Below are 71430 nucleotides of genomic sequence, written 5' to 3' on the forward strand. Positions count from 1 at the left end.
CTCTCTCTCTCTCTGACACTGTCTTTGGACGGGTTGTGTTCGGACAACACTGCATGACGGGACTGGACGGGACCGACCCTTACTCGCTCACGTGCCAGAAATTTGACCGATTTCGGAGCTGGGAAAGTTTTCTCGGGCTCTCCTTCTTTTGACTCTGCGAGGACGCTTCCAGCCGCCGCCGTGCTTCCGACGACCCTGGGGGGGGGGGCTGTTTCACGTGACTGCAGAGAGCGGGTGGGCGTCCGAGCGAGCGGCCATCCTGCAACGGAGACGGACACACAACACATTGAGCCGGGAGGCTGTTACCGGTCGCTGGTAGTACGAAAACGTAGCTCATTTGGTTTTATGTTGGTTAGTTTTGTTTCTGTTTTGTTTTTTGTTTCTACGAAAAATGACCTGTATCTGTATCCTGTCTGTCTGTCCTATCTATTTAGCCGCCTGTCTGTAAACCCTGACATCATACACTATGTCTTATTACTCCTTGGAAATCGTAAGAGAAGGCCAAAACATTCTCTCTCTCCCTCTCTCTCCCCCTCGCTCTCCCCCTCGCTCTCTCTCACACACACACAACATACACACATACCTCTGTTTAGCATTTTTCATGTTTATCTCATCTCCCTCCTGACTTCCGGGCTCTGTTGTGGAAATGAAAATTATAATTGTGGAAATCAGTGTTTTAATCATTTCACTCTAAAAAGCATTTTGGCAGCATTTATCCCTGTTCTCAATGAGAAGAATCGACGCTGAAAAGACAGTGCCAAGGGATTAGAAGGGAAAGTGTGTGTGGGGGGGGGTAGTTTTAGTTTTAGAGAGAAGAGTAGAGGAGAGAGCAGAGTTTCGTCCTTCAACCATCAAGACTACAAAATAAAAGCAGACAGGCAACAGGAAAATGACAGTCCCCCCCATTAGCAATGGATGGCACCTCGAGTCCAAAAACAGCAAGTTCAAATCCGTCAATAAAATTGCCTGAAATTTTGCCGACATCTACTGGTGACATCTGTTTGAGAGAAGGGAAGTGAAGGAACGAGGGCAGAGGTCGAAGGTCGCCCACAAGATGACCGCCTCTGAATCTGATAGTTATCCAGGGTCATGGCCGCTGGTCGGACACCTCAGGTTCAAGAGGGGGTTTGAACCTCCAGCACTCTGGCTACAGGACCGGGCCGTCTCTTTAACCACAGAGACCACCCTGACCCCTCGCTCGAGTCCATGGAAAATGCATGCTGGGTAAAATGAATCACAACTTGAGAGACGATTTGGACTGTACTGAATAGGGAATGCACCCTACCCTGTCTGAATCGATCCATTAAACCAGACCACGGCTCCCAGGAACCCCGTCAGTTTAAAACAGAAATGTTCTCTGACATTTCTTAGACTGCCGAGAGCCTTAATCCAAAAGCAAACAGGTGAAGTACCAGCGGAGCCCCCTGACTTCAGCGTTGAGTTCAATATATGGCATACAGATGTTTCCTAAATCATATTTTCGGCTTGAATTTGGTTGCAAGTACAAACTTTATGCATGAGAAAGCTTCTATAAAAGAGGCCCTGGGCTGAAAACTGGCCTCGCCTATGCTTCTTCTGTGCTATGTCATACGACGTAAGACATAATCTTCTTCTGTGCTATGTCATATGAAGTAAGACATAAACTTCTGTGCTATGTCATACGACATAAGACGTAATCTTTTTCTGTGCTATGTCATACGAAGTAAGACATAATCTTCTTCTGTGCTATGTCATATGAAGTAAGACATAATCTTCTGTGCTATGTCATACGACGTAAGACAATCTTCTTTTGTTCTATGTCATATGAAGTAAGACATAATCTTCTGTGCTATGTCATACGACGTAAGACATAATCTTCTTCTGTGCTATGCCATACAAAGTAAGACATAATCTTCTTCTGTGCTATGTCATATGAAGTAAGACATAATCTTCTTCTGTGCTATGTCATATGGAGTAAGACATAATCTTCTTCTGTGCTATGTCATATGAAGTAAGACATAATCTTCTTCTGTGCTATGTCATACGACGTAAGACATAATCTTCTGTGCTATGCCATACAAAGTAAGACATAATCTTCTTCTGTGCTATGTCATATGAAGTAAGACAGAATGTTCTTCTGTGCTATGCCATACAAAGTAAGACATAATCTTCTTCTGTGCTATGTCATACGAAGTAAGACATAATCTTCTGTGCTATGTCATACGACGTAAGACATAATCTTCTTCTGTGCTATGTCATATGAAGTAAGACATAATCTTCTTCTGTGCTACATCATATGAAGTAAGACAATCTTCTGTGCTATGTCATATGAAGTAAGACATAATCTTCTGTGCTATGTCATATGAAGTAAGACATAATCTTCTTCTGTGCTATGTCATATGAAGTAAGACATAATCTTCTTCTGTGCTATGTCATATGAAGTAAGACATAATCTTCTTCTGTGCTATGTCATATGAAGTAAGACATAATCTTCTTCTGTGCTATGTCATACGACGTAAGACATAATCTTCTTCTGTGCTATGCCATACAAAGTAAGACATAATCTTCTTCTGTGCTGTCATATGAAGTAAGACATAATCTTCTTCTGTGCTATGTCATATGAAGTAAGAGATAATCTTCTTCTGTGCTATGTCATATGAAGTAAGACATAATCTTCTTCTGTGCTATGTCATATGAAGTAAGACATAATCTTCTTCTGTGCTATGTCATACGACGTAAGACATAATCTTCTTCTGTGCTATGTCATATGAAGTAAGGCATCCTAACTGATTACCATACTCTTTGATTCACTTCAAAATCAACTGTAATCTTTTTATACATAGATGAAATATGTTTTGTGTGTGTCTGTAAGTGCTTGGGTGTGTGTGTGTGTGTGTGTGTGTGTGTGTGTGTGTGTGTGTGCGTGGGTGTGTGTGTGAACGCACTGCTGCTCTTTGCTCCCAGGGTCTCCATAGCTCTCAGGTTATTTATGTTGGCGTGTGTTTAGCGTTTGCTCAGCATGTTAACATGTTCGTCCCCCTCAGTTACCACCTCGGTCTTCCAGACATCTCAGATTCACGACACCCTCCTGCTCCGCAAACACACACAACACACACACATACACAAACTAGGAAAACGAAGAGGGTTCAGAATGTCAGAGGTCATATCTACGCAACAGAGTAGGACGGGGTCACTGAGCTGTCCCTATCCCATCAGTGTAAAATACACAGATACAAGTGAACGAATGGAGTCTTGTAGTCGGTGTGGCAGATGCCGGATTGGGGTCCGGCAACCAATCCACAACAAAAGAAAAACCTGTCTAGGATGCAAATGGCTTAGCAGTACAAGGCTATTCGTGAGCGAGTACGACGCAGAGGTGGGGCGTCGGGTTGTTTGTACATTATGTAAGTTGTCAGATTGCATGTCTCGCTTGGAGAGAAACCGCTCGCCATAATGAAGCTCGTCTCCGTGGCACGTCTGCCCGTCACAGTGTTCCCACGTCGGTCTCATTTTCCTCCCCGTCCATCGAGCTTCGTCTCCCGTCACAGCGCCACAAAGCCATAAGAACCTACCAGGGGAAAGGGTGTCCATGTTGAAATACAGGGAGGGGCGGGGGGGGGGACACTAGCCAGTACATTTCTTCTTTAGTCTTTAGCCGGGGAGATCGTTAGCGGCCTCTTTCTGGCTGGCGACTGACCATAATTTGAATGTCCCGGTCAGTTCCGAGGGATTTTTTTGGTAAGGTCGCAGATGTTGACAGAAACCCCTTGTGTCCTTCCTTCCTTTGAATTGGAAAATTCGGTTGTCCTTCACGTGTGCTCTGTGGCCTCCCTGACCCCCCCCCCCCGAGCCCACGGAGGCCATTTGATGCAAGGTTTTTGTGCAAGAAACGGAGGTTGAATTCTGAGGAGCATCTCACTGTGCCGGGCTGACATCTATTTTAGATGGTTTTTAAACTCCGGTCCTCCGTCTGCCGGCTCTGGTCCAGGGCGATCATAAGGTCTATTTACCCTAAAGGTGTGTGTGCTAAGTGACCCCTGGTTTTGCTGTTTCACTGAGACATTATATGCATCAGAACCTGGTAGGTGCGAATGCCAAATCAATGCAATCCATCACATGCATGTTGGGACACGACAAATGAAGCAAGACTAGGAAGAGGTTGGGTTTTTTTTTTTTTTTGTGTCTTTCTTTTCTGAATAAGCGTAACCTCCACGTGTACGTTGACACAGCACAGCCGCACGGGCCTCTGCTAGGATCTGACATGTCCTTGGGATTGTGACTTGACGAGCCTACTGACACGTTGAGTTTTGAACATGAACTTGGTGCACAAAAAAAAACATTTTTAGGACCACCCGCTCACAGGATGACGCACACCGACAAGGCGGACACGTGTGAAAGCCACGAGCTCTTAGTGATTCCACCCGTGACCCCGACTTCAGCCGTGGAAGGTGGGACGTGGACGAGGGGGGGGGGGACGGCTTAAGAAGTGTTTTTAAGCTTTGAGCCAGCCAAGACCCTGATTGTGAGAAATATAAATAAGGTGTTCCTAATATTTTGTACAGAGGTTATGATGGGATGCCATCAATAAATGATCCAATGCTGAAATTGTGCGCGTTGCAGTGTTTGTTTGTTTGTTTGTTTGGGTGCTGGTACGACATCCGCCTGTCAAGGCTCATTCCCCGTCGTTCCTAGTGAATACATCCGACCCATCTGGGGACGCGGGGTGAGCGGCTACCTCGCTCGCTGTGCTGTCCCACCACCTTGTCCCGAGGCCTGGTGGCGGGGGCGGTTTGTTTACAGCCCGGCGACCATTTGTAAAGGTCGGCCGGTTGAACTCGAGCTGCTGACAAAATCACAACCGACCGTTTTCATTCGGCTCACCAACATGGCTGTCCGGGTAGCGTAGCGGTCTATTCCATCGCCTACCAACACGGGGATCGCCGGTTCGAATCCCCGTGTTGCTCCACGGACACGAGTGGCCGTGTCTGCGGGTGGGAGGCCGGATGTGGGTTCGTGTCCTGGTCGCTGCACTAGCGCCTCCTCTGGTCGGCCGGGCTGCCTGTTGGGGGTGGGGGACAGCATGGTCCTCCCAGACGCTACGTCCGCCTGGTGAAACTCCTCACTGTCAGGTGAAAAGAAGGGGCTGGTGACTCCACGTGTACGGGAGGAGGCACGTGGTAGTCTGCAGCCCTCCCCGGATCGGCAGATGGGGTGGAGCAGTGACCGGGATGGCTCGGAAGAGTGGGGTAATTGGCCAAGTACAATTGGGGAGAAATTAAAAAAAAGGTTACACTAAAATATAATTATTCCCTTGACATGTGATAATCACAACATAAACCCATGATACTCACAGACCGTATCGATATCTTGTGAAATAACCGCCACACCGGTCACCACTAAGGAGCCCAGCCACACCCCATCATCAGCACGCCTCTCATCGTCCCCCATGGCTGAGGTTTATCCCAGTGTCCGGTGTGTGGGAGCAGCACAGACAGCCAGACATGACTGAGCTAACGCTGGCTTCCTGCAGTCCACAGCCAGAAGCTGAATCTAAGCTTTAAAAAGGCTCTTGTGCAGAATCTGCTGCTGCAGTATTATGTCCATTAAAGGGAAACTCCGGTATCTTTTAGCCTGTTTTCACATCATGGCGAAGTCAAGCCGAGCGATGGCTGGCAGAATCTTCAGCCCCCTGCTGCTGCACAACAAGCTACGGTGTGGTCCTTCACCACATAACGTCCCCTCAAGAAGCTCCTTTTCCGGCTCTGAAAGACTCGCGTTGTTAAATGAGGTGTCTGAAAACACCGTCAGTCCTGAAAAGACAATTCCAGTGGAGTCAGTCAGCACAGTAAAAGACCTGTTTTACATTTTCTTCTCATCGCCTCTCTCCAACTCTCGCACTTCCTGCAACAAGTCACCCCTCGCCCGATTACAGAGCAAGACTCGTGCTCCGGGTCGATATTTTGGCTAAGTCCCTTCACACTCCTCTCGTAACATTCTGAGCCTGTTTGTACCGAACAAGAGCTCTTTTAGTGGATGTTATTTTGCGAAGGGCCACAGCATGAAGATATGGGAAAGAGTAATAGAAGCTAGGTTAAGAGGAGAGGTGATGATCAGCGAGCAGCAGTATGGTGTCATGCCAGGAAAGAGCACCACAGATGTGATGTTTGCTTTGAGAATGTTGATGGAGGAGTATAGAGGAGGCCAGAAGGAGTCACATTGTGTCTTTGTAGATTTAGAGAAAGCATATGACAGGGTGTCGAGAGAGGAGGTGTGGTATTGTATGAGGAAGTAAAGAGTGGCAGAGAAGTATGTAGGAGTGGTGCAGGATATGTATGAGGGAAGTGTGACAGTGGTGAGGTGTGGTTGGAATGACAGATGGGTTCAAGGTGGAGGTGGGAGTGCATCAAGGATCAGCTCTGAGCCCTTTCTTGTTTGCAATGGTGATGGACAGGTTGACGGACGAGATCAGGCAGGAGTCTCCGTGGACGATGATGTTTGCGGATGACATTGTGATCTGTAGTGAGAGTAGGGTGCAGGTGGAGGAGAGCCTGGAGAGGTGGAGGTATGCACTGGAGAGAGGAGGAATGAAAGTCAGTAGGAGCAAGATGCAATACCTATGTGTGAACGAGAGGGAGGACAGTGGAATGGTGAGGATGCAAGGAGTGGAGGTGACGAAGGTGGATGAGTTTAAATACTTGGGGTCAACTGTCCAAAGTAATGGGGAGTGCAGAAGAGAGGTGAAGAAGAGAGGGCAGGCAGGGTGGAGTGGGTGGAGAAGAGTGTCAGGAGTGATGTGTGACAGAAGGGTACCAGCAAGAGTTAAAGGGAAGGTTTACAAGATGGTTGTGAGACCAGCTATGTTGTATGGCTTGGAGACAGTGGCACTGATGAGAAGACAGGAGGTGGAGCTGGAGGTGGTGGAGTTGAAGATGATAAGATTTTCATTGGGAGTAACGAAGGAGGACAGGATTAGGAACGATTATGTTAGAGGGACCGCTCAGGTTGGACGGTTTGGAGACAAAGCAAGAGAGACAAGATGGAGATGGTTTGGACATGTGTGGAGGAGAGATGCTGGGTATACTGGGAGAAGGATGCTGAATATGGAGCTGCCAGGGGAGAGGAGAAGAGGAAGGCCAAAGAGGAGGTTTATGGATGTGGTGAGGGAGGACACGCAGGTGGCTGGTGTGACAGAGGACGACGCAGAGGACAGGAAGAGATGGAAACGGATGATCCGCTGTGGCGCCCCCTAACGGGAGCAGCCGAAAGATGACGAGGATTTAGCGAAGGATTACGTCACAGTTCGGTGTGAAGCAGTCGGCTGGTGCTCAACACTCAATCAGTTTAAAAGCCTCTGCTACCCATCGCTCGGTTGGCTAGGAAAATAAGACAGGTTAAAGTTACAACCAGGATTTTGTTTTCTCTTTTGATCACCATCAGCAACAAGTCTGACTTATAACAAGGTCAGCGAATTTATGCCCCATCCCAGGAGTCATGGTGGCGAATGACACAACTAATGCCAAGAACATCTCACAGTTTAGCAAGCTAACATTACTGCAGTTTCCCTTTAACAGTGAACGAACCCCCAACTCTGACAGGATTTTCTCATGCTCTGGCCTTTGTCCGTGTTCATACCCCCAATTTACCCGTCAAACAACGGGACCCGGGAAACGTCCTTACTTCTCGAGCAAGGAGAGAGGAGGCCCTTCTTGATTGTACACCACTTCTGACTAAACTCTCCAAGATCCTAGACGGGTTCCTGAGTACGTTTCTGTCCTCCCATTCGACTCTCTGATGCAGCCATCTTGTTTCATCGTACTTATTCTGTATCCAGGCAGTCCACTCAAAATCTGTTAGTCTAAACGCAGACTGGAGACCTAGACCTCTATACATTTATATAGTGACTTATTAAACCAGTTTGAAGCACCTTTATCACAGTTCACCACGCACAATCACATTTCTCATATCAGGCCTGGTTGGACAGCACTGGTGGACTTGCCGATCACAGCCAAACTAACTTAAAACTCAGACATGTGCATGTGTTGAAGTCCCTCCACCGAAACATCCCGGGGCGTCACAAGCTACCAACGAGGGTAAAGGTGAAGGAATATGGATATTTTATACATATCATGTATAAAATGGCCAGAGCGGACTCCAAATCATTGACTCTGTACAGTTGTTTCTATGAATTGATAAATACAGGTTGTGATACTGAAAGTTAGTGTTTGTCGTTTTGTATTTTGTTGTGCAACAAAAACACCATGGAAACCAGCCTGCCTCGGCAGTTTTTCTAAAGGGCATCTTGTGGAGGGTCTTGGTTATGCTGGGGGGGTCAGGAGGTTGAATCAGTACAACGTTCACTGGCAGCTTTTAATGTGGGGCCTCACTTCTTATAAACTTCAGCCAATGGAAAGGTTTCCACCTTGATCATGAACTAAAAGAGTTGCCACAATGACTTAATTGCCATCTGTGTAAAAATGCATGAAGCTGTTATTTAGAGGAAACATGTGACCTGGGAAGGGGGATGCAGCTGGTGTTGAATAGCACACAGAAAGAGGGACACTTTCTACACCCTTAATGTGAGGTGGAAGGGAGGTTGTGGTTGTCTAAACAGAAGCAAGAAGTTTAGGAGGAGGGAGGATTTTTTTTGAGAATGTTATAGAAGTTATTTCATTAATTATTTTGCTATTTATTTTTATTCTGTTTTTATTAAGTTCCTCAGTTCATACTCCTGTTCAGCTGGTGGTGGCAGTGTGCCAGAGTGGTTGGCCGAACACCACAAAAAAGTCAGCTGAAGAAGAAAAAAGCTTGTACATAGTTCTGAGGCATGAGGATCCATTTCTCAGACTTGAACGTTTGTTGATGCAGCAAAAAAAACAAGATTGATAAATATGAAGACTAAAAATATGAAGACCGAAGCCAATGTTTCGATCATTATGCAGCTGTATTGTTTATAAGGGTGGGGTACCTGCAGTCACTGTATTGTTTATAAGGGTGGGGGTACCTGCAGTCACTGTATTGTTTATAAGGGTAGGGGTACCTGCAGTCACTGTATTGTTTATAAGGGTGGGGATACCTGCAGTCACTGTATTGTTTATAAGGGTGGGGGTACCTGCAGTCACTGTATTGTTTATAAGGGTGGGGATACCTGCAGTCACTGTATTGTTTATAAGGGTGGGGGTACCTGCAGTCACTGTATTGTTTATAAGGGTGGGGGTACCTGCAGTCACTGTATTGTTTATAAGGGTGGGGATACCTGCAGTCACTGTATTGTTTATAAGGGTGGGGATACCTGCAGTCACTGTATTGTTTATAAGGGTGGGGATACCTGCAGTCACTGTATTGTTTATAAGGGTGGGGGTACCTGCAGTCACTGTATTGTTTATAAGGGTGGGGGTACCTGCAGTCAGTGTATTGTTTATAAGGGTGGGGGTACCTGCAGTCAGTGTATTGTTTATAAGGGTGGGGGTACCTGCAGTCAGTGTATTGTTTATAAGGGTGGGGGTAACTGCAGTCAGTGTATTGTTTATACGGGTGGGGGTAGCTGCAGTCAGTGTGGATTGAAGAGGTCACTTAGTTGCGTGATGAAACGTATCTGTTAAGAAACGTTGTATCCAGATGAACTGATTCAACCTTCTTTGCTTGAAGAACAGGAACTGCTCCGGCAGTAACAATGCTAACGTCGGGACTACCGGACCAGTGGTTAGCTTGCCTAACGTTAGCTAGCTACCTATCACTCCCGCACTTTTGCCCACCTCTCTAATACAGAGATTCCCCCACTTACCAAATCCCACTTTAACCCCTGGTTATAGCACAGTGGGGAATGGGTGTGAAGGACTTACTTCGTTTAGCCGGTGGAAATGTTAGTTTAGATCCGGTAGGTGGCGGTAATGCGATATTTCGGATGCCAACCGCCACCAAACACCAAGAGGAAGAAGAACGAAAGCTGAGAAGAAGAAGCCGTTCGCCCGGAAGTGCATCCGCTTCCGGAGTCGGCGTGGAGGGCGCTGATGCTGGCGCCAGTCTGGCGTTGTGGGTTTTTTTTGTTTTGTTACGTTCCGTGAAAATTAAAAAGTATCGGAGGCGTTAAAAAATGCCGGAAAATGACGTTTTCTACCAGGAAGCGGCGTCTATCTTGGAGCTGGTCATTGAGGCGGCCGTCGCTGTCGTCGGGACTGCGGAGGGGGAAACGTCAGCGGAGGCGCCGAGTAAGAAACTGAAGGTGAGTTATAGTCAGAAAGGAGGACAGGAGTCTTTCTGACTGTCTATCTTCTATCACATTGAAATATGTTTTACATAAACTGAAAGTGCACATAAAACCACGGCAATGGATGAAAACTGCCCAGCTGTTCTTAATGGCTGGCTGACCAGACTCAGCACACATGTGTAAGGCACGATTCAATTCAGTTTTATTTGTATAGCCCAATATCACAAATTACAAATGTGCCTCAGTGGGCTTAACAGCAACACAACTTCCTGTCCTTAGACCCTCTCATTGGATGAGGAACAACTCCCTAAAAAAAAAACCTTTAACAGGGAGAAACCTCAGGGAGAGCACCAGAGGAGGGATCTCTCTCCCAAGAGGGACAGTGTACAATGGATGTTGTGTTCACGCAATTTACACAACACAACATTGAAAGAGGAGAACAGAATTATAATGGACACGAAATTTATGATGCACAGGATGCCAAGCAGTGTCCACGTGCCAACGGAGCAGTCCAGGACCCAAGCCACGCGACCAGCATCATCATGTAATAAGAAAAACTTAGGTGAGGAGAGGAAGGGCAGGCAGCATCCAAATGGCGACCATCATCACCATGGAGACCTGGGAGGAGAACCGACCGCACGTGCATGCAAGAGAGACTCACATGACACCATTCAAACACAGAGAAAGGGAAAAGAGAAGACTTCATTCAGAGAGAGAGAAAAGACATGTTAGAGAAGAGAACAGTTTGCAATAGTCATTAGCCATAATCAATTAAGTCATCAATTCGTCATAATCTAAACTCGATGTTCTCGTCGGCAGAAGAGTGGTTGGTAAATTCATTGAGACAGAAAACCGACCCGCCATGCAGTCCAGGTTGTGAAGCACTCAACTTAAAGGCAACTAATTTGTAAGCTAAGGCAAAAAGATGAGTTTTAAGTTGGATTTAAAGGACTCAGCAGACTCTGATTGTCTGATGGCAGCAGGCAGGTTATTCCACAACAGTGGAGCCCGATAGGAAAAGGCCCTGCTGCCACCAGCTGGCTTCTTTTTAACTTTGGGTGCACACAGGAGCCCTGCATTTTGAGAACGAAGTGCTCGAGATGGCATGTAAGGTTTAAGGAGATCAGACAGGTAAGATGGGGCAAGCCCATTTAGGATTTTATAAGTCAGCAGAAGCACCTTGTATTCTGATCTAACATGGATAGGAGGCCAATGAAGAGAGGCAAGAATTGGTGTAATATGGTCAAATCTCCTAGTTTTAGTTAGGATTCTAGCAGCAGCAGCATTCTGAACCATCTGAAGACCTTTAGAACTAGAATGTGGCAGACCTGAGAACAGAACATTACACGATCCCTCCGCCGAGTACGAGTTCAGCAGTTGCTTGACCCCGGCTAAACGCCTTACCCCACCGGCAGGACTGCGGAGACCTTGTATGATGGGGGACAGACAGACAGACAGACAGGGTGATTATATAACAGTATCCCATAAGGACGTGTGTCCATATGGTGTTTTTCTCCGGCAGGAAAGCGCGACGGTGAGAGAGAGAGAAACCCTGCGTGTGGGTTTTGTTTCCATGACAACACATCACCACGCCGTATGATAGCCTAGCATCGTCCCTTTGTTTTTATGGTGTTATTCTTCCTGTTTAACTATTTGACGTTGTGTTTTTCACCATGAGCACCAGCAGGAGGACGCTTGCCCTCATACTCTGTACACTGTCAAATAGTGCCGCTATGTGGCCAAATGGCAGCCCACTCTAGGTAAACCTGTCAGCTGTGCAATGGGAGTAAGCCTCCATCTAGAACGGCGGTGAAATATTCTCGTTATGTTGGCGTTGCGTGTTGTCTGACGGAGCAAGAGGATGTGGGCGCGTGACACCAGCCGTCGCAGACAACAACACGGTGAATATCATCGCCTTCATTTTCCCTGGTTACCAGGGTGACGAATCCTGCCCCATCTAATATATGATTGGTTGCCCGAAAAGGAGCGACGGTGACGCGACCAGCGCCTCTCTGAAAAGTTGGCAGAAAGCTGAATCAGTTAAAACTATTATGATTCATAAATATCCATCAGTCCGTTATCCAAGCCGCTTATCCCAATTGGGGTCGCAGGATGCTGGAGCCTCTCCCAGCAGTCATTGGGCGGCAGGCGGGGAGACGCCCTGGATAAATGTAACAGGTTTTTTTTTTTTCAATAAGTGCTTACCAGAGTTTTGTTTGTTTCACTTAATTGGCCCAGAAATGATAAATGTGCAAATACAACTTGCAAGTTTTCTTTTTCAGCTGGTCCGATGGCGGTGAGCTGTCAATGAATTGTGTTCAGATGACATGAATTGTACCTAAACGACTGCCTCACCGCTTCGGCTAGCTTAGGTGGCACGGTGGTGCAGTTGTTAGCACGGTCACCTCACAGCAAGAAGGTCCTGGGTTCGAGCCCCGGGGTAGTCCATCCTTGGTGGGTCGTCCTGGGTCGTCCCCACCCTTATAAACAATACAGTGACTGCAGGTAACCCCACCCTTATAAACAATACAGTGACTGCAGGTATCCCCACCCTTATAAACAATACAGTGACTGCAGGTAACCCCACCCTTATAAACAATACAGTGGCATAACTAACCGTATTGTGGCATAACTGTATTGTTTATAAGGGTGGGGGTACCTGCAGTCACTGTATTGTTTATAAGGGTGGAGATACCTGCAGTCAGTTGAGACTGATGAGGTCAGTTAGATTAAACTTTCTGTGACTTTCTTGCCTGGATTACCGAGCACGCATAAAGACTTTCTGAAAAGTTCAGAGATTTTCAACTAGAAGCACTCGGAGCGACCGCACAAAAAAGTCGGAGCATTCTGGGTGCAGCGCTTTTTCTCTAGGCGGCCGCATACGCTGGGAACAACTGAATACAGCCGCTGGCCCTCGAAGCTATATGGACACAAGGCCCGAGGCTCATAACTTTTTGTATTCATCGATGTGATGTCGGCTGATCATGATGAGAGTACCTTCAGAGATGCTGGAGCTGGTTAAAAACGGGTAAAAAAGCAGCCTTTTGATTTGTCCCTGACATCTGACCATGGTAAGAGGGAGCAAGTACAGTGTTACTTCGATCTCTCTTGAGAAGGCAGCTAGTGTGATTGGTGTTCAGCAATGTAGTTTTATCACTTGTCGTACTATAGTATTTATGACTGTGTTTGTTCTGATTGTACAGGCAGATTTGACCAGCGTCACTCAAGCACTGGCGAGGGAGGCGGCTCGGAAAATGGACGGCCTATTCACCCAGCTGTCCACACCCGCACGGGCGGAGAACCTGACTCTGAAGACTAAAGTGGGGCGGCTTGAGAGCGAGCTGAAGAGCGTGGCGAAGAAATTGGAAAACCTCAAGAAGTGCAAAGACAACATCCTTAAAGGCTGCCCGGTCCTCTTTGAAGAAACGGGGCTGATCTGGGCGTTGAAGCCATGTGGGAAAATGAAAGAAAGGGGGGACGGAGAAGCTGAGCGAGCAGCAGTAGCGCCTCCCGTTGTGCTACAGAACGGGCACGTCACAGGTAAGCTCCCTCTCAGGGCCGGACCCGAATGTCGGGGTATTCATTCGTTGGGTAGGTATTCGGTTTTCAGTTTTAGGCTTGGGATATTTGTTCTGTTTTGCAAAATGTAGGCTATCAATAAAGGTGAACTGCAAAAAGACAAAAGAGCTCAGCTGTTGTGTTTTATTACAGGTCGTTCGTTTGTTTTCCGTTCGTTACTGTGTCGGTAATTGGTAAAAGTAATAATTGTGTTTCTGGGTGTTTTGTGATTTCTTTGTCAGAAACGTGTCGGGCTGTTGAGCCTACTGTTACGGCTCCTCTCATTAAAAGTGTTGTTATCACAGAAATACGCGTGTTTTGCATCTGTCTCACTCTCGTTAGGCTGGGGTTGTAAGACGTTGTAGACTTCGGCTCGTAGCTGACGGAAAGCTGGACGTGGAGTTGGTCCACCGCTCCTAGTGTTTAGGAAGGGTGAAACGCCGAGGACAAGGTTCGCGAGTACCGAGAAATGACAAAGTCATAACTAAATATAAATATAAATGTTACATTTGTTGGAGCTGGTGTGCGGTTTCTGCGCTGCTGTTTGGCAGCACTTTGTCGGGTGTTGTCTCGGATTCGGAGCCCATTATTATGAGCGTTTAGGATTTAAATCTATAATTTATCCAAGATAAGAGAAACATGTCCCCAAGCTTTCCTATCACAAGAAGTGCACAGATACGACCTCATTCAACCAAACCCCTCAGGATTGCAAACATTTCTTACCCAGTTTCCCCTCGCGGATGAATAAAGTATTCTGATTCTGAAAGGCACCAAACCTTTTGGAAAATGTTTTTAATTAGCTAATAACACCAACAGTTCTTGGTGCACTGCCTGGCTGGGAATATGTCTCTCTAACCTGCGATCACTGCCGGTGGGGAAGAGTAGAGACTTCATCTTGTGTTTTGTGCTTCACGGAAATTTGGCTGTTTGGATCAATACCGGCGCCCCGGTGACTCACCTGGTGGGGCGTGTACCACATAAGGCTGAGACCTTACCGCAGCGGCCTGGGTTTGAATCCGGCTCAGGCCCTTTAGGGGCGGCATGGTGGCGCAGTGGTTAGCGCGGTCGCCTCACAGCAAGAAGGTCCTGGGCTTGAACCCTGGGCTTCCAAGCTGGGGGGTCATCCCATGTCGTGCTCTGTGTGGAGTTTGCATGTTCTCCCCGTGTCTGCGTGGGTTTCCTCCCACAGTCCAAAGACATGTAGGTCAGGTGACTCGGCCGTCCTAAATTGTCCCTAGGTGTGAATGTGTCGGCCCTGTGATGGACTGGCGGCCTGTCCAGGGTGTCTCCCCACCTGCTGCCCAATGACTGCTGGGATAGGCTCCAGCATCCCGTGACCCCAGTTGGGATAAGCGGCTTGGATAATGGATGGATGGATAACACAAACCATACGTAGGACAACAGAATCCGTTACAGTTAATGCCTTTAACGAAATTGAAAGACACGTGTTGCAGTGCTATGCCGTCCATCTCAGCCGAGAATGGAGAAATGTCTGGCTGAGTCCTTCCCAAGTCATGCCCCCCCCTCCCCCCACACACCAAGGCTCAGAGTATTCACTGTTGATTACGACTGAAGCGCCGGACCCCAAAAAATGGCATTCGGGACAACCCTAGCTTCCTTCGTTGTAGTTAGTCAGGGAAACTGCCGGCTACTGAAATCTGTCGGTCAGACCTGCTGCCACCTCAACGTAAATAGGTGACTTTGAAAAAGCATCACTACCTCCCGTAGTTTTGCAGGATGTGTGCGTGTCACGTGTTATAACAGCAGTGGGCGCTGACATACTGTGACCCTACATGTCAGAATGTCTGGTACCATTTCCTGTCCTACTAGCTAGTCTCGGTGTATTTTTTATGTGACTTTTTAACCTAAAAGTGAGTTGAATTGTGAGGAGAACACGAGCTCGTCGTCGAGTGAAGGAGGTAGCTTCTTTGATTATTCTAAAAGGAAATAAAATTTTAGATTATTTTGTTTTTACAGCTGTAAAAAAAAAAAAATTCATCCATCGCAAACGTGATGACGAGGGTCGTTTTCTAAACTTGTGACAAAGATCCTTTACACGAGTTTCTGCACCGACATTGTTTGTACGATGAGAAAAGTGTTTCGGTTTAGCAGCGGACCAATCATTCAGACATGGACAACTTATATTTATGTGTAAAATGTGTGTATGATTTTACAGTGTTTTGAAGGGTACTCGTATTCCAAATCCCTTTTTCGTGCTCGTGCCCCTCTTGACAGTCCCCAGGCACAAAGATCCTCTCGGACTGTTGGGTAGTCGTTTCCAGGTGTTGCTAAAGGACTTGTCGTCTTCCCGCCCTTATAGCGGACAGACTTGTCTGTTCTTCATGTTGTTGTTTTTCTATGAACATCTCAGCGAGTTATGTCCCTTGGATTTGCTAAATCTACTTACTGAACAGTAAAACGTGACTTTTCCTCCCACCGCCAGGCCTTCTTGAGGACGCGAATCAACAAAATGCGGCTGAGCTGAGCCAACAGCGGGGGGGAAGGCCAGTGATGACCGAGGCTGTCCTCGCAGTGGAACGGATTTCACGTGAGCTCTGTAGTCGGGGTTTTCCTGGAAAAGGAGAGCTGCAGAAGCACACGAGGGTTCACGTGAAGCCTCCCCAGTGCGACAAACATTCTGCTGTGCAGAAGTCCTTTGAAAGGCAAAAGGGGCCCGGAAAACCCACGCGTAAGAAGGAGTTCCCCAAAGAGCAGTGGCTGCACAACCACCACCAGGAGACGCAGAAACCAAGGAAACCAGCCTTCCAGTGCCCGGTGTGCGACAAGGCCTTCAAGGCCCCCGCCCTGCTGAAAGCTCACAGTGTCGTGCACTCGGAAGAGAGACCGTTCAACTGTGCCACTTGCGGGAAGTGCTTCAAGACCAGCTCCACCCTTAGCTTCCACCAGACGGTTCACACAACCGGGAGAAAATACAAGTGCTCCATGTGTGAGGAGAGTTTCAGGTACGCCTATGCGCTTACCGTGCATAAAAGGAAGCATACGGGCGAGTGTCCATTCGAATGCTCCGTGTGCAACAAGTCGTACAGGACCGGCACCTCTTTGAGGAAACACATGCTGGTCCACACGGGGGAGAAGTCGTTTATCTGCCACATATGTGGGGCGAGGTTTGGCCTGCAGAGGAACCTGGTGAGGCACATTCGCCTCCACACGGGGGAGAAACCCTTCAAGTGCAAGGAGTGCCACGAGAGTTTCTCGAACAGCAACAAGTTGAAGTCCCACATGCTCGTGCATGGAGCCAGGAAGCCGTTCATGTGTGACCTGTGCGCAAAGACCTTTCTCTACAACTGCCACTTGTTGCTGCATCAGAAGCTGGTGCACGGTGACGATCGAGACCAAACGGGCGGTGGGCAAAGAGCGGCGAGGGGCCAACGGCAAAACAAGCCGTCGGTAAAACCGTTCGGTTGCAGGCTTTGCCTGAAAAGGTTTTCCTCCGCGTCGTCGCTTAAAGTTCACCACGGCACTCACAGTGAACGCAGGTACCACTGCGGACCGTGTGGGAAGTCTTTCCGCAACAAGCAGTCTTTCAGGTACCACCAAAGAAGCCACACGGGGGAGAAACCCTATAGTTGTGTCGCCTGTGGGAAGAATTTCATCATAGCCAGCAGGCTGAGGGTGCACGAGAGGATACACAGAGGGAGAAACCCTACAGATGTGAACAGTGCAGCAAAGCCCTCGGGTCTAACAGAAACTACCAGGCCGGCACCTGAGGATTCACACGGGGGGGGAAGCCACACAGATGTGAACAGTGTCTCGAGAGATTCAACCAAGCAGATGAGCTCAGGTCCCACATGCACTTCCCGTTTGGGATAAAACTGCACGACTGTGATCAACCCGGCGGAGGGGTTTTCTGACCTGAAGCCGAGGGAAAACAAAGCTGTGATGACGAGTGTTTAGACCTGGTGAATGTGACCACATCAACACAGACAGGGGGTCAACATTAGATGTGTTGCGTCTTCTAAAATTCCAGATTACTTTTATAAAGAAAATGACGGTTGTTCTGCACAACAGTGGTTACCACTTTAGTCTGTTGGTTTATAGTAAACTTGGAAACGTTTGTTTTTGCTGATTGCCGTCTGTTGTAAGGCGTCTATGCTTTGTTGCGGCCAGCGTGTGTGTCCGAGTGTTGGGTTCTCAGACGGTAAAGCCGGTGTACGTTCTCCTGTTTCAGCTGAGCTGCTGTTTTCTTGCCCTCATCAGAAGCCGTGAAGTGGCTCCGTACCTCTGGTGGCATTTTTGCTTCTGCTCGGCCGTTAGGTCGTCATCCGTTTACAGTGGCAGAGAGGGCCACCGTGCATGGTGTGACGTAGACTGAATGGAAGAGAGACACAAAAACAAACACTTTGAGTAGATTCATTGGTCAGAAGGATATTCAGGATGTGTACATTTGTGATTATTGGCCAGAGTTTTCTGCATTTTAACTCTTTTGGCCGTTAGCTGAAAGTTTGCGAATTGGCCAATACGAGAAAAATAAAATTGTGAATTTCATCTACAACAGTTTAGTGTTTCCATGTAAGCAAATGTTGTTTTCACTCCCCACACATCATCTCGTGATCCTTGGAATTAATTTGTGCCCCCCGGCGTCCTGAGCAGCAGGTAGCGGGGTCGCTGCTTTACAACTGAAGAGAGTGAGAGGATGGAAATCACTTTTTAGTTTGTGCTGAAAACAGAAACACGTGGTTTGTTTTTTGAACTAATACATAAAGTTGTGCATTAATCTAGTATACTGAAACACGTTGTGTAAGCTAATACAGCTTTAGAGGAACGACCAAGTAAAACGCTGCACGAGTTCTCTCTGCATAACTACGTCCCAGTTGGAGGTAACTTGAACCCGGTGTTGGTAAAGTGTGTTACTACTTCATACCATCACACAGAATACATCTTATATTATTACTTCATACCATCACACAGACTACATCTTATATTATTATTTTACTACTTCATACCATCACACAGAATACATCTTATATTGTTATTTTACTGCTTCATACCATCACACAGAATACATCTTATATTAGTATTTTACTGCTTCATACCATCACACAGAATACATCTTATATTAGTATTTTACTACTTCATACCATCACACAGAATACATCTTATATTATTATTTTACTACTTCATACCATCACACAGAATACATCTTATATTAGTATTTTACTACATATCATCACACAGAATACATCTTATATTATTTTACTACTTCATACCATCACACAGAATACATCTTACATTATTATTTTACTACTTCATACCATCACACAGAATACATCTTATATTATTATTTTACTACTTCATACCATCACACAGAATACATCTTATATTATTATTTTACTACTTCATACCATCACACAGAATACATCTTATATTAGTATTTTACTACATATCATCACACAGAATACATCTTATATTATTTTACTACTTCATACCATCACACAGAATACATCTTATATTATTTTACTACTTCATACCATCACACAGAATACATCTATTAGTATTTTACTACTTCATACCATCACACAGAATACATCTATTATTATTTTACTACTTCATACCATCACACAGAATACATCTTATATTGTTATTTTACTACTTCATACCATCACACAGAATACATCTTATATTGTTATTTTACTACTTCATACCATCACACAGAATACATCTTATATTAGTATTTTACTACTTCATACCATCACACAGAATACATCTTATATTGTTATTTTACTACTTCATACCATCACACAGAATACATCTTATATTGTTATTTTACTACTTCATACCATCACACATAATACATCTTATATTATTATTTTACTACTTCATATCATCACACAGAATACATCTTATATTATTTTACTACTTCATACCATCACACAGAATACATCTTACATTATTATTTTTATCATGGTTGATAATGTAACTTGTTTCCACAAAGTACTTAAAACTATATTTGTCCCTTTTGGGCAATGCTGTCCATACATTTCTTTCCATTCTGCGTGTTTTGAGTAGGATCCTTTTTTTATTGCATTCCAATTAAACATGTGACTGGAGCTTCAGTCCAAGCTTATAATGAATTCTGTCATCCGCAGAAAATTAATCCGAGCAGCAACTCGCACCATCAGTGTGTGTGCTGGGGTCAGCTCTGCACAGCTGATTAGTGCCTCACTTATTTTCAAGCCACATAAACATGCATTTAGCTCAACACCGGTTCATCCTATGGGTTCCACTCACACACTGTCACTGCTGCTCTCAGCTCCGTAAAGGGAGCTGTATGTTGGGCTTAAAGGGATATCCGATACGTCACCACACTTCTCTACTTCCGCTCAGATAACACAAACGTGGTATCTTTGTCACAATCAAACAAGACGTTGCAAGAAAAGGCCTGCTTTCGGACCTGTGTTGCTTTGTGCACATGCGTCCTCGTTTTGGTTTAAACGGCCGGTGTATCATAGGCCCCTCTGGTCACACAGCAGAGGTGGAAAAACCCGGTCCAGAAAGTAAAAACCCTAACCTTGTCTTTCCTCAATCCCTGTGGTAAACCAGCAGATTTGGGGAAACTAGTCGGTGCAATCTAGCACATGGGTGGAGCAAAGACACGGATAGGATTTTCACTTCCTGGACCGGGTTTTTCCACCTCTGGACTCGCAGGCGCCTGTGTACATGAGTGTTCTGCTTTAAAGTGTGGTGGCGTTTCCAGATGTGGGCAAATGATTCTCGTGAAGAACTTTATTTATATAGATCTGGTTTGTGTCACGTGCACATCCGTGTCGTCACTCTATACTCTGCTTGAGCCAGGATTAATCTAATATCGCTCTCAAATATACAGGGAGATTAATTAAAACCAGCCGACGGCATCCGAAACTCATTTGTGTTCCATATTTTTAGAATTAATTTGAAATTTCGCTCGAGGTCCGCGGGTGCGACGGTTTACGCGCGCGTGCCGGGAAACGGAAGCGTTAGTTTAACCGGCGCGCGTTTGTTTCGAAGCTCGCTCTGACGGTACCGCGGATCGCGCGACGAACTGCTTCCCCTTCCGGATCGGCGAGCGCTAACAACAGAGCTAATGCTAGCCCGCTAACGAGGGTTGCGCGTCGCCGTGGCGACGAACTGTTTACGCTTCCGAATCGGCGAGCGCTAACAACAGAGCTAACGCTAGCCCGCTAACGAGGGTTGCGCGTCGCCGTGGCGACAAACTGCTCCCGCTTCGGCGAGCGCCAACAACAGAGCTAATGCTAACCCGCTAACGAGGGTTGCGCGTCGCCGTGGCGACAAACCGCTTCCGCTTCGGCGAGCGCTAACAACAGAGCTAATGCTAACCCGCTAACGAGGGTTGCGCGTCGCCGTGGCGACAAACTGCTTCCGCTTCCGAATCGGCGAGCGCTAACAACAGAGCTAATGCTAGCCCGCTAACGAGGGTTGCCCGTCGCCTTGGCGACGAACTGCTTCCGCTTCCGAATCGGCGAGCGCTAACAGCAGAGCTAATGCTAGCCCGCTAACGAGGGTTGCGCGTCGCCGTGGCGACAAACTGCTTCCGCTTCCGAATCGGCGAGAGCTAACAACAGAGCTAATGCTAGCCCGCTAAAGAGGGTTGCGCGTCGCCGTGGCGACAAACTGCTTCCGCTTCGGCGAGCGCTAACAACAGAGCGAATGCTAGCCCGCTAACGAGGGTTGCGCGTCGCCGTGGCGACGAACTGCGTCCGCTTCCGGATCGGCGAGCGCTAACAACAGAGCTAATGCTAGCCCGCTAACGAGGGTTGCGCGTCGCCGTGTAAACAAGACGGCGTGTAGCATGGTGGAAAGGCCTGACGATGGCGTCTTCTACCTGGAGACGCTGGCCATCATGGAGCTGGCAGCCGACGCCGCGGTCGCCGTGGTCATCGGGAGCAGGGAGGAGGGCAACTCTGTCAAGGCGCCAGCAGTTAAAACCAAGGTGAGCTTTTAATCGTAGTTTACAGATGAAATGATGACCGCGAAATGAATACGACGCCGACGTGACCCGGCGACCCCGGTCACTGAGGCGGATCAGAGACGGCACGAAGGGAAGATTGGACGCCAGCGTCGGTTCCACTGACGCGAAGCGGAGCGGCCAAGATGGCGGCGAGCTGCGGCCGAGAAACACTAGGAGGGGGCGAAATAACCAGGAGTTCATGGTTTTCATAACTCCTGGAATCGGACCGACTGGTGGGTGGTTGTGCGTGTTGTCGTTTCAGCTGACGGGCAGCCAGGTGTTACTTGTTAGAGGAAGCAGAAAGGAACACCGCCGTGGCTTCCGGTCTGCAGCTTTTCCTTAATAAAAGCATGTAGTTGTTGTGTCGGCGTCCCGGTCTGAAGCTGCGCGCGTCTGGAAGAACCCGTAGGGTTCCGGAGCGCGTCTGGAAGAACCCGCAGCGTTCTGAAGCGCGTCTGGAACCGCAGCGTTCTGGAGCGCGTCTGGAAGAACCTGCAGTGTTCTGAAGCGCGTCTGGAACCGCAGTGTTCTGAAGCGCGTCTGGAAGAACCCGCAGCCTTCTGAAGCGCGTCTGGAAAAACCCGTTCTGAAGCGCGCCTGGAAGAACCTGCAGTGTTCTGAAGCGCTTCTGGAGGAACCCGTTATGAAGTGCGTCTGGAAGAACCCGCAGTGTTCTGGAGCGCGTCTGGGAGAACCCGCAGCGTTCTGGAGCGCGTCTGGGAGAACCCGCGGCGTTCTGAAAGCGCGTCTGGAAGAACCTGCAGGGTTCTGAAGCGCGCCTGGAAGAACCCGTTCTGAAGTGCGTCTGGAAGAACCCGCAGCGCTCTGAAGCGCTTCTGGAAGAACCCGCAGCGTTCTGGAGCGCGTCTGGAAGAACCCGTTCTGAAGCGCGCCTGGAAGAACCCGCAGGGTTCTGGAGCGCGTCTGGAAGAACCCGCAGGGTTCTGAAGCGCGCCTGGAAGAACCCGCACCGTTCCGAAGCGCGTCTGGAAGAACCCGCAGCGTTCTGAAGCGCGTCTGGAAGAACCCGCAGCGTTCTGGAGCGCGTCTGGAAGAACCCGCAGGGTTCTGAAGCACGTCTGGAAGAACCCGCGGCCTTCTGAAGCGCGTCTGGAAGAACCCGCAGTCTTCTGGAGCGCGTCTGGAAGAACCCGCAGGGTTCTGAAGCGGCGCTTCAGGCTCAGCCGCTGTTACACGTTCAGGATCAACACGTTATGAACACAACTGGGTCGTTTCCCGTTTAAAGGGGCCCTAAGCCCGAAGCCCTGCTGGACGGACGCAAGTCCCCGTTTAAAAGCCTCAGTTTCAACAAAATGTGTAATATACATATAACAACGTGTTAAAGGACGTTTCGCATGAAAATAGCGACTACCTACAGAGGACTAAACAAGGAAGGAAAGACTTGGAGGTTTCAGATGTTGGCTGTAACTGCATTTAGTGTAAGTTGCCCTCTCAGTGAAGACATGATTATGTAAAATCACCTGATCGTGTTAATGATGATTATTACACATGACATACAGCCGTTATTAGCGAGTGTCATGGCGGTGGTTTTTATTGTTAAATCCATCCGTCCATCCATTTTCCCAACCGCTTATCCTGCTCTCAGGGTCGCGGGGATGCTGGAGCCTATCCCAGCAGTCACTGCCCCCCCCCACACACACATTCACACCTAGGGACAATTTAGTACAGCCAATTCACCCAGATGCAGTTATATATTGTATGAAGTGATGTCAGTTCAGTTTCAGTTCATTCATCAATCAGTTAAAATACAAGTACAACCATGTTGGACATCATGGAGACAGCATGTAAAATGGGACACCCTGATGAGCTAGCTGAAGCTTCAGAATAGGGGCCCAGACATTAAGCACATAGTGTTTAAAATATGTTTACAAACACATCTAGACTTTAAAAAGTGCACGTATCATACAGGAACATTTACAACCTATAAAAACACCCAAGACGAACCAACGACTACTAATGGTCCCAAGAAATGTATTCTATCAGTCTACACATTGATTAGGATAGGTAAGATACAATAAATAGAGACATGTGGCAAGTGGCAATAAGACTACAATTTATTTTGGGGGGGGGTTCCCCCTTTGTCTCCCCAATTGTACCCGGCCAGTTACCCCACTCTTCCATGTTGTCCCGGTTGCTGCTCCACCCCCTCTGACCCAGGACACATACCCATATCCGGCTTCCCACCCGCAGACTCGGCCAGTTGTGTCTGTAGGGACCCCCGACCAAGCCGGAGGTAACATGACAGGGATTCGAACCGGTGATCCCCGTGTTGGTGGACAACAGGAATAGAGCGCCATGCCACCCGGACACCTAACAGTACAATTTAAATGGATTTCAGGGGAGAGTCACTGGTTTAGAAGTCCCCAGCTGCTGAGGGTATTCAAGCTTTAACATATTGTAGTGGCAACTGCTGCCTTAAGCTCTCTGTGAAAACAAACACAGATAATGACATTTTATATGGTTATCAAGCTCATCCCACACCTGTGGACCTCTGCAAACCACACTGAAGCTCTCGTGCATTTAAGTTCAGGTTTTTTAGCCTTTGTGAGGGAAGATAGCTTGTAACAAGGTCACAAAGTCTGTCGTTGAGCATGTATACAACATTATATATGATGCACACACATTCAGTAGACTTCAGTAGACTGGACCTGTGGAGAAGAGGCTCAGTGGGAGCATTTACCTTGGACCATGATATGGCATGCAGACATTTCTTCTGTAAGACCTGTAGCTGCTCAAGATAACTAGGGAACGTATTGCACAATATAACATTACAGTGATTTATATGAGGCTCAAGTAAAGACTGACATGAGGTTAAAAGTGCTTCAGGTGGAAGAAAAAGCCTCAACTTGAAAAATAAGCCAATATATTTGAACACATTTTTTCATCAGTTTATCAATATGGCCCCTAAAGTATAAAAATCCATCAATGTGAACCCCCAGGAACGTGGTGGACTTCACTCTCTCATTTTTACTTATGTAAGGCGTCCGAGTACTCTGAAAAGCGCTCTATAAGTAAAATGTATTCTTATTATTTTAATATCTTGTGTGAGTCACCACCATTTGCAGGCAATTTAGACAAGTCTAGACCAGCAGATGAGTCTAGACCAGCAGACAAGTCTAAAACATTTGGTGAATAGAACAAGTGATATAATTTCAGTCTCATTGTTTATGTACTTCACCTCCTTAACCTTGAGCGAACGCAACAGAGGATACGAGATGAATGATCCTTCCCTTTTCGGCCCTCTCTTAATGTTCCAGGCAGACGTGGCTGGCATTATCCGGACACTGGCGAGGGAGGCGGCTCGAAAGATGGACAGTTTATTCACCCAGCTGTCCACACGCGCATGGAGCGAAAACCGGACCCTCAGGACCAGGGTGGGGCAGCTGGAGAGCGAGCTGAAGAGCTTGACGGAGAAATTTGAAAATGCCAGAACGTGGCGGGAAAACGTCCTGAAAGGCTGCCCGGTCCTTTTTGAGCAGAGTGGGTTGGTCTTCACACTGAAACCGTTTGGGAAGTTAAAAAGTAAGGTGGATGAAGACCAGCAGAGGGCTGCGGCGTCCTCTCCTGTTGTACAGCAGAATGGACTTGGCGCTGGTAAGATTTGTGCTGTCCTGATATGGTGGCTGGTGGTTGAAGTGGGATAAGACTATTCATACTGCAAACTTGATGTATGTCGCTTAACAACTAGTACAGTCATTTAATAGGTAAACTTCATTAAATAAGTGTGTGTGTGTGCACCAAAGTAGCTTGGATAAATGGCTAACCTGCCCCCTCACATTTGCCTAAACCTGCCTGTTTCCCTGTTATTTGGGGATCATTATGATCCTGGTCACATATGAGCCTCGTAGATAATCACTGGCACATCACCCGAGACTCCATGCGGGTATGGAGATTAGGTACGTCACACTGGTACAGAGACAGAAACAACAGGATTAGTTTCAGCTTGTGAGGAGGTGAAGCTGGAGGTGGCAGAGTTGAAGATGATAAGATTTGCACTGGGAGTGATGAAGAAGGACAGGATGAGGAACGATTATATTAGAGGGACAGCTCGGGTTGGACGGTTTGGAGACAAAGCAAGAGAGGCAAGATTGAGATGGTTTGGACATGTGTGGAGGAGAGATGCTGGGTATATTGGGAGAAGGAGGCTGAATATGGAGCTGCCAGGGAAGAGGAGAAGAGGAAGACCAAAGAGGAGGTTTATGGATGTGGTGAGGGAGGACATGAAGGTGGCTGGTGAGACAGAGGAAGATGCAGAGGACAGGAAGAGATGGAAACGGACGATCCGCTGTGGTGCCCCCTAACGGGAGCAGCCAAAAGTAGTAGTAGCAGTAGTAGTAGATTAGTTTCAGCTTGTGTATTAATAGAAGTAATTAAACTGTGGACAGGAGATGATGCTTATCATTCTGTGTTTCTATCCAGAAATTCACTAGTTTGTCGTTCTCATGTCAGATTTTAACATATCTTCCTTCCGGTATTCTGTGATACAGAAAAGAACAAAAATGGGGTAAATTCTTACATTAAGTCGACCTCGGGTCAGTACAAGAGTTAAGATTTAATAAAGTTAATTTAATAAGAAGTGTATTATGTGTTTTCATAATGGAGGGGAGATCTTGGAAGCAACACCAGTGAATTCACCCACAGAAGAGAACACCACGAATGAGACTCACGGTCGTTTTACTTCATCTTATAAGATGCGGTCCAGTAATTCTTTGTCCTGCCCTTTACTCTCCTCCCCTTGTTACGACCCTGGGGAGGAAAATGAGAAGCCTGAAAGTGAGTCAGCGTCCATCAACAGGGCCGGTGAAATGTCATGTGGTCAACAAGAATTTGTGTATATTTGCCTCAACATTATCGGGCTCCCAGTAAGGATTTAAGGAGTTAATCCAGAGGAGAGTTTCTGTATTCATGATACTTTAGACTCAATAAGGTACGGTAATACAAATGAAATCTTTTGTAAAAAGTGACAGTGGTAAAAATGAGAATTAAAAACGTGGAGCACCACATGTAAAGGTAAACGGGCCGAGGTTCGTTTGTGTTCCCTGATGGGTTTTCAGCTTCTCAGCATTGTGACAGGGTTTGGTAGTTTGGGATCTGTCAATGTCCACTGAATAACAACATTTGTAGACTGAAGTACAGGCTCTGTTCAACCCAGAAGGGAGCTAACAGACTAAATGAAGACTCGGTTTGGTTGCACACCCACTGTTAGGTTTCAAAACAACAAATTTCACATTGAAGTTGTCGGTGATGATCATTATCGTTTTGTCAGTAAAATTCAGATTTCTGCATCAGAGCTGTGAGCACACAGCCAACATTTAAAATGTCAACCACTAAACAGTCTGGGTATGTGTGGTTATTTTCATCTTTTTCATTCACCTGTAGGCTTGGCAGAGAAAAAAGTCACAAGCAACGAATCCAAAGAGCCAGAGAGCCAGAGTACACCACAACAACAACAACAGCAACAACAACAGCAACAACAAAAACCAGTTTTGGGGAAGAAAGGGAAGCTGTTTGTGTGTGATGTGTGTGACAAGAGCTTCAACCGTCAGTTTCATCTGATGAAGCACATGAACACTCACAGGGAACAGAGGCCCTTTGCCTGCGACCAGTGCCCCAGGAGGTTCAGGAACGCCTCCACATTCGAGTACCACCTCTTGCGCCACGAGGAGAAAAAGTATACCACTTTCAAGTGCCAGCTCTGCGAGAAGGCCTTCAAAACCAAAATGCACCTGAAGTCTCACCAGCTAGTTCACACGGATGCCCGGCCCTTTAGCTGCTCCACCTGTGGGAAGGGCTTCAAAACCAAACACAACCTACAAGCCCACCAGGTGGTCCATGCTGTTGAAAAGCCACACAGATGCTCAGAGTGTGGCGAAAGCTTCCGATACGCTTTCACCCTGCAGTGCCACAGGAGCGAACACACTGGCGAGTATCCCTACAAGTGTGCAACATGCGGCAAGGCGTTTGTGAAGCGGAGGTCGTTCAGGGCACATCAGGCTGTGCACCGGGGAAAGGTGTTCACGTGTGAGACCTGTGGTGCTGGCTTCACATTGCAGCACAACCTGAGGCGGCACATCCGCATTCACACAGGTGAGCGGCCATTCCAGTGCAAGGTCTGCGACAAGAGCTTCGTCCAGGGCAACAAGTTGAAAGCACACATGCTTGTGCATGGCGCCTCCAAGCCCTTCATGTGCGACCTGTGCGGGAAGACGTTTCTGTATAACTGCCAGCTGCAGAAACACCAGAGGGTGGTGCATGATGAGAAGCACGGGTTGGTGATGAGGAGGCGGACGAGGGAGCGAGGCATCCGCCGGGTGATCTACCGGAGGGACAAGACGACGGTAGACGTGACGCCGTTCAGCTGCAAAGTCTGCCGGAAGTGCTTTGGAACTGCCAGCGCCTTGAAGAGGCATGAGCTGATTCACGTTGGCCAGAAGCAATACGTCTGCGCTGAGTGCGGTAAGTCCTTCTTCTACAAAGCCACCTATGACTACCACCAGAGGATCCACTCAGGGGAGAGGCCCTTTGGGTGTGGCGTGTGCGGGAAAAGGTTCATCATACTCCAGGCCCTCAAGTCCCACGAGCTGCAGCACTCCGGAGAGAAACCGCACCGGTGTGACCAGTGTGGGAAGGCCTTCAGGATCTACACCAACTACCTGAGACACCTGCGGGTCCACACAGGGGAGAAACCATACGAGTGCGAAGTGTGCGGGGTTAGGTTCCGTCAGCTCAGCCACGTTAAGTTCCACATGCAGGTCCACACGGGAGAGAAGCCATACTGCTGCGACAGCTGCGGACAGGGCTTCTCTGACTCGAGGCAGCTCAAGAAACACACTTGTGACGATTCTCAGAAAAGGAGGACAGTTGCTGCGCCGCCCTGAGACGCCACAGCAGATGACGTAGAATGTAGCCCAGTGAAACCGCTTCCACCTCTGGGGAAAACATAAAATGAGGACAGCTGTCATTCTGAGTCATTGCAGACCAAATCTAATGGTAAATATCCAATGTTGAGATTTATTTACATGAACTAGAATCCAGAGAAAAGACAGTTGAACCTCCAGAACTGATGGTACACCACAAATTCTACTGGGGCCCGAGTCAGAGGTGGGTGCATAATTATAAATAAAAGTACTGCCAAATGCTCCAATGCTTTTTAAGGATAAAGATAAAACGGGCTGTGTGGCCTAGAATATTTTACTACCCAACTCTTCTGTGTTCTGAGAAACGCTTTTTAACCACCTGGATGAAACATGTCGTCCTCAACTGTAAGGATTTGAACGTACACACCGGCCCATGAATGGTTATGATTCAGTAAGTTGGGAGCTAAAGATTTGCCCCTGCAGATATAAGTACATTACCTGTTAAAAGTCTGAGGACACTTTTTGCCGTTTCTGGTTACTGTTTGGTTTTTTTGTGTTACAATGAAGTGAACAAGAAAATTCCTGCTACGGTTTCAAGACAAAACATCAATTTGTCCTTCGAGTCTCCAACACTCAGCTCCATGTTCCTCAAACGGTCCTACCTGATGTGAGGAGTAGCTTTACCTCAGTCATGAGTTGACCGTGTTCTTTTTCCAAACTATTGTTAAACGCACATAATGGAAATCTTTTGCACTTTTGTCAGTTGTTCCTGTAGTTTTGTGATGTAGCAAAGGAAAACGGCAAGATCCACACAGAGAAGAAAAGATCCACACAGAGAAGAGAAGATCAAGACAGAGAAGAGAAGATCCAGACAGAGAAAAGAAGATCCAGACAGAAGAAAAGATCCAGACAGAGAAGAAAAGATCCAGACAAAGAAAAGATGCAGACAGAGAAAGATCCAGCCAGGGAAGAAAATATGCAGACAGAGAAGAAAAGATCCAGACAGAGAAGAAAAGATCCAGACAGAGGAAAAAATCCAGACAGAAGAAAAGATCCAGACAGAGAAGAAAAAAATGCAGACAGAGAAGAAAAGATCTAGACAGAGAAGAAAAGATCCAGACAGAGAGGAAAAGATCTAGACAGAAGAAAATGTCCAGACAGAGAAGAAAAGATCCAGACAGAGAAGAAAAAATGCAGACAGAGAAGAAAAGATCTAGACAGAAGAAAAGGTCCAGACAGAGAAGAAAAGATCCAGACAGAGAAGATGTCAGTCTGTAGTTAGCAGGTGAAGGCCGTTCTTACTGACAAATCGCTGAAAAATGAAAGGTTTCTTTAAACGGGGTCTAATAGAGAGTACTGGCTCCAACGGGGACAGAAAGAGAAGCGGAAAGCCAACTTGAACCCGCTGTCGAGAGGACTTACCCACTTGGGGGGTCCTTCGTCATGGCGGAACTGGTCTTCAGGTGGCAGCAGGGCTGCGTGGCACATGGCAGCCGCCTCTCTCAAGGCAGCAGTAAACCCAGCTGAAAGAAATGTGTTGTTTCTTAGCTGTTTGTCAGCAGTACTGACCTGTACCTCCTAACACAGCAACAGACAGAAGCTCAACTCAGAGTTTTTCTTTGCAAAAACTACAAAGTTGATGGAACAACAGACAAAAGCCCCTCGGGAATACTGACGGCGTGCTGCCCCCATTTGATGCACTTTGTGTGATGGAGGTGCTCCTCTGTGGCTCCTCGGGTGTCTGAAAGCACCTTTGGGACAAAACGTTTTCAATATGTGCTTTTGACCATCGTTTGGAAAAAGAAAACTGTCAAATCAACACTGCCATGGGGATCGGCGGTTCGAATCCCCGTGTTGCCTCCTGCTTGGTCGGGCGTCCCTACAAACACAATTGGCCGTGTCTGCGGGTGGGAAGCCGGATGTGGATATGGGTCCTGGTCGCTGCACTAGCGCCTCCTCTGGTCGGTCGGGGTGCCTGTTCAGGGGGAAGGGGAACTGGGGGGAATAGCGTGATCCTCCCGCGCGCTACGTCCCCCCGGTGAAACTCCTCACTGTCAGGTGAAAAGAAGCGGCTGGCGACTCCACATGTATGGGAGGAGGCATTTGGTAGTCTACAGCCCTCCCCGGATCGGCAGAGGGGGTGGAGCAGCAACCAGGACGGCTCGGAAGAGAGGGGTAATTGGGTACAATTGGGGGGGGGGGGTAAAAAAACAAACACTACTAAACCTAAAAATACGCAAAATGTCCCCAAACTTTGTTAAGATAATATACAACAATATAAAGACACAGGCATCACAAAAACAAAGGAAAGTAATGATAAGAGATGGTTGGAAGAAGTGCTTGGTCCCTGACGGGTCCTGCATGAGTCCATCATGGAGGAGGTCTGCTGTGAGGAGCAGCAGTAACATCTGAGAGAAGCCTGGCGGGAAAGCTTGGGACCAACGAGACGTTTTGCGTTGTGCTCTCTAGTTTTACAACACGCAAGTAAGACAAGGACGACAAAACACGTCCTTTAGTTGGTCATTGCTGTTGGAGTGCCGTCAGTCTGCAGACCGGGACGTGGTCTTGATCACACCAGCACAATACCTCATACTCACTGGGACAACATAAGGCCCAGTCTTAGATTTACATGGCAATGCCCGCTTGGCACATGTCAGTGAACCCTCCTGAAATGAATACGAGGAGAACAGAAACTACACGTCATCACGGATGAGAATACCCCGACATAACAAAACTACGTAATGGGTCTGGGGTTGAGTCGATGATGCGGACGAGAAGTTTCCCCTGAAGAAAGACAAAGCACAGATTCCCTTTAGTAGCATCACTCCTTTAGCTGTGCTCTGCTCCTCATGTTTGGGAAAAAAAGAAGACGTTTCGGGGTGGTGTTGGGTGGTGGATGAGTGTGTCAGGTCTGTGCTCCCAACTCAGGGTAGTAACCCAGACTAGGGAGAGGGATGTGGGTTGGGGTCAGGGAGGTTACATTAACACTTGCATGTGTGACGTGTGGACACAGCAGGTCCTGCTAGAACGCGTTAGTATTTGGGACAGTGCGCCTGTAGCAGAGTTCAACCAGCAGGGGCGCAGCATTGGCAGATTTATTACAAGAAAGGTGGATATTACCATACTTGCGAAGAAATGTGTGTTTGTCTGCCTGTCTAATTAAAATGAATCCATTTCAGTATTTCACTCACACCTACTGGGGTGTGCAGTTTACTGTTTAATGTTTATGGGGAAAACATTAACTGCCGGAGCACAACAAAAATCTGACTTTTAATTTTTATTGGAAAGAAATACTATTCATGCCAAATACAACACCCATGTCAAGCTTGAGCGACAGTGCTGGGCACACCAACACGCCAGAGGGCGCTGTAGGTTTTTCTGTTATTTACAAAAGGAGTGCTGTAGCTTTTCATAGAAGAACAAATCCATGCTGATACTTAAATTGAAGCAATCTTGGTCTATATATATATATATATATATATATATATATATATATATATTCAAATAATACCTTCAATTTTGACAATTTGAGCTCATGAAGTTAAATGCATAAAAGCTTGGGATTTATATTAGACAACTTAAAACAGTTTTAAAATCAACATTATTATGTTTAAACGTGTGCCCGTGTATGCATACATGTCTTGTACTCTGATGATAAGTCTGGTGAGCCCAATATGGGGGGCCTTAGATTCATGATACCAGTTAAAACCTGCTCCATGACAAAGACTGGACCTACATACCAGTTCTTGCCTAACCGTGAACAAGCGTCAAGCTAAAAACAAAAAAAAATAGCACACAAAACCAAGACGTCAAATTGTCAAACACAGAACCTTTGTGTGCAGTTTCTTCGGAAAACATCGTTATCAACTTTCCCCATTCGTGTCAACATTCGTGCGCTTTTACTTTGAAAGGGTGCTTTGTTGAACCGGAAGTGGAAGGAATCGTGACGTACCCGCCAGCGCGAGTCGTTTCCCTCGTCCTGGTCGGCGATGTTCTGGAAGCGCCGTGCGTTCGTCTCCCCCTGAGCGCTGCCCACTGCCCAGTCGAGTCCGCGGATGCCGCCGAGGTGGCGCGTCGGCCGGCCAGAATGACGGCGATGGAGGAGCGAGTCGGCTCCATTTTGGAGACGATGATCGACGCGACCGTTGCAGAAGTGGCGAAAGTTGTCGGGGGATCCGATTCGCCCGCGGCCGAAGACGCCGACGGATCCTCGGACAAGGCACGTTGAGTTGTTGTGTAGCTGGGACGATGGGCTGTTGGGGTCCTGAGAGTTTGGGGTTGTTCTTTCGCCTGTAGGACCCCCCCCCCCGTAGTCCTAAAACATGCGTGTAAGAAAGGTGTGAGTGTGTGTGAACTGTGACCCGTCCGGAGTGTGTCCCTGCCGTGTGACCCCCCCAGTGCCTGCTGGGGGGGGACCCCACTTGACCCTGAATTAGAGTAAGCGGTGTGATTATGGATGGACGGTGTTATGTATCGGCTTGTATTTCGCCATGACGTTGTGTTGTTTTGGTGTGCCCCCCCCTCGCTCCTCCTCCTCCCTCCTCCTCCTCCTCCCCCCTCCTCCTGGCTTCTAGACGAGCTCAGCTGATCATAGAAATAGAATGGGAAGAGTAGTCCGTTGCGGAGTGGTAAATGTTTCGGCCGAGTGTGAAACGCGGCGGCTCGTCGAGGCGCGACACCGAGCCAGACGGGGGCGCCGTGTTTTGGACGCCATTTTGAAATGGGCCCCCAGACTGACGAGCGCGAGGCCTGTGTGTCCGCTCTATGTGCCGTATGTCTAGGAGCGTTTCAGCCACGCAGGTGCCACCTGGCGCGCGCCGCGCCGCGCGCTCGTCGATAACCTGCCGCGTGTGACGTAGTAATGATGGACAGCTGTCGTCAGTTGCGTCGCGCAGAGAAACACACGTGTGCCGTGGCCTTTTTGGGCAACGTTGATGTTTACATTTACTCGTTTTATCCAAAGCGGCAATTAGCCCACAAATTCCACTGTTATCAGCTGGCATCATAGAGGCTCATCCAATCATAGTAGTACTATATGAAGTAGTAGTAGTACATTTGCTGCATAGTAATCAAATTAAGTACAGTGCATTTAGCCCATAAATTCCAGTGTTATCAGCTGGCATCATAGAGGCCCATCCAATCATAGTAGTACTATATGAAGTAGTAGTAGTAGTACATTTGCTACATAGTAATCAAATTAAGTCCAGTACATTTAGCCCATAAATTCCACTGTTATCAACTGGGATCATAGAGGCCCAGTACTATATGAAGTAGTAGTAGTAGGAGTACATTTGCTACATAGTAATCAAATTATAAGTCCAGTACATTTAGCCCATAAATTCCACTGTTATCAACTGGGATCATAGAGGCCCATCCAATCATAGTAGTAGTAGTAGTAGTAGTACATTTGCTACATAGTAATCAAATTAAGTACAGTACATTTAGCCCATAAACTCCACTGTTATCAACTGGGATCATAGAGGCCCATCCAATCGTAGTAGTAGTAGTAGTACATTCGCTACATAGCAATCAAATTAAGTCCAGCACATTTAGCCCATAAATTCCAGTGTTATCAACTGGGATCATAGAGGCCCATCCAATCATAGTAGTAGTAGTAGTACATTTGCTACATAGTAATCAAATTGTAAGTCCTTTACATTTAGTGTAAGTGTGCCTTAGACCCCCAAGAAGCCGTGAAAAGTAGAACCAAAATAAAGTACACTGACATTGTCACGTATCAGTGTAACAGACCTGTTATGTAAAAGCATATACTATCAAGTCCAGGTAGACGGGCATGATGGTAGATACCAGTAGAGTGGTCTCTAAGTAAGTAAGGCCTGGGTACCAGTAGTAGTGTAGCATCATTCATATGAGCTACAAAGTGCCACTAGAACTAGACCTTACTGAGAGACCATTTAAGAAGTAAGATAGGTCCGGAAGCAGAAAGTTTTAAGGCATTTCTTGAAGGAAATACTGAATATTAATATTAAATATTAACCTATAAAGCATCAAGAACCCCCCCTCCCGCAACCCCCTGAATATTGCTTTTTGTGACATAATTGTAGAACTGTTATTTCTAGTCCGTCGTAAAGTATTTCCTGACTTACTGTCATCTGTTCTGTCACTTGTCTCACTACCTTAAAAAAGAGTATATTTTCTATAAAATGTTAATGTTATTAGATCACAGATCAGATCTTAAACCGAGAACTTCGTCTTCATCCAAAGTTCTCCACGTGTGCCTCATGTGTCATCAGGAGATATTCTGTTGAAGCCGATGGAAAAATTCTTTTTGCTCATCTACTTTTAAAATGGGTCGGAGTGAAGGGTTGGCTAGAGACGGGCATTGGGGGCAGGTACTAATGTGATCGTCTGTAAGCCTCAAAGCTCTACAGCAAACACGGAGAAATCTTTGTCGCCCCGTATGTTTCAGCGTACTTCATTCATGATAATTATGTCTGTAAAAATCCCGTTTCTGACGCGTCATCTGTCTCCCGTTCAGCAGGTGATCCAGCTGAGTGTGTTCATGACATCTCTGGCCAGGGAGGCCGTGGAGAAGATCTGCCAGCTCTTTCACGAGTGTTCCTCTCTTCTCAGATTAGAGGTGTGTCCCTTCATCCTCACTAGAGGAATATTTCTATAGACCTGCTCTTATCAAAGTTACAATCAGGAGTAGCTAAGAAAAGGGGTTTCACCTCTACATAATGTTAGCTTTATTTTTAATGGGTTTGTATTATTACAGCAGAAGAAGAAGAAGCACAGCTAGTGATAGGTAGAGCAGGGCTGCATAACGTTAACAAAAAATGTGTATTGTTTCTCCTGACAGTTGCAGTGGAAACATAAAATACTGTATGAACACTGTGTATTTTTCTGTGAAATGATGTAGGAGAGCCAACAGTACAGCAATATCTGTGTTCCTTTATTGTCATTTGGTTGTCATGCATATGTACTGCGATTTCATTCAGCTCCCCCCCACACACACACACTTTTTACCTAGCATGTTCTGGCTAACGTGCACAGCCAGTATATTTGTATTTGTGCTGTTCACTTATGTTTGGGAACTTAATCATGTGTGTTACACCGTATGTGCTCCGTTCTGTAGTTGTATTTACGCTGTGTCTCATTTCGTCTCGGTTGTGTCATGTTATTTGCAGCTGCAACAATCCAGTGTCCCTACAGGGATTTTAAAGTTTCACTTAATGAGAATATTTTTTTTCTGTGTGAGGGAAGTGAGTCAAAGGGTCAGCTAGTGCTGGGCAACATGGGAAGTGCTGTTGTCGTGATGATAGTCATAGGGAAGTTTGCACAGTATCGATAAATATAACGATATGTGCTTACATATGCAGAAATGCCACGTTTAAGATACCAGCTGAGGTTCATCACATTGAACAGTTTGGTAATGTAAAGTGTAATATCAAACCACAGCTAGTTTTCAAATAATGCTCCCTCAGATATGTCACACCTCATTTTGTGAGAAATGTGATGTAATTGACTCGTTAATTTATAGAACAAAATTATATATCATGATTTGACAATATCCAAATTTCATCCCAACAAAAAAAACATTAAAAGACGTAATAAACAAGATAAAATTGAATAATTGTCCAGCTTTATGGTCGGCTTGGCTGGTGGGTCGGGGACCCTGCACAGCAGTACAACTGTGTACTCATCGTTTTGAGGGGCTGTCACAAGCCTGTCGCTAACCAGCAGTAACTGAACTGAACTTTGTAGGAATCTGGGTAGACTCATGGTTCCACTGTTTGTCGAGTGAGTGATGCTCCTCTTTGTTCAGATGATCAGCAAGGTAGCCCTGTATTGCTGTAAAACGTAAAAAATTGGAGATAGATTGATAACAAGGGTCAGTTTCTAGACACCAAAGGAAGGAAAATCCACAGGGCCACCAGAATAACATAGAATCGGTCTCTTGTCTCCATTTTATTTTATTTTTTAAATGTCGGTATTGAACCTGCAGGTTACCCAGGGAGCCGCCGAAAACGAGGAGCTGAAAAGGAGGCTGGAGGCGGCAGAGGCGGCGCTCAGGCTGGCGTTGGAGGCCGGGCGAGGTCAGGAAGCCAGTGCGGAGGCGCTGACGGAGGGAGGTGAAGGGGAGAAGGCGAGGAGGAGAGGCCCCGCCAATGGAAGCAACTTCAGGGGAGCAGAGGGAGACGACGTCCAGACCCCCCACCGGTCCAGGAGAAAGACTCGCAGAGGTTTAGGAGGTCATCCTTTCATTACGTCTCATTCTCCTTGCTTCTCTGAACACCACTCAGACAGGAAGTGTAACTGTGTGCAGCTTTTTGCGAAAACTCAGTTTGCATTCATACTTATTCTGTTTTTAGCCATGTGCTAAAACGTGTTAAATCAAAGACGGCACATGAGAACAGAATTAATACTTTTCTACTTGAAGTAAAAGAAAAGGTGCCAGCGTCTGTAGGCTACTTCACTTCATGAAAAACCAGGAAAAGTCAGTAAATTTGAAAATATAATTTCAAGGCCCTGGAGAAGATAAGCAAAATTGTGATTTTTTTAAAAGTATTGGAAGAGTCATGAAAGTCTGATTAACGCAGCGTCAACTCTTAAAGCTCTGCTCTTGACAAATTCAAGAAAAAGTAACAGTGGGTGAAAGCATTGTGGCAAGACCTGAAAATGTCCGTTGTGTGTGCGTTGAACAGTTTGTGTCAGTGTGCTATCGCGTCTCTGGCTAGCTTTCCTACCAGTTAGCTAGCTAGCTAGCTTGTCGACGGTATGCCGAGCAAGTGCAACAGTTAGTATCTTCAGATGGACAAGTACAACATATGGCTTGTACAAGTTGTTGAGCGCAGCACGGCTCATACACAGATATTTGAAATACAGACTGACTTTAACGTTATACGTAGTGTTAAAACCCACCTGTTCAGTGGCACCTAGGGGTGGGCGATTTTTTTCAGGCAGGATCACGATCCAGGATCTTATCACGATTCTTTTTCATGCTGGTTTTTAAGACTGTTTTGCAAGTTACGGAACAGTACAACCAAACTCATTTCCCTATTCAAAAAATATAATCCTACAATGTAACAAAACCTGAAAGAAAGAAGAATAACAGACCATGTCAAGACTCAGGTGAAGGAGTTCAGGTATCTCGGGGTCTTGTTCACAGGTGAGAGTAGGATGGAGCAGGAGATTGACAGGAGGATTGGTGCAGCATCAGCAGTAATACGGACGTTGTACCGGACCGTTGTGGTGAAGAGGGAGCTGAGCCGGAAGGCAAAGCTCTCAATTTACCAGTCAGTCTTCGTTCCAACCCTCACCTATGATCACAAGCTTTGGGTAGTGACCGAAAGGGTGAGATCGCGGATACAAGCGCCTGAAATGAGTTTCCTCTGTAGGGTGTCTGGGCTCAGCCTTAGAGATAGGGTGAGGAGCTCGGGCATCCGGAGAGCCACTGCTCCTTCGCATTGAAAGGAGCCAGTTGAGGTGGTTCAGGCATCTGATCAGGATGCCTCCTGGGCACCTTCCCTTGGAGGTTTTCCGAGCACGGACAACTGGGAGGAGACCCCGGGGTAGACCCAGAACTCGCTGGAGGGACTACATGTCCAATCTGGCCTGGGAACGCCTTGGGATCCCCCAGGAGGAGCTGGAGGGTGTTGCTGGGGAGAGGGACTTCTGGAGTGCCCTACTTAGCTCGCTGCCACCGCGACCCGACCCCAGAGAAGCGGCTGAAGATGAACGAATGAATAACGGACCATAATGGCCAAAGTACCTTTTCGAACAGGTTTTAATCAAGTGTGCAATTCTGCAAAGTATGAACACTCAACAAGAATTCTGACATGGTTTAGGCTCGTATTCAAGTACAATCAGAGACTTTTGCACTACTCCCAAAATGAACACTGGTTTCAGAAGGTAAACAACAACCCTGTCAGTGCATCAGTTGCCTCTTTCCAGCACTTACTTGTCCTGTCGTAGGGAGTGCCGTTCAAATGCTTTCATTCGAGCTGTTTGTTTTGGCCTTGTAGCCTGTGGTTGTGGCTGCTGCTCTCACCTGGGCTCCCCTCACGGGTTGACGGTCAGCATCCCCTTTCCGGTGCTTTCTTTTGAGGTGGTTAAGAAGGTTTGCCGTGCCGCCATCCAACGTGCGAACCTCAACTTTGCAATGTTTGTTTTCTCCCCAATTGTACCCAGCCAATTACCCCACTCTTCCGAGCTGCTCCGCCCCCTCTGCCGATCCGGGGAGGGCTGCAGACTACCACATGCCTCCTCCCATACATGTGGAGTCACCAGCCGCTTCTTTTCACCTGACAGTGAGGAGTTTCGCCAGGGGGACGAAGTGCGTGGGAGGATCACGCCATTCCCCCCGAACAGGCGACCCCGACCGACCAGAGGAGGCGCTAGCGCAGCGACCAGGAAACACACCCACATCCGGCTCCCCACCCGCAGACACGGCCAATTGCGTCTGTAGGGACGCCCGACCAAGCCGGAGGTAACGCGGGGATTCGAACCGGAGATCCCCGTGTTGGTTAGCAGCGGAATAGACCGCTTTGCCGCCCGGACGCCCCGATGTGGAATTCTTTTTCAGGACCAACTCCTCCGTGTTGTCGTCCATGCTGCTGTGTTGCCAAATAGAAAGGGGGAGGGGGAGAAATGCGAGGCACTACCTCCTGTCTGCTGCTGTTGGTTTACTGGTGCGTCTCTAGGGAAGGCGCGGAACAGACTCCCAAATCATGTGACTTAAGATTTGGCTTAGAAAACGACTTTGGATGTGCGTATAAGCCCTAGAACTGCAGCTGATAGAATGTGGACTGTAGCATGACCTCTCTGTGAAGGCAGATCATCATTCCCGGTCTGGTGTCATCATATCGCACAACCCTAAGTGGCAGCTGTAAAAATTCATTTCGTTGGTCGTGGAAGCTGAGATCACCTTCCTGGTGAATTCGTGGAAAAATCAGAAATTTACGGGTGGGAAAAGTGCGTTAACGCTGTATTTGGTATTTTGTTTACAACAAGCGACACACTTTTTATGAAACGTCAGCATCTGGATTGACAAATATTCTATTAAACCAGATGTTTATGTGAAATGCTCAATGTTAAGGTGACTCAGCAGGACAAGCTGCACGCCACACCCTGACAGCGTCACATGTTCGAATGTGACCCATGTCCTGTCATTCTCTCTCTCTCTCTCTCTCTCTCTCTCGCTCTCTCTCTCATATACATGGCTTGAAAACTAATCCGTAGCACTCTGGATCTTTTTGCACAGTAATAGCCAACAGTGGCGCAGGAGTGAAGCGATCCCCCATAATCCACCTGTGGAAAGGCAGAGCGTATGAGGTGAGTCCAGTCCTCTGATGTGTTCTGTTCAGTCACGCCTCAGTGAGGCGTCACTGGGCTTTGCACTTACTGTGCGTTCCCTCCTGTTGTTGTTTTGAAACCTTGATTTTACATTGTTAACATTGAAACTCCAGTGTATTAACAGCCACATGACTTTACGCATAGCTTGTGTGTCTTGGTGGGACGCTCAGCATCAACATGTGATGGCACACAAACACAATGTTTTCCATCCATTCATCCATCCATCCATCCATTCATCCGTTATCTGAACCACTTATCCTGCTCTCAGGGTTGCAGGGATGCTGGAATCTATCCCAACAGTCATTGGGCGGCAGGCGGGGAGACACCCTGGACACGCCATCAGGCTGTCACACAGGGCCAACACACACACACACCTAGGGACAATTTAGTTCGGCCGAGTCACCTGACCTACATGTCTTCGGACTGTGGGAGGAAACCGGAGCCCCAGGAGGAAACCCATGCAGACACGGGGAGAACATGCAAACTCCACACAGAGGACGACCCGGGATGACCCCCAAGGTTGGACTACCCAGGGCTCGAACCTTGCTGTGAGGCGACCGCGCTAACCACTGCGCCGCCATGCTGCCATTTTCTACTGTAAAACATTCTGTTTTACAGTAGAAACATGAAACTTGGATTCGTAGACGTTATTCATAGTGACATGAAGTTTCGACTGTGCACAGTTTGCCTCTGTCTAAGACATGAAGGGGTTTCCACAGTGCACTAATAACTAACAGTCAATAACAAAGTGGCCGTGTCATGTACAACACTCGTTCAATGTTGCTCTTGTAAGTCAAGTCAGTTTTATTTGTATAGCCCAATATCACAAATTACAAATTTGCCTCTGGGGGCTTTACAGCAACACAACATCCTGTCCTTAGGGCCTCGCATCGAATAAGGAACAACTCCCTACAACAAACCCTTTAACGGAGAAACAATAGGAAGAAACCTCAGGGAGAGCACCAGAGGAGGGATCTCTCTCCCAAAACGCACAATGTGCAATGGATGTTGTGTTTACACAATTTACACAATACAACACTGAAAGAGGATAACAGAATTATAATGGAATTATGAAATATATGAAGCGTATGATGGCGGCACGGTGGCGCAGTGGTTAGCGCAGTCGCCTCACAGCAAGAAGGTCCTGGGTTCGAGCCCCGGGGTAGTCCAACCTTGGGGGTCGTCCCAGGTCGTCCTCTGTATGGAGTGTGCATGTTCTCCCCGTGTCTGCGTGGGTTTCCTCCGGGGGCTCCGGTTTCCTCCCACAGTCCAAAGACATGTAGGTCAGGTGACTCGGCCGTACTAAATTGTTCCTAGGTATGAATGTGTGTGTGTCTGTGTGTGTGTGTGTGTGTGATGGTCTGGCAGCCTGTCCAGGGTGTCTCCCCGCCTGCCGCCCAGTGACTGCTGGGATAGGCTCCAGCATCCCCGTGACCCTGAGAGCAGGATAAGCAGTTTGGATAATGGATGAATGGATGAAGAGTATGATGAGGAGGATGCCAACCAGTGTCCAGATGCCACCAGAGAAGCCCAGGACCTGAGCCACATGACCAGCATCACTATGGAGACCTGGGAGGAGGACAGACTAAATATGCTCACAAGGGAGACTCACGTCACACCATTCACACACAGAAGAATAGAGAGGAGAAGACATGTGAGAGAAGAGAACAGTTTGCAGTAGTCAGTAATCTATACTCAGTAATCTATACTCCGTAATCTATACTCTGTAATCTCATTGGCAGAACGGTGGTTGGTAAATTCAGAGACAGAAACCGACCCGCCATGCGGTACAGGTTGTGAAGCACTCAAATTCATGGCGACTAATTGTAGGCGAAGGCCAAAAGATGAGTTGTAAGTCTGGATTTAAGGACTCAGCAGACTCCGGTCGCCTGATGGCGGCAGGCAGGTTATTCCACTAGAACGGGCCTGACAGGAAGAGGCCCTGCCACCTGCTGACTTCTGTTTAACTCTGGGTGCACACAGGAGCCCTGTATTTCGAGAGCGAAGAGCTGGCGATGGACTGTATGGTTTAAGGAGGTCAGACAGGGAAGACGGGGCAAGTCTGGATGAAACAAACGCATGTGTTAGAGTCTCTGCGTCAGCCGTGGACAGGGAAGACTGACTTCCGGCTATGTTGCGTCAGTGAGAAAAGGCAGTCTTGGCGATTTCTTTAATGTGCTCATCGAAGGTTTCGTTGTTTTGTTTGCCCGGCAGTTTAAGAGCGTGTCCAACATAGCGCAAGTTTAAGAGCGTGTCCAACATAGCGCTAAACTGTTAGGTTAGTGTTTTGATTTTGATTTTGTTCTGCTTGCTCATGGGCACTGCCACAGTAGTTTGCGAGAGAGAGAGAGGAGTGTGTGTTGTGGCTCCGTGCGTTGGATTTAACGGATATGTGAAGTTTTGAAGGAAAAGTCAGAGTACCGTTAAACTGTTCATAAAGATTTTGCCGTTTCATTTCATGCACTTGTGCACATGAAATGAAATGAAATGAAACGTCCTTTCCCCCAGCACACAGCAGTGCAACACAAAGACTAACACACAAAAACTACAACAACACATATATCCACACTAACACATACTATGTCTAAACTAAACAAGAAAAAAAATCACTGTCCAGGAGAACGAACGCCAGCCCGGATGACTGTCGGAACATCTGGTCTGCATGGGCTAGCAGTTAGCTTAGCCTGCCCCGCTTCCGTGTCCTGTCAGACTGCCCTCGGTGTTTCCTCCTCGGGTGCAGCTCCGGTCAGGGCCGTGGCCCTTGGGCCCACAGGAAGCGCCAGTCCAAGCTCCCTCAGCCGAGCCGATGCCAGCTCTCCCAGCCAGACACCTCCCCACACTCCACATGACGACACCAAAAACACAGTCAAGGCTAGGCGAGGCCGCCGCCAGACCGCCCTCGGTGTTATCGGAACTGCCGGTCTGCATGGGCTAGCAGTTAGCTTAGCCTGCCCCGCTTCCGCGTCCCGTCAGACCACCCTTGGTGCTACCTCTTCGGGTGCAGCTCCAGTCATGGCCGTGGCCCTTGGGCCCACAGGAAGCGCCAGTCCAAGCTCCCTCAGCCGAGCCGATGCCAGCTCTCCCAGCCAGACACCTCCCCGCACTCCACATGACGACACCAAAAACACAGTCAAGGCTAGGCAAGGCCGCCGCCAGACCGCCCTCGGTGTTATCGGAACTGCCGGTCTGCATGGGCTAGCAGTTAGCTTAGCCTGCCCCGCTTCCGCGTCCCGTCAGACCACCCTTGGTGCTACCTCCTCGGGCGCAGCTCCGGGCAGGGCCGTGGTCCCTGGGCCCACAGGACACAGCAGACCAAGCTCTCTCAGCCGCTCCAGCGCCAGCTCTCCCAGCCGTCAAACGAAGACAAACTAGGACGTGGACAAAGACACCGCATGGACGTGAATTCGCGCCGCCATCTTCCCACACTGGAAGTAGTACACTTCCAAAGTAGTACAACCAACTGCAGGTCCACATGGCAAAGTCTTTATGAAAGGGAAAAGATAAATATGGAATGCAACTATAACATAAGATGGAGAAAAGACGTCACATTAAAGCAAGTCTGATCATCTCTGGACATTTGTGACATATTGATGTCCAAGTCTTGACTCGTGACTTTTAACTTTCTTCCTCTCCTTCCCTCCCTCCCTCTCCCAGGACAGTGTGGAACCTGTGATTATCAAGGAGGAGGGTCTGGAGGCGTACCCACACCAGGCCTCACCTGAGTCGGGTCACTACCCCGACGACCCGGGACAGGACGATGACAATGACCCAGACTACCAGGTCAAGTCAAGTCCAAAGTCCTTTCATTCTTATTTCTTCAGCTTCACATATATTTGTTGAATTCACGTTATATTTGTATTTGCTGTATGGACCGGTCTCTCTTGTTGTTGCGTGTTTACATGCCTTTTATTATTCTGTAAAGAAAACATTAAATTGAACTTGAAAGTCATTTATACAAAATAGTTCAAATCCAGGTAGAACCATTCCTATAAAACAGGCTGCAGGACAGCGTACTTGGTATCTATGGGACCAGCTAGTTTGTCGTCAGAAAATACTCTTCAGAAACTGAATGTTTTTATCACAATGTGACAGAAAGGTGATTTCCAAAATAAACCAGCTTGTAAAACACGTTAACCAGAACAACATGTGAAATGGTTTGAGACGTCTTACCAGGGGCTGGTTACCTGCCACAGTGGTGAAGTCACCAGCCAATATTCAAATGTACCAGCATCCGGCGTACAGGTCAGCTTGAAAACCAGTTTGGCTGATGAAATGGTGAAAGCTGGAAGTGAGGAATTAAGAGAAGGAGGCCATCTAATTATGCAATGCAAAAGAGAAAACAAATGCATGGATCAAATCTACATTATTCACATATTTGCTATTAAGCTTGTACAAAGTGATTCATAAATGTAAATACAGAGGGTATATTGACCAGAACAGATAATCGCACCCCACGATGATCACTATTTCAGATCTCTTTGACGTATACGAACTTGCCAATTAAATGCAAATTCTTGATTCAGCTGGAGCCAGAGGACCTGGAGGAAGGTGACCCAGGATACACCACCCGACCCAAGCGGGCCGTGAAGCCCAAGACACGTCGAGGCCGGGCCAAGAAGGACGCCGTGGGTCAGAACAGCCAGCAGCCTCTCAGCTGTAAACACTGCAGGAAGACCTTCACCAAGCTGCTCCAGCTGAAAGCCCACCAGGCGGTGCACGGTGCCAATGCCGAGAAGCCCTTCCACTGCTCCCAGTGTGGCAGGGGCTTCTCCTTCCAGCGCAGCCTCAACGCACACATGCTGCTTCACACAGGTGAAACTTCTCTTAGCCGAGCCGAGCCTAGCCAGGGTGGTTGAAACAAAACGGGGCACGCTGTAACATGACAAATACATCACGTGTCGCACTTCACAACAAGGCATACTCGGGTGAAGTGGTCACTAATTACTTTATCAACTTTGTTATTGCATTATCATGCATTATAAATCAGTAATAAGTTGTTATAATGCATGAATAGCAATACTTTTTGGGTTGCCAGGTTTAGACAGTTTCTTGAAAACCACAATTAGATGAACATATCCAAACCTGTAACCACTACCTAACTGTGACTCTAAACATAACCATTTTAACGCCGTTGAAGTCTCTGCCGTGTGGAAATGGGAGTTTGCATACGCACCGGACAACATTTTTAAGTCGTGTTATTATTATTAGTTATTAGTCGTGTCGTGGGATACCAGTTAATGTGAACTGGCAGTCTTCAGTGGTCACATAGTTTCTTAGAGGATGTCTTTGGCGACTCTTATATTGACAAAATGCGGGTTCCCAACATGGCAACCCAAAAAGTCCTTTTATGTCCTGTGGTATTTTGCTGCTGATTTATAACAATAATATGAGTTATTAATAGAGATACGCTGATCAATCGGCTGGTGACCGGAATCGGACAATTTTCCGCTCGATCGGCAGTGACCGGCCGGTCAGTCTCAGATATGTCCGATTCTTTGCCGGTCAAATTTGCACGTATGCGCCGCACGCCGGTTCACGTCGCACATACTTGCTCAGTTGCTTTCGAAGCTGGTTCTGCGGCACACCCCCTATATCCAGCACAGAATGACATGCTTCTTCTCCTTCATGTACAGGTAAGATAGTGTGTAAGTCAAGATAAGACGGTCTGATTAATCTCCACTCTATGTGCAGGTGAGAGGCCACACACCTGTGACGTGTGCGGGAAGGGTTTCACCTTGAAGCAGCTGCTGAGGAACCACCAGCGTCTCCACGCTGAGGTCCGGCCCTTCCGCTGTGAGCAGTGCGGCAAGAGCTTCTACCGGGCCCACGGCCTGAAGATGCACCAGATGGTCCACACGGGTGAGCGGGCCTACAACTGCCAGTACTGCAACAAGAGCTTCACCATCCAGGGCAACCTGCAGCGCCACCTGCGCATCCACACGGGCGAGAAGCCGTTCAGCTGCGAGACCTGCGGCAAGAGCTTCAACCAGGCCGACACCCTGAAGGGCCACCAGCGGATCCACACGGGCGAGCGACCCTTCAGCTGCGAGACCTGCGGAAAGTGCTTCATTCAGAAGAGCGCCCTGAAGATGCACCAGAAGACCTCGCACGAGGGCGAGCGGAGCGCGCTGGCCTGCGTGGCGTGCGGCACGGTGGCGGCGTGCGTGGACTCGCTCCGCACCCACCTGCAGACCCACGCCGCCACCATTCCGTGCACCTGCGTGCTCTGCGGACGCCGGCTGAGCTCCATCACTGACCTGCGCTCGCATCAGCAGCACCACACCGTGGAGCGGCCCCACAGCTGCGGGCTGTGCGGGAAGAGCTTCAAGTCGGCGAGCTACCTAAAGATCCACCTGAAGACCCACAGCGGTGAGAGGCCGTTCTCCTGCCACATCTGCGGGCGCATGTTCACACAGCACAGCAGCCTCAAGTCGCATCAGGTGGGTGATTTTTCACTGGTGCCTTACAGGAAGTTACCCTTATGACCGAGAAGTTTGAAAGTGAAAGTTGATAAAGTGATGTAACTATCAACTAAAAGCAGTTGGGAGAGTCAAAAATGAATCACTGCAAGACAGCTTATAAGAATAAAGGATCAAAATCAGATTTGTTTTACAATATGCATAAACACACTCAGATTTAAAAGAAAACTCAATAAAATAAAAGACATCGTCTAAAAGCGAGTCTCGGAGCTGCCGTGAGGCGTTGTGGATTTTTGTTGAGTTTGTGTGCCTCCCGTGGATAAAGGTGGATTCTTTCTGTATTCACTCTCTGGTATCTGGCGCGTTTGTTTTACAGAGTGAGAGATTTAGTGGTGTTTTGGAAAAACGGGTGTTTTGTAAGATATACAGCCGTGAGGTGATGTAGCTCTAACTGTGGCTGTGTGTCCCATCTGCGAGCCCAGAAAACATCCCGTCTGGGAATTTCACCCAGATAGGAACATTTTGGAATCATTGCGTAGCAATATCTAATGTTCTCACCGATGGTCCCGTTTGATGATGTCGGTCATCCAGAGGCAGTAAAATGAAACTGAGACTGAGTAGAAAACTGCTCATTAAACGCTCTAGAAATAAGAAATCAGTTATGAAAAAGTCAAACCGATTGGGAGGTGGTACTGACTCCCCTCGCCTCAACTCTTACTAATAATGAATGTAAGGTTATTCATCTCTCCATGACTTTTCATTGTCATCACGTGTCTTAAGATTCTTGGTTGATTTTGTCTTTTCTCCCCCCAACCTCCTGTAAGGTGGTCCACACGGGAGAGAAGCCGTTCAGCTGCGACACCTGCGGCAAATGTTTCAGCAACACCGGCAACCTGAACAGGCACCAGCGCATCCACACCGGCGAGAAGCCCTTCAGCTGCGACCAGTGCGGCCGCAGCTTCAACCAGGGCAACAGCCTGAAGGCCCACCAGCAGATCCACACGGGCGAGAAGCAGTTCATGTGCGACAAGTGCGGGAAAAGTTTCTCCTACCTGAGAAACCTGAAGGATCACAAGTGTTTCTACGTCTAAAACCTCCAGACTGTGTCGAGATGACCACCGGGGAGCAGCAGAGTGTCTTGAATGACTATAACCTCCAGACGGTGTGGAGAGAACCACCAGGGGTCAGCAGTGTCTGGAATGACTATAATAGGATTGCTGGATGGGCGAGTGGACTGATGGTTGGAGGAATAGATGGACAGATGGTTGGATGGACGAACAGATGGATGAATGGGGAGAGGTATAGACGGACAGAGGGCTCAGTAAATCATGTTTTTTCTGTTTGCTTTGGCAGTAATTCCCTCACAGTCAGACTGGGTTTTTTTTAGCTTAGGGATTAAGTGTCGACCCACCGCGCCTTCTTCCTTATCGTAAAAGGAACTGAGAGAAGGAACGATTTGTTGTTCCTCTGTCGTTGTTTTGTTTTGTTTTTTTTGTTTTCTTCTTTTATAACAGGACAAGTGAAGGAGCGAATGAATGAACAGCTGTGGTTGTTTTGTTTTTGGAGAAAAAGAGGCCTTACCAGTTTCTCTTTAGGGTAAAATTATAATTTCAGTTTTTAAAGCGTGGTTGATTCCATTTTATTTATTCTTTTTTTTTTTTTTTTTTTCCTCCATATGTGATCATCCAGAGCAGTTTCGCAGGAACCTCAGTGCGCCAAAATGATCTTGAATTCCCTTGTTCACCAACTTTACGAGCAACCAGTATGGAGGAAGTCAAAAGTCCGACCCTCGGCGTCTTGGCGTTGTCTAGAGATAAAGTCAAAGCCAGATATAAGAAGAGTTAGAAGACGTGAAGGATTTTTTTTGGGAGTAATTATTGAACGGAGGAGGCATAGTGGTCGGCACAGTTGCCTCAGCGAGAGGGTGTTGGTTTCAATCCCAACACGTCTGTGAGGAGCTTGCATGTTCTCCTTGTTTTCACGTAGGCTTTTGCTCGCAGTCATGCTAGGTGCAATGGAGACACTGAACTGCCCATAGGAAGGACAGGTGTGATTATGTATATGGGCCCCGTTGTGTAGCGGTGACCTGTCCAGGATGTCTCGCTGTCTTCAGCCTAGCACCCGGTGGAAAGGCTGCAGCCTTCTGGAACTGGACTAAACCAGTATGACAATGAATGAATCGACAGGGATTTGTTTGTTTTGCTATCCAACAGACACATGGTACAAGAACATTTCTGCTAGGGGACAGTTGTAAAAAAGAAAAGGGGGGGTCATCATAGGAGGACAAGAGATAGGGTTGAAGAAGGTGATGTGGGGGTCCGCGGTGGCGTAGCGGTCTAAGCATCGGCTTTGTGTCGATGCAGTTGCCCACTGGGGACCAGAGGTTCGCGCCTCGGTCTCGTCAGATCCGACTATGGCCGGACTCGACGAAGCAGCGATAATTGGCAGCGCTGTCTTCGGGAGGGGGGCGGAGTCGGCTTGTGTTCGTCACATGAATGCGGCTCCGTGTGTGTCGGGAAAAGTGGTGGTTCGGCCTGGAGTCGCCTCGTCACTTCCGTGACAAGGCGACTCCTTCGAGACTGCCGGCCGGAGAGATGCAGTTGGCGAACGCACGCAGCACGAGGGTGGGTGTTTGAACTAGAATAGGGATCGATTGGCCACTAAATTGGGAGAAAGATCAGATATACATTTATAGAAGAAGGTGATGTGAGGAGCATGTTGGAAAGATGACTTTTAAGCCTGGACCTGTGGACCAGTCCAGTGGAGTGAGCAGCCATTTCCATCTTTCCATCATTTAGAAAGAAGACAGCATGGAGGGATGGACCCAGGCCTGCACCACGGACTGGTTGTTGTGGGACATGGGCTGCAGGGATCACTGAAAATCAGCCTCCATAACTCGAGAGTAGTACTTAGGGTTTTGTTTTTGGTATGCAGGGTCACCATGGCTGGATTTTCCAGGCGTACGCAGCGAACCGGGTTGCCGTGTAGAACCCGACATACACTGGTTGTCTTTTTTTAATGAAAAAGCTTTTCGTCGGTTGGGCTGTTGCACTAAATCCAAGTTAACATCACGTGCTCTCCACAACATATCCCGCTCTGCATAAAGACTATAGAAGAGGCTTCACTGTTATTTTTGGAAGAAAATTAGTGTTTGTCAAGACATTTGTTTACAACGCCAGTGCACGTGACTGGGGCTGTTTCGCCTTCCCATATCTCAACGTCGTGAACTCTTTCGTTTTGGATTTTTCACCCCAATTGTATCCGGCCAATTACCCCACACTTCCCGAGCTGTCCCAGTCGCTGCTCCACCACCTCTGCCAATCCGTGGAGGGCTGCAGACTACCACATGCCTCCTCCGATACACGTGGCGTCACCGGCCGCTTCTTTTCACCTGACAGTAAGGAGTTTCACCAGGGGGACGTAGCACGTGGGAGGATCACGCTATTCCCCCCAGTCCCCCCCCCCCAACCGACCAGAGGAGGCGCTAGTGCAGCAACCAGGACACATACCCACATCCGGCTTCCCTTCCCGCAGACACGGTCGATTGTGTCTGTAGAGACGCCCGACCAAGCCGAGGGTAACACGGGGATTCGAACCGGAGGTCCCTGTGTTGGTAGGCAACGGAGTAGACCGCTACACTACCCGGACGCCGTAAACCCTGGTTTAGAACTGTATACATTTCAAACCTTTCAACTTTATGATCAGTTAAACAGGCTTCGTTATCAACAAAACTGTAATATGACTTTATATTAAACGTACTGGCTACTTCCTGGAAGAAGTAAGAAAAGCCTGACATGGTACATAGCTTCCTTGTCCTCACTGTTGGCTAGCAAGAGTACTGTGACACACACACACATATATATATATACACATATATATATATATATATATATATATATATATATATATATATATGTGTAACTTTGTTAAAAGAAACACTGAACGGTAGGGAAAGTGCTCAGTGAAAATAAGGAGCAAAATAATCAAGTCGAGTAAATTCTCTATGAGACGGTACGAGCCTGTTTCATGGAGTTCATCTTCACTAGCCACGTTTTACTATTTTGTTTGTACAAACCCCCCCTCCCCCCCCCCCCCCATAGATTTCTTGCCAAAGGGGCGAAGCGTACAGACCCATCAGCCACGGTTAAATCTCGCCGCTCGTGTTTCCTACTCGGCTCATAAGCAGCTAAACCGGTATGAAAACTGACTAACTTGGCACGTACTGTTAAGCCTACTTGTATTGTTTATGAAGTGAGAAGTTGGCTCGTAAACCTGTTTATGGAGCTTAACTTATATCTTCTGCACTTTTTTTTTTATTAGGTTTGATTTGCCAGGTGGAGATGATGTACAAAATACAATTGCGAGTTGTTTTTGGTTTTTTTTTTCTGTTTAGTTTTGGAAAACGGATTAAAACAAGTTGCCCTGGGTGCATTGCGAAATCTGTCGTGCTGATGGACAGAAAAGCTGTTGCGGAAACAGCGGTTTTGGAAGAAGGTAGTTTCTGTAACCTGTGGAGCTGCGGGCTCTTTTGTTGTTGTTCCATCTGAACCGTGTGATTATGAGAATAATGATGAATATAACTGATGAAAAGAAAACCTTTGTCCTACCTGTCATGCTTTCTAGGAGTTTAACTCTGGCATCTAACAGTAAGTCCGTCTCGTATCATCACATGGTCAATACTGATGTACTGAATCAGGTGACGGCGGCAGCATTTGCATGGTGATTATCCCGCCTAAAGGATGTTGCTTTATATATATATATATATATATATGATCATCTGGCACAGCCTCCCTCAACAGAAGTGTCTTGCGTCGTTAATAGTCAACATGTGCTCAACCTGAAGTTGTGGAATCCGCCGTGGAAGTGACTGTTAATGATATGGCAAATCTCACGCCTCTGCAGAGCTGTGATGTTGGCATCCAGCGGCCAGATACTGCAGACCGCAACTGCTGTTCCAGCAAGTCAACTAAAGACCGTGCAACACAAACTGGTCCTGCACCATCAGTGTCAGCCTACCACTTGGATGACAGAGATTCAAAGTATTAACAGTTTTTGGCAACTTTTGTGCGATCTGCCTCCTGTCTTTTCGTCAGTGCCACTGTCTCCAAACCATACAACATAGCTGGTCTCACCACCATCTTGTAAACCTTCCCTTTAACTCTTGCTGGTACCCTTCTGTCACCCCACTCTTCTCCACCCACTCCGCCCTGGCTGCACTCTCTTCTTCACCTCTCTCCTGCACTCCCCGTTACTTTGGACAGTTGACCCCAAGTATTTAAACTTTGTCACCTCCACTTCTTGCATCCTCACCATTCCACTGTCCTACCTCTCATTCACGCATAGGTAGTCCATCTTGCTCCTACTGTCTTTCATTCTTCACTCCAGTGCATACCTCCACCTCTCCAGGCTCTCCTCCACCTGCACCCTACTCTCACTACAGATCACAATGTCATCTGCAAACGTCGTAGTCCACGGAGACTCCTGCCTGACCTCGTCCGTCAACCTGTCCATCACCATTGCAAACAAGAAAGGGCTCAGAGCCGATCCTTGATGTAATCCCACCTCCACCTTGAACCCATCTGTCATTCCAACCACACACCTCACCACTGTCACACTGCCCTCATACATATCCTGCACCACTCCTACATACTTCTCTGACCTTTGCCACCTCTTTCTTCGCTTTACGTTGCATCTCCTTGTACTCCCGTACACGGAGATGCAGAGATTTCTTCAAGTTTGAAAGGAAACAGGCCTCTTCGGCTTGCACTGATTGTTAATACCGATCCTGGCTATATTCCCAGTCCGGAATTCTCCATAACTGACGTCCTACATACCCAGTCAAAAGGGCCTACTTAAAGCTGTGTTCCCTCCGCTACCCATGCTAGCAGCTAGCAGCCCCTCTCCTCAGCAATAACAAGCCAACACAGCCGCATCCTTACATCTCTGCCACATCACTGTGTCTCCGTCACGTCTGGACTATGTAATGTGTGATGTAGAGTCTGTGTGTGTTCATGTGTATTACCACAGCCCAGTACAATATCTGACTTAGTGGCTTATGTGTCCGTCAGTTCATGTGTATTATAGTGGTACTGGCACCAACTGAAAGAGAATTATCGGTGAAAAAGACACTACATCTATCAGTCTGTCTGTCTGTCTGTCTGTCTGTCTGTCTGTCTGTCTGTCTGTCTGTCTGTCTGTCTTTGTTGTAACTGGTCTTAATGTTATGTCATGTCAATCTTTTTTCTTTTTCTAATGCTTGTCCAGTGCTTTCTTCATACACCTACTTGTTGTGAGGCAGCTCTGGGACGGCTAAAGTTAAACCAGTTAACCGTGACTAGTACAGAATACTGATGCCGAGTAAGCTTTTGGCCTACAAATCTCCAAATTGTCAGTCTCACCAACGTGACTATGATCTCTGTTCCCCCCTTGTTTGTTATACTTTGTGAGTACATTCATTCTGCTTACCACACCGATAGATGGCGCTCCAACATTACAACATGAAGGCCTCTGGGAGAGCGTGGAATGACGCTGCAAGTTCTCCCTCAGCATCATCACCTTTCTTCCAGCAGCAGCATCACCTTTCTCCCAGCAGCACCATCACCTTTCTCTCAGCACCATCACCACCTTACTCTCAGCAGCAGCATCAGCACTTTCTCTCAGCAGCAGCATCAGCACTTTCTCTCAGCACCATCACCACCTTACTCTCAGCAGCAACATCTCCTTTCTCTCAGCAGCATCTCTCAGCAGCACCATCACCTTTCTCTCAGCACCATCACCACCTTACTCTCAGCAGCAGCATCACCCCTTTCTCTCAGCAGCAGCATCACCACTTTCTCTCAGCAGCAGCATCACCTTTCCCTCAGCACCATCATCACCTTACTCTCAGCAGCACCATCACCACCTTACTCTCAGCAGCATCACCACTTTCTCTCAGCAGCAGCATCACCTTTCCCTCAGCACCATCATCACCTTACTCTCAGCAGCACCATCACCACCTTTCTCTCAGCAGCAGCATCACCTTTCTCTCAGCAGCATCACCACTTTCTCTCAGCAGCAGCATCACCTTTCTCTCAGCACCATCACCACCTTTCTCTCAGCAGCATCACCACAATCACCACCTTTCTCTCAGCAGCATCACCACCTTTCTCTCAGCAACATCACCACCTTACTCTCAGCAGCATCACCTTTCTCTCAGCACCATCACCACAATCACCACCTTTCTCTCAGCAGCATCACCAGCGAGGGGGGCGAGCAGGGGCTTCATCTCAGACCCTTCGTCCTCATCCTGAGGGAACAAACTCCACATTATGTAGAGATGGACTGAGTTCTGCTCTTTTACCTTTCGCACTCAGGATTTCAAGTTTGCTGTTACTGAGGTGACACCTAACGTTAATTCAGACCAGTGGCTCCCAATCAGGTCCTCAAAATGGGAACGTTGTCTCTTAACCCGGCAGAGCAGAAAACCAGCAGCGCTGGTGGGACCTGCGGATCTGACTGAGAACCACTGATAAAGGTTTTGTGTCGCCGCTTTTGTTTCGTATTTCCTGCTTTCACCTCGGCCTTATCAGACGCTGGTGTATGACGTCACCGCGGGGCTCTGACAGCTGGCCGAGGGCAGAGCTGGATGCCGTGTCTGGCAACCGTCCGGGCGGCTGACGGGCTGGTCTGTGGTCTGGTTTAATGGCCGTCTCGCTCTCTTGAAGGCGCGTCACACGTAATCCCCTTCAGATTAAAAGTGTAGAGCAGGAAGTGTGGGCGTTGGCGCAGCCCAAAACAACCGCTCTTTGGTTGCAGCCGTGTACAAAGGGGGAGGAGAGGGTGTTGTGTGTCTGTGTGTGTCTGTCTGTGTGTGTGTGTGTGTGTGTGTGTGTGTGTGTGTGTATCCTCAGGGTCAGCGTGAACCACCCTACATTGACTGGATCGATGTCCCCGCCCTGACCTGCCAAGAGCACAAATCACTCAGTATTGTATTCACACACACACACACACACACACACACACACACACACACACACACAGACACACACACACAGACACACACTGTGTTAAATGTGGAAAATGGCAAGGACGGGCACATCCACGCCCTTCTTTTCCATAGCCCATTAGAGACGTATTGACCATCCCACGTCGATTGTTTTTTTTCTTCTCTAATTGCTTTAGCCACGGTTGACCAGACACCGGCGCTAACGATGCACGTCTGAGTGGGGTGCTGTAATTTGTGGGGAGGTGCGGGACTCCCGAACCGAACCGAACCCTGGGATCGGGCTGTTCTTTCCGGTATTGACTCCGGGTCCTTCGTCGTCCGCAGCGCTGACCTCTCGGCGACGTCGGGGTTCAGTTTGTCTCGTGTCAGCCCTTAGCGGGCGGACGCTAGGTCGGCCAGGGCGCTGCTAGTTTACCTCCTCACTCACACAGCCCCCCCTCCCCCCCCCCGCTCCCCCTGACGTCCCGGACCCTCCCGTGACCAAGGACCGGCAGTCGGGGCGCCTGTTCGGTGGTGAGGGGGAACAGCGATTCCCCCACGCGCTACGTCCCCCCTGGTGAAACTCCTCACTGTCAGGGGAAAAGAAGCGGCTGGTGACTCCACGTGTATGGGAGGAGGCACGTGGTAGTCCGCAGCCCTCCCCGGATCGGCAGAGGGGGTGGAGCAGAGACCGGGACGGCTCGGATCAAGTCTCTCTTAGTTAAGATGACCTCTCTCCTCCATCACGGAAAGAGCGCGGCAAACGCCAGCTGCTCGGAGGCGGCCATTTTGGTTCATTATCCAAACGATGACGACCTTCCGGTCCACCGTTAACCAGACGATGACGTCTTACGGTCGTCTCTCCATTATGATTGCTGACTTGAGTTCAGGTTTTCACATGGGGCGGATTTCATGGTTTGTTTGAGGTTTTTTGTTTTACAAGATTTACTTTTTTTTTTGATATGCACGTCACAGTTGTGTTTTCTTGTAGTGGTTGTGTGTGTGTGTGTGTGGTCTGAACCTACTTTTTATTATTCAGAATAGGATTTTTCCACATTAAACCTCCAGTGTTGCTCTCCAGTAAACAAGATTAGAAGTCCAGTGCAGTTGAACATACACAGTTCAGTCAATCAATCAATCAATCAATCAATCATCCATTCAGCCATTATCCAAACCGCTTATCCTGCTCTAGGGGTCGCGGGGGATGCTGGAGCCTATCCCAGCAGTCATTGGGTGGCAGGTGGGGAGACACCCTGGACAGGCCGCCAGGCCATCACAGGGCCCCCACAGGCCTCAGTCAACCAACCAATCAATCAATCAATCAATCAACCTATCAATCAATCAATCAACCAACGCCCCCACAGGCCTCAGTCAACCAACCAATCAACCAATCAACCTATCAATCAATCAATCAACCAACAAATCGACCCATCAATCAATCAACCTATCAACCAATCAATCAATCAACAAACCGACCAACCAATCAATCAATCAACAAACCAATCAATCAATCGGTTTTTACAGCAACCAGCACTAGAAGGGCAGGTGAGGCAGCTCAGCAGCAGTTAATATGGGGGGGGGGCGACAGGGAGAGTATTCCCGTCCTGCACAGAGCAGTTCAGGTCTTAAGAGTTTTGGTTGCTTTTGTAGATTCTTCTAAGTTCTCATGGTCTTAACATAGTCCTGTGATGCTACACATAAATCTGGGTTTCTGGGTAACTGTGGCTTGTAAAAGCTCACAGAAATGCAGATGTGGTAGCCTGTAATGCTTAATTTATGCTTCAACATCTGGGCTTTTGTGAGTGAGTGCACAGCGTTAATGCCGAGGTCTTTGCTTGTGTACTTGCATAACATAACACTTGCGTGTCCCTGTGCAGTGTCACAGTTACACAAATGAATGACACAGGAGTCGTCAAAGGAAGAATCAGAAACGACTCAAATAAACAAGATGACGTCATACCCACTGTTTTCTTTGTTGTGTGCTGTTACCTTCTGTTGTGTGCAGCTTCTCAGCTTTTATTGTTCCATCCACACTGTTTGGTTGAACGATGACGTCATGCTACCCAATAACCTCCGCTGGAGGACTATTCGGCCTTGGCTCGCGGACAGCCTCAACATGCTGTTGTGATTTTTGAAGTCATGCACGTTTGCGTCTTTGTGAACCACTGTTACCCAGAAAACCCCCCTATATACACACGTATGTGTACCTATAATCAGCGGCAGGTTTTTCATTTCTACCCAGGTGGACTCAAAGCCACTTGTCTCTCTGGCACGTGAGGTCTGAGTTTTGTAACGCGTAGTAGTGTAACGCGCATGGATAAGTAGACACGTTGGTTCTCGGTTAACGGGTCGGACCCTTTAGTCGACGGGTTACGGTGTGGGACACACGCGTTCGCGTCCCGGTTATGGCGGTTGCCGGACTGCCCCCCCCCCTCCCTGAATTCGCTACAATATGTCCTTTATTCCCCGGCGGATACCTTCTGTTGACCAACGCAAGTTGTGAATGAGTGTGGCGAACGTGTGCGTAATGCGCTTAACCCTAATCCCGAGCTCAGGTGGGGCTTAACGCAGCAGATCCCATTTAAATCAGCCGCAGGACTACCCCCCACCCCCCCCCCACCACCACCACCACCACCACCACGCCGGCCTGCGTGTTAATGACCGGTGCCATGTTAGCTTGCCCCGTTGTGTGTACATTTCGTACCGTCGTCAACGTTTAACGAAACCCGCTGGTCGGCGAGCTTGTCGGAGCACGTGTGCGCTCGCGCGTGAGCCCACCCCGCCACCTCCAGGCCCGCCGACGGACGTATTTGTCCACACGCACACATCGGCCGCTGCCGGCGCGGCGTGATTGTGCCTTTAAGAGAACGGGGGAGGGGGGGGGTGCGTGCGCGTGTGTGCGTGCGCGCCGCCGACGCCGACGCAGCAGCAGCAGCAGCCCTGCCTTTTCTCTCGCTGACGTCCTTCCCCCTTCCCCTCTCCGGTCACAGCAGGCGGTTCGTCGGGGGGGTGGGACGCTGATTTCCATCGCCCGAGCAATCGCGTCGTTTCCGCGGTAGACAGACGGGAGGACGAGCGGCGTGTCTTCCGCCGCCGCCGCCAGAGAAGACGCGGTGGGGTCGGGATAGAAAGGAGAGGGTCACACGGTGCAGCCGTCGTTTCTTCTTCTTCTTCTTCGCCTCCTTTTGGTTTCTTCCTCTCCCCCCCCCCCCCCGCGTATCCCCTTGGTTTCCGCCTCGGCACGTTGGCGTTTGTTTTGCGCCGCGGCCCTGCGCGTCCCGCCGGGCGGGCGGGCGGGCATGTCTCCGTGCGCCTCCAGCCGCTCTGCCCTCTCGCCTTCTCCGTGGGAGCGGTCGGCTTCGCAGACGTTACGGTCTTCGTCAGCCTAGAAGAGCCCCCCTTTCTCTCCCACCCACCTAACCGTACACGGTGACCGGGGGGCGGGGAGCGGAGCGGAGCTGGGCGGCGCGTTTCGCCTGATTGTTTTCATCCATCTTTGTGTTTTTTTTTTCTTCTTCTTCGATCATTATTATTATCATCACTTCTTCTTCGCCTTGTGTCGGCCCCCCTCCTCCTCCCCCCTCCCCCCTCCCGAAAAGGTACGTTCGCGATCGCTACGGGTGTGAAGGTTTGCGAACGCTACGACGGCTAGCGGGGATAAGAGAGAACCAACGAAGAAGAAAAGCCTGTTTTTGGGAGAGTCCGTTTGATTTTTTTGTTGTTGTCGGTACTTCAGTATGAGGCTGTGTCGGTGCCCGGGGAAAGCCCGCATTTAACAACGTTGAAGCGGACGCCGGGCCGAGCCGAGCCGAGCCGGGCCGAGCCGGACGGCAGCGCTGCCCTGTGATCGGTGCCGCCTTCAAGAGCGGCACGGCGATGAGCGGCTGTTAAGAAGGGAGCCGCTTTCAGAAACGCTCGCGACGACCCGGCTGGAGAAGATCGATTGCGTCAAAGTATCGATCGATCGATCGATCGATTGGTTGGCGTGGCCGCGGTTTCACCACCCAGGGCACGTTAATTCAACCCGGCGAGAAGAGACGACGACACACACACACACACCCGAGTCCGGCTAGTAGAACTAATCCCGGTTCCGGCCCGTCTGCATAAAGCGGGGACGATGTCTTCACGCTCAGCACTGCCCGGGAATGAGCGCAATCCGGATCATGTAAGTACCAAAACCAGATTCGGGAGCACTTCCCTCTTTTGTATGTATTCTGCACCCCCCAACCCCCCAGCACCAACACCCCTTTAGTTGAGTCTGCCATGGTATGCAAAGCGCCTCTGTAACCATCCGTAATCACTTCCGGTTCATGGGATGATTGGCAGGTTGGGGGTTAAAAGCCTGTCTTGGATGTCCAGGAGCAGTGGGGAGGCGTTTATATGGAGCTCATCTAGACTCCCAATGTCACACGCACACCCTCATCCGCATGCCCGCCGGTACAGCGTGTCCATCAGGGTGTGAATTATAGAGGAGGGGGGGGGGGGTCTGGAGGGGGCAAAACACCCCTGGATGACCTTTATTCTCCGCAAAGAAGCCAATATTGATCAGAAAGGGGGGGGGGCAGATTACTGCCTGGTGGTGTTGGGGACGATTTCTCAACCCCGAAACAAATGTCCCCCCCCCCCACCTTGAATGACTCGGTGTAATCCGCACACTTGAGTTGCCCAAATAAACCCGCGAGCCCCTCGCCTCTGCCTGCCAGCGTCCTCAGTGCGCTTGTCGCCCCCCCTCCCCCCGAAAGAAATGGCGATCAATAATTAATGCAGCCCATAAAAGACCACCCATCCTCCTGCTCTGCATCCACCTACACCTCGCTCTTACACCCCCCTTCTGCTCCACCGCCCCTTCATCCGTCCACCCCTTCTCCTCCTGTAGTGTGTGTTCTTCCCTCCATCCTCTGCTGTTATCCGTCCCTCCTTCTAGTCTTTTCTGTCCCCCCCCCCTCTTTACTTGGTCTCCGTACCCGCCTCTTTCTCGCTCGCCCACCTCTCCCTGCTCTGGCACCCCTCGCCGACTCCTCTCTCCCTGCTCTGGCACCCTCCCAGTCATCGCTCCCTTTGCTTCTTCTCCCCCCCCCCCCGTCGGTCTGTCTAGTTTATCCACCCATCTGTCCCCTCCTCACAGCTCCGCTCGCTCCTGTTGCATCCCTCTGCTGAAAGTGCAGGTTGCCTCAAAGGGACTCGTGGTGTCGCAAAGTCTGCTGTGCCAGTTTTGTCCAGTATGGCCCTGCACACACACAAAAAAGAAAAGGAAGCTGGACTTTCAGAACAACCATTATTTGAACCTCGTGCTAGACAGACCAGCTGCACAGAGGCCAGTAGTAGTGCTGATGTGGGTACGGAAATAGTAACCTAACAAGTGTATAAATTATGTCCCGCTAACGACCTAAATTTACTTATTCCGGCTCGCTGGGTCACAACATAACACTCTGCCTCCGCAGAACTAGCAGAGAGAGAGAGCCGGTCGACTACAGACACCAGCCCATCACCGCAAATCTCAGTGTTTTTGAATGAATAGGTCTTTTGATAATATGGGTGACAACTTGAGCTTTCATAGTTAGGTATTTAGATGGGGCTGGACGATACATCCATATTGACTACTGTCGTGATATGACACGAGTGTTGTCTTTTCCTGGTTTTAAAGGCTGCGTGACAGTAAAGAGGCAATTGTCCGAACTTGTTAGCTGTTATATTATGTGTCTCTACCAGTTTGGACGTCATGTCCACGTTGCTTTTAAAAAAAAAAAGTTTCTCCCCCATTGTAACTGGCCGATCACCCTGCTCTCTGAGCCGTCCCGGTCGCTGCTCCACCCCCTCTGCCGACCCGGGGAGGGCCACGTGCCTCCTCCCATACACGTGGAGTCGCCAGCCGCTTCTTTTCACCCGACAGTGGGGAGTTTCGCCAGGGGGACGTAGCGCGTGGTAGGATTATGCTCCCCCCCCCCCCGAACAGGCGCCTCGACTGACCAGAGGAGGCGGTAGTGCAGCGACCAGGACACACACCCACATCCGGCTTCCCACCCGCAGACACGGCCAGTCGTGTCTGTAGGGACACCCGACCAAACCGGAGGTGACACGGGGATTCGAACAGGCGATCCCCAGAATAGACCGCCACGCCACCCATATCCACATTACTAATAGTGTTTTATCAAAAATGCCGTCGTGTAAATATTTTGCGTGAGAACCAATATCGTCAAAATATCGACATCGGTGCGTTTGGTCAAAAAACTCTGGTGATATCTGATGTGGTCCGCGTGACCCCGCCCTATATGGAGACACCGCGAAAAAGTCGAGAAACGACCATTAGTTATGCGACTGGGATGAGCAAGCAGCTATTCTTCATTTCGCTCGAGCCCGAAACAGTCGATTAAGTTCAGAGAACGGCGTCGCTTGATTGTGACGCGGCCTCGAAGACTTGTGAGCGACTATGTCGCGTTATTACGGCGACGAGCATCCCAGATGACATCTAGTCCGGCGTTGGACAAGTAGTTTTGCTTTGACGTTGCACTTTTACATTACCCAACAGTTCAATCGATGAACCTCGTGGGGTTTTTCTCGCATGCTGTGGTGTTTTACCAATAGCATGGGAAGTTCTCGGTGATTATCATAGGAATATATTCCTTATTGCCCAACTCTCGTTCTATTCGATGCTACCCTTCCATTTTATTCTGGAACGTTCAGATGTTCTTCATCCGGGGTAGTCGCTGAAGTGAAACCCTGTTGCCTGGTGTGTGTGTGTGTGTGTGTGTGTGTGTGTGTGTGTGTGTGTGTGTGTGTGTGTGTGTGTGTGTGTGTGTGTCCTATTAGCCTGAATTCTCTTGTGTGCACTGTTACGCCTGTATGACGAAGAGCCTCTTGTGGTTGCGGTGATTCAGAACCCTTTTGAACAACCGTCTCGTCTCGTTATCGCCGCTCCCTCTCTTCACTCGCGCCCCGGCTCGCTCGACCGGCGCTGCTCGCTCTCGAGTCAGCCGTGGGCGCGCGTGCGCCGAGCGCGCGCGTTTTGGGGTCTTAAATAAACGAGAAGTCGTCCCGTGTTTCGCCAGTCAGCAAATACTCCGCTGCTGATCTCAGCACGGGAGAACCGGAGGAGCGTGGACGAACCAGAAGCAATAGCCCCCGTCTGTTTTCATTGTGTAATGAAGGGAGGTAAACCGTTTAGGCTCGCGCTGCATATTAAAAATCTTTGTTATTTTCCTTATTTCCCATTCAGCCGACTTGGGCGCCATGCACAAGTCTTATAGTAGCAGGAAAAACACTGGTTCTTCTGTGTGTGTGTGTGTGTGTGTGTGTGTGTGTGTGTGTGTGTGTGTTGCTAATCTCACATACTACAGGGCCCGTCCGCCTAGTGATTCTTGTGTACAGTTACGGCCGTATGATCGTGGACTTCCCGTGGTTGCGGTGATTCAAAACCTTTGGGAAAAACCTGTTTTGTTTTTTTTAACCACAGTTGTGTGCCAACTCCTCAGCTGGGTTTTCCTCCCAAGTCTGAGCACCAGCGAAGAAGAGATGTGCCCGGTGGGGATCTGCCGCTCTTCTAGTTTGATTCATCTCCAGTTGTTTTCCCTGTTGGTGTCGCGTAGGTGAACGTTCTCCGAGTTGGATTGGAGAAGAAATGACAGTTGTGGTCGGAGCTGGAAGGGGGGGGGGGGAAAGGAATTCTTTGTAAGGAAAAAAAAGAGTGGTGGGGGGGATAAAAAGGGCATTAGGCTTAAAGCCAGGCAGCAGAATGATGGCTCCGCTCTCACTGTCACAAGCCGCTCTTGTTAGCAACCTCACCATGGCAACAGAGGGGGTCCGCTACACCCGTACCCCCCCACACACACACGCTACCACACTCGTAGTCTCGCTCTCTCCCATTCGCTCTCGTTTGGTCGTGTTGTGTGTCTGCCTGCTGCTAAACTCCCACACCACTGGGCCCGTCAGCCCAATCATTTCTGTGCACAGCTATGACTGGATGATCGAGGACCTCGTGGTTGCAGTGATTCAAAACCTTTGAAAAACTTGTTTTATAAAGCAGTTGAGAGTTAACTCCTCAGCTGCCCCGCCCCCCCCCCGCCCCCCATGTCTGAGCACCACAGAAGAAGAGATACGCCCGGTGGGGATCTGCACAGTGCACTCTTCTAGTTTTGCTAGTTTTGGACTCCTTGGTTTTATCTTCTTTTTTTTTTTAATTCAGATTTTGGGTCTTTTCACTGGAAGAAAGATTAGGCAATAAACTACAATAATAATAAAAGTTGTTTTTTTTATGTTGGCCCATGTGGTGCTGGACACGTTGACGTTATGTTTTTTTTACTGTACCCCCCCATAAAACAAACCAGTGTGCCTTTAGTGAAGTGTGCAACAGGTTTTCTGCAGGGCAGAACCTCAGATGGTCCAAGGACAAATGGCTTTTAATTCTCAGTATATTCAGTAATAATCTCCCCTACCTACTGTGTGCTTATCCCAAATCTGCTTTTATGGCTCCATCCTGTGATTCCCTCTGTGATTTCTGCATCGTGGAAATCATGGGGCCCCAATAAAGATAGTCAGTCACACGCCCAGAAACACATCTGCTTCCGGTGTGGGAAGATGGCGGCGCGAATTCATGTTTGCAGCGGCCTCACCCAGTGCCGGTGTGGGAAGATGGCGGCGCGAACTTACGTTTGTGGCGCCCTCACCCAGTACCGTCCATGCAGTGTCTTTGTCCGCGTCTGTGTCCGTTTTGTCTTCGTTTGATGGTTGGGAGAGCTGGCGCTGGATCGGCTAGGAGAGCTTGGTCTGCTGCATCCTGTGCACCCAGGGACCACGGCCCTGATCGGAGCTGCACCCAAAGAGTTAACACCGAGGGCGGTCTGACAGGATGCGGAAGCGGGGTAGGCTAAGCTAACTGCTAGCCCATGCAGACCGGCAGTTCTGATAACACCGAGGGCGGTCTGGTGGCGGCCTTGCCTACTGTTGACTGCGTTTTATTGTCGTCGTGTGGAGTGCGGGGAGGTGTGTCGAAGGTGTCTGGCTGGGAGAGCTGGCACTGGATTGGCTGAGAGAGCCTGGTCTGCTGCGCCTGGTGGGCCCAGGGACCACGGCCCTGCCGGAGCTGCGCCCGAGGAGGAAACACCGAGGGTGGTCTGACAGGATGCGGAAGCGGGGCAGGCTAAGCTAACTGCTAGCCCATGCAGACCGTCGGTTCTGATAACTTCGAGGGCGGTTTGGTGGCGGCCTCGCCTGGTGTTGACTGTGTTTAAGGGTCGTCGTGTGGGGAGGTGTGTCGAAGGCTGGGAGAGCTGGCGCTGGATTGGCTCGGGGAGCCTGGTCTGCTGCGTCTGGTGGGCCCAGGGGCCACGGCTCTGCCGGTCTGACAGGACGCGGAAATGGGGCAGGCTAAGCTAACTGCTAGCCCATGCAGACCGGCGGTTCTGACAGTCACCCTGGCAGGTGTTCGTTCTCTGGACAGTGGGATTTTTGGACTGTGTTGCACTGAGTGGACTGTGTTGTTAACTGTTTGTGTGTTTGGTTATTTTTTTCTGTGTTTTGTGGTGTCGTTTTTGGAAATTTGGGATGTGTTTGTCTTTTGTGTCAAACTGCTGTGGGCTGGGGGGAAACCGAATTTCGTTTCTTTTGTGTACGCAAGTACATGAAAGAAATGACAACAACTTGTTGCTGATTCCCTCATCTTACTCTGACCCCCCCCCCTATCTCTGCACATACATACAGGCCTTGCACCTACACGTGTGCAGACAGACACACAACCATTGTCTCCCTCTGTCCAGATACACAGAGGCCAATACGCATACATGAATAAATGCAAACAGACAGTAATTCTCTCTGTGTACACACAGACACACACACAAACAACTCCCAGCAGGCCTTGGTGACCTGTCTGTAAGTAAATGATGCTAGGTTGTGTTGTAAACCTCGGCACAAGTGTTACTGTTATTTTGAATTTTCATGTGCGAGGTGTTTTTTTTTCAACCCCTGGTACACAAGTTTTTGCACATCACAGCGCCCGCATGTGGATTGTCTTAGTGGGTGCATGTTGGTCAGGTACACAGAGAGCCCCATGTGAGAATAGAAGTAATCCCCCGCCCCCCCCCCCCACCCACACCTTTTTCCGTCCAATTGTACTTGGCCAATTACCCCACTCTTCCCGAGCCGTCCCGGTCGCCAATATTTTTTTCCTAGGATGAATCCGGAAAGTTCCCGCCCTCAGGCGCTAGGATCGGCCGGATCTGCCTATCGGTCAACTTTCCGGATTCATCCTAGGAAAAAAATATTCGCTTACTGTACACACACAGTTAAGTTGGCACGGTTAGCTAGCAAACGTGGTTAGGGTTGTTGCGCGTTCGCGTCGGCTTTGACTGACAGGCAGATCTGGCCAATCCTAGTGCCTGAGGGCGGGAACTTTCTTGTGTTGTAAAATGTGGTTGAAGGAGGACAAAACACAGCCAGACATCTGCTTCCCGGCTCCCAGTGACACCGCGCCAGATGTCCGGCCTCGCTCGCCGAACATGTCGTTTTCTCAGCGCTCGAAGAAAGACACGCAGACACACATTACACACCGGCATCAGGCTCAGTGCGACTGAGGAAAGTGTGTAGTGGTAATAACAGATTGTGTGTTAAGGTGGCGGAGGTTAAAGAAAGCAAAATGAGGACAGGATCACAGCATTGAAACAGAAACTTGGGACATGATATTCTTGGGAAGATATTTTATCTTGTGGGTGTTGTTGTGTTTGTTTGCCTGCATTGTGCTCGTTGTTGCGTTTCACAGCGTGTAATACAAAATGTCGACACGACATTGTTTTGGGTGAAGCTCGTAACACCATGCGCGGCAGAGGCCTAGATTATAGCCGTGCCGGTTACACAACTTGCCGTGTGATTTTTTTTTGTTTTGTTTTGTTTTTGCTTCTCTCGCGTGACTTCGGCGTCTTCCTGGATGGTTATCTCCGTGCCGGATAACGAGTCAGCAGGATCACACGTGACGGACGGCAGTCATCACTGTGGAGTACAGAATTTGAATATTCACAAGCCAATTTTCTCTTCTTTTCTCTTCATATTAACCCGTACCAGCACCTCCAGCATGTCCTGCTCCTCATATTAACCCATACCAGCACCTCCAGCATGTCCTGTTCTTCATATTAACCCATACCAGCACCTCCAGCATGTCCTTCTCTTCATATTAACCCATACCAGCACCTCCAGCATGTCCTGCTCTTCATATTAACCCATACCAGCACCTCCAGCGTCTCCTTCTCTTCATATTAACCCATACCAGCACCTCCAGCATGTCCTGCTCTTCATATTAACCCATACCACCACCTCCAGCATGTCCTGCTCTTCATATTAACCCATACCAGCACCTCCAGCATGTCCTGCTCTTCATATTAACCCATACCAGCACCTCCAGCATGTCCTGCTCTTCATATTAACCCATACCAGCACCTCCAGCATGTCCTGCTCTTCATTATTAACCCATACCAGCACCTCCAGCGTCTCCTTCTCTTCATATTAACCCATACCAGCACCTCCAGCATGTCCTGCTCTTCATATTAACCCATACCAGCACCTCCAGCATGTCCTGCTCTTCATATTAACCCATACCAGCACCTCCAGCATGTCCTTCTCTTCATATTAACCCATACCAGCACCTCCAGCATGTCCTTCTCTTCATATTAACCCATACCAGCACCTCCAGCATGTCCTGCTCTTCATATTAACCCATACCAGCACCTCCAGCATGTCCTGCTCTTCATATTAACCCATACCAGCACCTCCAGCATGTCCTGTTCTTCATATTAACCCATACCAGCACCTCCAGCATGTCCTTCTCTTCATATTAACCCATACCAGCACCTCCAGCATGTCCTGCTCCTCATATTAACCCATACCAGCACCTCCAGCATGTCCTGCTCTTCATATTAACCCATACCAGCACCTCCAGCATGTCCTTCTCTTCATATTAACCCGTACCAGCACCTCCAGCATGTCCTGCTCTTCATATTAACCCATACCAGCACCTCCAGCATGTCCTTCTCTTCATATTACACCATACCAGCACCTCCAGCATGTCCTTCTCTTCATATTAACCCATACCAGCACCTCCAGCATGTCCTGTTCTTCATATTAACCCATACCAGCACCTCCAGCATGTCCTGCTCCTCATATTAACCCATACCAGCACCTCCAGCATGTCCTGCTCCTCATATTAACCCATACCAGCACCTCCAGCATGTCCTTCTCTTCATATTAACCCATACCAGCACCTCCAGCATGTCCTGTTCTTCATATTACCCCATACCAGCACCTCCAGCATGTCCTGCTCCTCATATTAACCCATACCAGCACCTCCAGCATGTCCTGCTCTTCATATTAACCCGTACCAGCACCTCCAGCATGTCCTTCTCTTCATATTAACCCGTACCAGCACCTCCAGCATGTCCTGCTCTTCATATTAACCCATACCAGCACCTCCAGCATGTCCTTCTCTTCATATTACACCATACCAGCACCTCCAGCATGTCCTTCTCTTCATATTACACCATACCAGCACCTCCAGCATGTCCTGCTCTTCATATTAACCCATACCAGCACCTCCAGCATGTCCTGCTCTTCATATTACACCATACCAGCACCTCCAGCATGTCCTGCTCTTCATATTAACCCATACCAGCACCTCCAGCATGTCCTTCTCTTCATATTAACCCATACCAGCACCTCCAGCATGTCCTGCTCTTCATATTAACCCATACCAGCACCTCCAGCATGTCCTGCTCTTCATATTACACCATACCAGCACCTCCAGCATGTCCTTCTCTTCATATTAACCCATACCAGCACCTCCAGCATGTCCTTCTCTTCATATTAACCCATACCAGCACCTCCAGCATGTCCTTCTCTTCATATTAACCCATACCAGCACCTCCAGCATGTCCTTCTCTTCATATTAACCCATACCAGCACCTCCAGCATGTCCTTCTCTTCATATTAACCCATACCAGCACCTCCAGCATGTCCTGCTCTTCATATTAACCCATACCAGCACCTCCAGCATGTCCTGTTCTTCATATTAACCCATACCAGCACCTCCAGCATGTCCTGCTCCTCATATTAACCCATACCAGCACCTCCAGCATGTCCTGCTCTTCATATTAACCCGTACCAGCACCTCCAGCATGTCCTGCTCTTCATATTAACCCATACCAGCACCTCCAGCATGTCCTGCTCCTCATATTAACCCATACCAGCACCTCCAGCATGTCCTGCTCTTCATATTACACCATACCAGCACCTCCAGCATGTCCTTCTCTTCATATTAACCCATACCAGCACCTCCAGCATGTCCTGCTCTTCATATTAACCCATACCAGCACCTCCAGCATGTCCTTCTCTTCATATTAACCCATACCAGCACCTCCGGCATGTCCCGTTCTTCATATTAACCCATACCAGCACCTCCAGCATGTCCTGGGCAGCCCAAGTCACTCAACTCCATGGCAGTGTTCCATTCCAAAAACCACTACCTTAGCCCCTGCATCCACTGTTTCCTCCCCCTTACCCTCGATTGCCCTTTTGGCATAGAAAGATGCCACGGTGACGACGTCACACTGACGTCATCTGTGTCAGCTTCTTTACCTCATCCTCTCCCTTTCTCCTTCTCCTCCTCCTCCTTCCTTTCTCTTTCTCCTCCTTCCCTTCTCCTTCTCTTCCTTCCTTTCACTTTTCGACCTCTGACACCCTTTCGGTCCTGATGTGATGATGTCACGGGGGTTTACAAAGAGCGCTCTCGTGCAGAAGGCCCGACACTGTGCATCTATAGCCGAGACCCGTTGTCGCGTTCGTGTTCGGACCTTTGCGTACATTAGAAGCCTGCAGGCCCGTCGGGTCCCGACACGTGTGCGTCCACAGGCTTGTGCAGCGGTGTTAAAGTGCACACAGCTCTGCCCGGCCAGCCAAACCTGCAGCACTCCCAGTCCTGCAGAGATTTGCATATAAACTCCTGCTCCCTCGTTGGGCTGTTTTGCCCCCGAGTATGTTGTGCAGGGTAGCAGTGCAGATTGCACCATAACTTGCAATTCTTGGCATCCGTTTCTGATGCCCTCCTCCCGTGGCATTTTAGTTCACCCGGAAACATGCCAGAGACGGCTGGAAACGGCACCGGGCCCTGAAGAAAGGGCTCACGGGTTTTTCTGAACCTGTTATAAACTAGGCCTGGTTAGATGGTAGATGAGTAGCTGCAAGCTGTCGGTCTGTGCTCAAGCTGTCAGTCTGTGCTCTGGCCAACTTGTTGAAATGAACGTTGTGTGTATGTGTGTGTGTGTGTGCGCACAGTGGTTGCCTTTAGGTTAGACCAGCAGGGACCAACACTACACAACTATGTGTAAGCAAAGTGCACATAAAATCAGAGTAGTTTTGTCCATAATTAAGATTGTGTTTGTGCACACTGGGAAAACGGTTCCCTGGAAGGGAGGTGGCTTTTCCAGCCATCCGTCCATCCATTATCCAGACCACTTGTCCTGCTCTCAGGGCCTGTCCCAACAGTCGCTGGGCAGCAGGCGGGGAAACACCCTGGACCGGCTGCCAGACTATCACAGGACCGGCAGTCACACACACGTTCACACCTAGGGACAGTTTAGTACGGCCGATTCACCTGACCTACATGTCTTTGGACTGTGGCAGGCAACCCACGCAGACACGGGGAGAACATGAAACTCCACACAGAGGACGACCCGGGACGACCCCCAAGGTCGGACGACCCCGGGGCTCGAACCCGGGGCCTTCTTTGCTGTGAGGCGACCGTGCTGACCACCGCGCCGCCCTCCGCCGTTTCCCAGCCAGCTATCGCATAGTCACAGTTGAAAGGGTCGGTTAGAGACCGGTGCTAAACAGTCGGTGTGTTGTTTTTTTCCTCCGGTGACCCTTGACCTCGTAAAGCATGGCTCCGAGTCTGTCAATAAACACCCGTTCTTCTCCATAGAAACACACACTCGTACTACAAAGGGTAACTCTCAGGCAGACTAACACACCGCACACTCACATAAAGCACACGTGCACACGCTTGGGTGCACGCACACACACACTGAAAGCCGCAGACACACAAAAACACTCTCGCACAGTTGTGTGTGTGTGTGTGTGTGTGTATTACGCAATGGCTGTTGTTGACTCTGGGTGTCATCTTACCCGTTCTCAGTGTTTCCTCAGAGCCGAGCTGCAGTCTTTCAGGCCACACAGTCTTCTCTACGTCCCCTGCCCCGGGTCTCTACGCCCCCTGCCCCGGGTCTCTACGCCCCCTGCCCCGGGTCTCTATGTCCCCTGCCCCGGGTCTCTACGCCCCCCTGCCCCGGGTCTCTACGTCCCCTGCCCCGGGTCTCTACGCCCCCTGCCCCGGGTCTCTACGTCCCCTGCCCCGGGTCTCTACGTCCCCTGCCCCGGGTCTCTACGTCCCCTGCCCCGGGTCTCTACGCCCCCTGCCCTCGGTGTCTACGCCCCCTGCCCCGGGTCTCTATGTCCCCTGCCACGGGTCTCTACGCCCCCTGCCCCGGGTCTCTACGTCCCCTGCCCCGGGTCTCTACGTCCTCTGCCCCGGGTCTCTACGTCCCCTGCCCCGGGTCTCTACGCCCCCTGCCCCGGGTCTCTACGCCCCCCTGCCCCGGGTCTCTACGCCCCCTGCCCCGGGTGTCTACGCCCCCTGCTCCGGGTCTCTACGTCCCCTGCCCCGGGTCTCTACGTCCTCTGCCCCGGGTCTCTACGCCCCCCTGCCCCGGGTCTCTACGCCCCCTGCCCCGGGTCTCTACGCCCCCCTGCCCCGGGTCTCTACGCCCCCTGCCCCGGGTGTCTACGCCCCCTGCTCCGGGTCTCTACGTCCCCTGCCCCGGGTCTCTACGTCCTCTGCCCCGGGTCTCTACGCCCCCTGCCCCGGGTCTCTACGCCCCCTGCCCCGGGTCCAACACACCACTCACGTCATAAAACGAGCACCTGTGCTACACCTGGAAGTCTTGAACAGGACCGAAGCAAAGTGCTAAGTCTACATCGGTACTCCTACGATGATTCATAATCACTTTTTTTTGTTGTCACATTGAAATCTTCCCAAAACGACCCCCTCCCCCCCCCCCCCAACGTCAACGCTGACACGAACGTAATTTTCTCGTTGTTTTGAAAACCTCAGCAAACGTCGATGTTGTTCCACATCAGCCTGTCGGTGTAGAAAAAGAGGCCAAATATCGACTCGCAACGCTGACTTTTCATCCTGGACCCAAAAAAATCAATGCTTTTAACCGTGTTTCAACTCCGAATCGATGGCGCCTTCTTACTGGGCCGCCATGTCCCTCAGTGCGGGCTCCAGTTTAGTCATTTGAAAGAATTTTAGTACACAAATAGTGAAGTAACGTCCACCCTGCCCCATTTTTGTGCGTCTTTTCTTTCAGATATTGGAAGTGATTACTATAAAGGCGACAGGTGTTGAGAGCTCGGGGGTCCGTCAGCCTGCTCCGTTCTCCACGATAACCCCACTTCCGTGCCGTTAGTCATCACAAAAGCATGTTTGTGGTTGTCCGGGTGGCGCGGTGGTCTATTCTGTTGCCTAGCAACACGGGGATCGCTGGTTTGAATCCCCGCGTTAGGCTCCGGCTCGGTCGGGCGTCCCCGCAGACACAGTTGGCCGTGTCTCTGGGTGGGAAGCCGGATGTGGGTGTGTGTCCTGGTCGCCGCACTAGCGACTCCTCTGGTCGGTGGGGGCGCCTGTTTGTAGGGGGAGGGGGAAGTGGGGGGAATAGCGTGGTCCTCCTCCCACGCGCTACGTCCCCCTGGCGAAGCTCCTCACTGTCGGGGGAAAGGAAGCAGCTGGCGACTCCACATGTATCGGAGGAGGCACGGGGTAGTCTGCAGCCATTGACAGCTGATTTAAAGGTTGATTTAATAGTAGGTTTCAGCTTGTACCATTCAAAATGCCATATTGGGTGGTGTAGCGTGAGGTGTGGGTAGGGATGTGTGTCTACAACTCGTGTGGCAACGCACCCGAGTCCAACAGTTGGAGCTTTGGTAGTTTGTTTTTTGTAGATCATTTCCAGCAATGGCGGACCACGTCAATGTCTTTGTTACTAGTGCTGCATCACCAATCTGGGTGGGGCTAGGGAACCAGCACGGCATGGGTGGTGTGTGTGCACGGGCGGGGT

The 71430-nt window shown here is 49.0% G+C and overlaps 3 protein-coding genes across 5 annotated transcripts in view; all 3 read left to right on the forward strand.

Annotated features, from left to right (window-relative positions):
- The first annotated feature begins 10011 nt into the window (after window positions 1-10011).
- On the forward strand, window positions 10012-17572 carry LOC130115306 (zinc finger protein 226-like). Its single transcript, XM_056282911.1, has 3 exons — window positions 10012-10198; window positions 13387-13723; window positions 16185-17572. The coding sequence occupies exons 1-3, from the start codon at window positions 10070-10072 to the stop codon at window positions 17570-17572; spliced, it is 1854 nt and encodes a 617-aa protein (XP_056138886.1). The 5' UTR covers window positions 10012-10069.
- Window positions 17573-21548: 3976 nt separating this feature from the next.
- LOC130115307 (zinc finger protein 850-like) lies at window positions 21549-50972 on the forward strand. Its single transcript, XM_056282913.1, has 12 exons — window positions 21549-21689; window positions 24986-25322; window positions 27108-28594; window positions 32245-32248; window positions 32497-32804; window positions 35088-35186; window positions 36555-36801; window positions 39813-39883; window positions 43559-43684; window positions 44428-44716; window positions 45596-46344; window positions 47148-50972. Exons 1-12 carry the CDS (start codon window positions 21549-21551, stop codon window positions 47412-47414), a joined length of 4125 nt encoding a protein of 1374 aa, XP_056138888.1. The 3' UTR covers window positions 47415-50972.
- Window positions 50973-57884: 6912 nt separating this feature from the next.
- mark4b (MAP/microtubule affinity-regulating kinase 4b) overlaps window positions 57885-71430 on the forward strand; it is a 99319-nt gene continuing 85773 nt past the window's right edge. For all 3 annotated transcript variants that reach the window (XM_056282772.1, XM_056282770.1, XM_056282771.1), the window contains exon 1: window positions 57885-58451. In XM_056282772.1, coding sequence (XP_056138747.1) covers window positions 58404-58451 — 48 coding nt within the window. In that variant the 5' untranslated portion in view covers window positions 57885-58403. The remainder of the gene's footprint in view (window positions 58452-71430) is intronic.

The sequence above is a fragment of the Lampris incognitus genome, chromosome 7, assembly GCF_029633865.1.
Source record: "Lampris incognitus isolate fLamInc1 chromosome 7, fLamInc1.hap2, whole genome shotgun sequence".
NCBI classification, from domain to species: domain Eukaryota; kingdom Metazoa; phylum Chordata; class Actinopteri; order Lampriformes; family Lampridae; genus Lampris; species Lampris incognitus.

Bases quoted from the DNA above. Each gene is read 5' to 3' on its own strand.
- LOC130115307 (XM_056282913.1), top strand. From the start codon at position 21,549: ATGGTGGAAAGGCCTGACGATGGCGTCTTCTACCTGGAGACGCTGGCC. The intron at 25,323-27,107 runs GTAAGATTTGTG...ATTCACCTGTAG, and splicing joins GCAGAATGGACTTGGCGCTG to GCTTGGCAGAGAAAAAAGTC. The intron at 46,345-47,147 runs GTGGGTGATTTT...ACCTCCTGTAAG, and splicing joins GCAGCCTCAAGTCGCATCAG to GTGGTCCACACGGGAGAGAA.
- LOC130115306 (XM_056282911.1), top strand. From the start codon at position 10,070: ATGCCGGAAAATGACGTTTTCTACCAGGAAGCGGCGTCTATCTTGGAG. The intron at 10,199-13,386 runs GTGAGTTATAGT...CTGATTGTACAG, and splicing joins CGCCGAGTAAGAAACTGAAG to GCAGATTTGACCAGCGTCAC. The intron at 13,724-16,184 runs GTAAGCTCCCTC...TCCCACCGCCAG, and splicing joins ACAGAACGGGCACGTCACAG to GCCTTCTTGAGGACGCGAAT.